Genomic DNA, 72089 nt, shown 5'->3' with positions numbered 1-72089 from the left:
GTAAAACACTACTCACTTAGAGTTTGATTGGGTCTGTGTTTAATTGGTATGCTGTGTCATAATCAAGAGGTTTGCAAATGTGGCATTTCATAAATAAAGTTATGCATTCCTAGAAACCCAAAATTTACTTGTCAGCAGCGGAAAGAGGCGTTACCTGTTGTGCAGCATGGTAAGTTTTTCACCATTGCACTATGAGCCGAAAGTATTTTCTTGCGATTTCCTTATCGATGTTTGATCTGACTGTTTGTAGCTCTTTCTCAGAAGGGATAAAAACGCTACACCCAGTGAGACTAGAACTGTGAACCATATCAGACGCCTTTTCACAGATCAGCACGTTACCACAGAGCTGGCGAAGATGTATGTGTCTTGGCTTCCTCTTACGAGACCAATAAGGGCTAGAACTTGTCAACCGCTATTTGAAGGACGAGATTAGTTGCGATTTCCACGTGCAACGACTTTCCTGGGCTGAATACCGTAAATTTGCAATGTTTTGTTACACCTCAAGCGATAATAACTCAGATTATTCAATGGAAATGACAGGTAAAATCAAGTGAACTTTGAGGCTTAATTCCGTCCACACCAGGAAGTAACTCGTCGATCACAGAGTTGCCAAACATACATTGCCTTGTTCAAACATACATTGCCTTGTTGCCAAATCTCAGTTACAATACCAGCAGGAAGAAGACGAACCGACGTGATCTTACAGTGGGCTGGGAAGAGACCATAGCTGGTGTCTCCAAGTCGCGGCTGCTACGGCCTGGAATACGTAATGCGTCTAATTCGCATTTCTGTAACTAGGTTTAGGGACTGGAGCGTAGTTACTAATAATACTCAGAACTGACTGCAAACTAAGCATCATAAATCAGTAACTCTCACAGTTGTTTTTATATTTCTTTCGTAAGTGTACTCAAAACTAAGATATTCATTCACAGACGTTTTCAACTAAGATATTCATTCACAGACGTTTTCGTGCGTCGTCGATAGTCGAGCACAACAAACAAATAAAAATAAAAAAAGAATGTGTGTGTGTGTGACAGAGAGAGAGAGAGAGAGAGAGAGAGGGAGGGAGGGAGAGAGAGAGAGAGAGAGAGAGATAAAAATCAAAAAGAATGAGAGAGAGAGAGTAAATAATTGTAAAGGAATTGAATCATGGTATGTAAAGATATCTTTCATTAAAATGACACGTCCACATCATTACGAAATATCGTATTCATGATCTATAATACAAGATTTAATGTAATGTAATCTAATCTAATCATATCATATTGATGACTAGCCATGAAGAGTCATGAATTACCGAAGTTTTTGCCAATACAAGTAACCAAATCTAAACTTGGAAATAAAAGACGACAGTTTTTGTAATAAACCGGGACTTCTATCAAGACACTTTCGCCCCTGTTAACCAACCACGAAAGATGTCTGATATACCTCTATTCTGAAGTAACAAAGTGTGCATGCATTTAAAGATGAAGTGCATGATGTGAAGTTCTGTGACGGAGATACGAATCCAACACGTAATCGGATTGTTAACTACGTAAAATCAAATGTTACGTATCGGTTTTTCTTACCAGCTGCTAGGTGCTTGACTCTAAAATAATGATACAAACTTTTGTGCCCAAGCGACAATCGAACTGCTCACCTACCGTGCATCCACGAATATTGCTTAAGTATCAGTTGCTTTCTCACCAATAGTAAGATGTGGGCGTGTTTGACCAGAAATAACGACACCTATTGCGATTGTTGGCAACACATGAACAGACATTAAAAATTCACGTTAATTTTCACTAAAAGGCCGGTGTGCACGTGATAGGGCTTGAAATGAAATTATGAATATTTTTGTACTGGATCAGCATTCGGACCCATATACTTACCTTTGGAAGAGACCTAGAGGAGATCGCAGTCTTGAGAAAAGGAGCAAAATGATTGAACTATACTGTTCCGAGAGATTCAGATCCTCGAAAGAGGAGATAATAATTCGAATCACAGTCCAGCACCAAATTTTTCAACGTCTCTAGTTCAACCAAGTACAAGCAAAGTAAGAGCCCTGTTCCTTTAAATGGCTATCGGTTCATCAAATACAATAAAATTTTCTAATGTAAGTAAGTTTACTGGCGACTGTGTTCCTGTTTACCATGACTTACGCTATGTCATTTCCCAACGTAAACCGGCTCTGCCCAGTTGGTAATGAAGGAACGTGATGTTTAATGCGGATTCTGGATTATAACATCTTTCTCTTGATGTTACCGGGGGTAAAGTAAATCTGTTTGTGCCTCTTAAAAGTAAAAACCTGAACCCATGCATTGCACCTGTGATAGTTCGTTCCGCCAGACCATTGTGGGCACATTTCCCAGCTCCAGGTGTACTGTAACAGGTGATGTGCTTAGCTTACAAAATTAGTCACGGAGAAATAAGTAGAAGCAAGCTTCTGAAGCGGAGATTATGCAGTTCTCATGTCAGCAGGATGTAGACTCTTCTAGGCATCATAGGCTCGATGTGAAGCCATTTTGAAATTTTCACAAATTCAGCAAATTTCATAGTTCGAGAAAATCCACTGGGAGGTGTGAAGTTACCGGATAATTCGATTATTACCGTCATTATTACTATCATTTCCTACATACCGCTGCTGGAACACTGTACTTGAAGATCATTTGATGCCTTTTGGTCATTATAGAAGTAGCTTCCCAAGAACAGGTTCTTTCCCTGTCTACGGAATCCTTTTCATGTTAATATCAAACATCAGTAATAACTCGTAGATTAAAACTGAAGTATTTGATGAAGACGTTACTTAATAACAAAAACGCGCTGCCTTTCTTCATTTACTTGCGCATAGAAATGTCTATCGAGTACTGCCAGACCTAAAAACAAGAGATCTTACTGCCGTCCGATATACGTCGCTGTTAGTTCTTCGATATGATTTGGTCGACATTACCTGTTTCAAGTTCTGTATGACAGACAATGTTTTAGAAAATCAATTGTTTTCCTTTGCAATAAACAGAAACATTTTCATTCTAAGCTAACCAAGTACAAAATTTTCGCAATATTAGTTCAGATTCAATATTCGCTTCTATAATGTAGGAAAGTATTTCACAGTTACAAAACTCGCAGCCGACTCATTGACCTTACACTTAGTCGCAGACCATAAATTCTAGCTCAGAGTGACACCAGATTAAGTAACCAAATGTAGCGAAGACTGTTTGCCAGTGATCTTTCGCACCGGGAATAACGCAATTTACTCATTGGGCTCCATAAGTACACTGTAACAGTAATTTCTGTGTGTATGCAATGCATACGGATTAGAATTTAGTGGTGCTCTCCCCTCCACTTCTGTATACAATATGCCTGACCTAAACGAGCCTTTTATCATTACAGGCCCTGGTCAGTGCAACATCATACTGACAACAGTAATGCGCTTATACTCACAACCTGACTGTTCGTTTTACCTGATTTTGTAATAATTTAAATAAAACAACATGACCTTCCAGTGGGAGACATTTCGTCCCTCTTTTCCATCTGTGAAATTTGTCAGTAATTTTCTTGCCTTCCAGCCAGTGAAATGCGGTAGAGTACGGTCGGTAAACGATTCACAAACCACGATTTAGTGCCGTTAAGACGATTTCTTTAAACATTGTCGTAGCTGAAGGAATTTAGTTTCGTCCTAAATCATCTCAAGCAGCAACGTTCACAGACATCTCAAATAGGAAAAAGCTCACTATCCAGGTACGAAGAACTTCCCACAGTTTGTGTCAGGTTGATCTTTTCGTCTGATAGCACTGCGTAAGTATTTTGTCTATGAGGTATCACAAGTAGTGTTCCTGCATCTGTGGGAATCATTGGTTGAAAACGAGTTTGACACCAATGGGTACAGTACTGCTAAATATTCCAAATGTTTATCAACCTAATTCTGAGTTCATCCGCAAACTGATGCGAATTTATAATATTGAAGTTAGACTGTGTATTCTTTGTCTTCCTTGAGAGGGAATTGGAAGGCATTTACACACACGTATACAATACTATGAATACTTCGAATGCTATAGTTAACGTTGCTCTCATAAACTACTTTTGTTTTTTAATTCTTCTGTGTCTTCTGCGTGCAATATGTGTTGTAGATACAGTCTTAGAGCAATAAATTGGCCGCCGAGTCGTTCACGTATAATGGGCACTACAGTTGTGCTCCTCTCAGAATCCTATGTCCGGCAATATGCTCGATCTGGCAACGTTGTAAACTGCGGCACATCCCAGAGGAAGTCTTGACTTCAGTCTTAGTACTTTATTCTTGACTACGACCGTAGTCTTGAGGTAAAACGCGAGACTAGCTAATACGACGTCTGGTAACTAAAAGGACACGTCTACAAAGTTTTTATCGCCTCTTTCCTTTCGGTGCCATAGCTATGAGTGTAATTCAAGAGAATCTACAATAGATTTCGCTTTCTGTCACACTGGTAACAATAGTTTGGTCCAACAATGTTTTAGCGAAAGATTTCTTTGCCGACCATCTGCCTCTGAACACCGCATGCGTCTGAGTTCTCTGGGACCCGTTTCCTGCCTACCGGCGGGGGCTGAGGCACTGCATTGTCTCGCTTTCTGCCGACAACATCTGCTCCACTCCACACTCTCGACCATGTAAAATGCTTTAATGTTGTTGCGTGGTGACCCATAAAATCTGTCTACGATTTGAGTTTCACTCTTGATAGCAAAGGAGGCACAAAACCGTTTTTATTTGATAATTATTTTATTATATTAGAATGCAATACATCAATGTGGCACAGAATTAATTTCATTGTTTCTGATCCAGTGCACTACCATTAAAGCGTCACATTCTGTTCTTTTTCCTTTCACGGGAGGTTCCCCAAATAATTTATTATTGTCATGGATCCATATGTGCTACTCAAGGCACAGAGAGTAAATGCAATGTAATGTGTTTCGTTTCTTTTTTTCATTCGCTATGGTAAATGGATGAAAAAGATTGTGTCAATACCTATCAGAACCTGCTCTATACCTACTCAGGCAAATTGCTTGTTTTGGGGTCTATACCTTAATTAATGGAGAAGTGAACGCTGTTCACAAGTGATATTTAAAATATTCAATTGGATTTAAGGCGACAAAATTGCCCGTATTAGAAGCTACCAAGAGAAAAAGTAAGTTGCTAGAGCCGCTGTTAGCAAATGTCTGCAGGGAGTTCCTATTTGCTACTGTGGAAATTTAGCATAGACGCCCTGTAGTAATCAAGAGGTTCATTTCCTTCATACTTATCACCCTGGCATGTGAGTCTTAAGTGAAGAACGATATTGAAATTCGTATCGCTGATGGTCGATTGGAGTTTCTTCAGAGACGCTGGTATTGTGAAGCAGCTTGGCAGTCACAAAGCCAAGATCTATGACCATTAACATAACTCACAGAGTCCAAATACCAAGAGGATTTGATGTGTAAAGGTTTTCTTCCGATTTCGATACAGAATTTTTTCTGGAAATTCGCAGCTCCATAAAATATACCAGAAAGAAAAAGCTCGCACACGGTGGCCCCTACCACGGTTAGAACTGACGACTGATTGTGCCTTCCTGACCCGAGACACGGGCGGTACCAGCGGGCAACGGACACACTGCCGCCTGTTCGCCGCTCTCATCATGGTATTGGTCGCTCAGCCTCATAACGCATCGTGGAAGATAATAAAAGTTGACACTTATGTGAAGAATAGCATTTCTTTAGGCATAAAACTGAATTTTCTGTCTCAGTGTCTTACTTTACATGGGCATTATATAGCACCAGTCATTCAAATGGAAAGGGAATATCAAGTGAATTTAGCGAGTCAATTCAGTACCATACGCGGAAGTCATTTCACTGCCACAGTGTTGCCAGATGTTTGTGACGATGTTGCCAATTCTCAGCTGTGCTAGGAACAGCTCTGTAGGGTTATAGGAGGAGAATCCCGTGCTGGTGTCATAGGAGGATATGGAGAGGAGGCGCGGGGTTTGGTAAATAGGCAGCGATTTCTCCTACCAGTTGTGTCAAACATTCAGATGTATAATCTTCCATCACGATTATAGTTTCCTACTAAATAGATACGAATAAAACACTTACCTTGTTACTTTGTGACAAAAGATTATTTCACTACAATACAATATCTTTGGAAATCACTTATTCACACCTGTCACAAAAGTAAGATAACAAACAGTTTGCACCTCGAAATCGATTGCACCTCTGTGCAATCTTCGGACGTTTAAATAAATCGTCTTAATGGCACTAAATCGTGGTTTGTGAATCATTTACCGACCGTAATCTACGGCATTTCACTGGCTGGAAGGCAAGAAAATTACTGACAAATTTCACAGATGGAAAAGAGGGACGAAATGTCTCCCACTGGAAGGTCATGTTGTTTTATTTAAATTATTACAAAATCAGGTAAAACGAACAGCCAGGTTGTCAGTATAAGCACATTACTGTTGTCAGTATGATGTTGCACTGCCCAGGGCCTGTAATGGTAAAAGGCCCGTTTAGGTCAGGCATATTGTATACAGAAGTGGAGGGGAGAGCGCCACTAAATTCTAACCCGTCTGCATTGCATACACACAGAAATTACTGTTACAGTGTACTTATAGAGCCCAATGAGTGAACTGCGTATTTCCCGGTGAGAAAGATCACTGGCAAACAGTCTTCGCTACATTTGGTTACTTAACCTGGTGTCACTCTGAGCTAGAATTTATGGTCTGGGACTAAGTGTAAGGTCAATGAGTCGGCTGCGAGTTTTGCAACTGTGAAATACTTTCCTACATTATAGAAGCGAATATTGAATCTGAACTAATATTGCGAAAATTTTGTACTTGGATAGCTTAGAATGAAAATTTTTCTGTTTATTGCAAAGGAAAACAATTGATTTTCTAAAACATTGTCTGTCATACAGAACTTGAAATAGATCATGTCGACCAAATCATATCGAAGAACTGACAGCGACGTATATCGGACGACAGTAAGATCTCTTGTTTTATGGTTTGGCAGTACTGGATAGCCATTTCTAGGAGCAAGTAAATGAAGAAAGGCAGCGGGTTTTTGTTATCAAGTAACGTCTTCATCAAGTACTTTAGTTTTAATGTAATCTACGAGTTATTACTGATGTTTAACATCAACTTGAAAAGGATTCCGTAGACAGGGAAAGAACCTGTTCTTGGGAAACTACTTCTATAATGACCAAAAGACATCAAATGATCTTCAAGTACAGTGTTCCAGCAGCGGTATGAAGAAAATGATAGTAATAATGACGGTAACAATCGAATTATCCGGTAACTTCACACGTCTCAGTGGATTTTCTCGAACTAAGAAATTTGCTGAATTTGTGAAAATTTCAAAATGGCTTCACATCGAGCCTATGATGCCTAGGAAAGACTTCACATCCTGCTGACATGAGACTAGCATAATCTCCGCTTCAGAAGCTTGCTTCTACTTATTTCACCGTGACTAATTTTGTAAGCTAAGCACGTCACCTGTTACAGTACACTCCTGGGCTGGGAAATGTGGCCACAATGATCTGTCGGAATAAACTATCACAGGTGCAATGCATGGGTTCAGGCTTTTACTTTTAAGAGGCACAAACAGATTTACTTTACCCCCAGTAACATCAAGAGAAAGATGTTATAATCCAGAATCCGCATTAAACATCACGTTCCTTCATTACCAACTGGGCAGAGCCGGTATACGTTGGGAAATGACATAGGGTAAGTCATGGTAAACAGGAACACAGTCGCCAGTAAACTTACTTATATTAGAAAATTTTATTGTATTTGATGAACTGTTAGCCATTTAAAGGAACAGGGCTCTTACTTTGCTTGTACTTGGTTGAACTAGAGACGTTGAAAAATTTGGTGCTGGACTGTGATTCGAATTATTATCTCCTCTTTCGAGGATCTGAATCTCTCGGAACAATATAGTTCAATCATTTTGTTCCTTTTCTCAAGACTGCGATCTCCTCTAGGTCTCTTCCAAAGGTAAGTATATGGGTCCGAATCCTGATCCAGTACAAAAATATTCACAATTTCATTTCAAGCCCTATCACGTGCACACCGGCCTTTTAGTGAAAATTAACGTGCATTTTTAATGTCTGTTCATGTGTTGCCAACAATCGCAATAGGTGTCGTTATTTCTGGTCAAACACGCCCACATCTTACTATTGGTGAGAAAGCAACTGATACTTAAGCAATATTCGTGGATGCACGGTAGGTGAGCAGTTCGATTGTCGCTTGGGCACAAAAGTTTGTATCATTATTTTAGAGTCAAGCACCTAGCAGCTGGTAAGAAAAACCGATACATAACATTTGATTTTACGTAGTTAACAATCCGATTACGTGTTGGGTTCGTATCTCCGTCACAGAACTTCACATCATGCACTTCATCTTTAAATGCATGCACACTTTGTTACTTCAGAATAGAGGTATATCAGACATCTTTCGTGGTTGGTTAACAGGGACGAAAGGGTCTTGATAGAAGTCCCGGTTTATTACAAGAACTGTCGTCTTTTATTTCCAAGTTTAGATTTGGTTACTTGTATTGGCAAAAACTTCGGTAATTCATGACTCTTCATGGCTAGTCATCAATATGATATGATTAGATTAGATTACATTACATTAAATTTTGTATTATAGATCATGAATACGATATTTCGTAATGATGTGGAACGTGTCATTTTAATGAAAGATTTCTTTACATACCATGATTCAATTCCTTTACAATTTTTTACACTCTCTCTCTCTCTCATTCTTTTTGATTTCTCTCTCTCTCTCTCTCTCTCTCTCTCTCTCTCTCTCTCTCTCTCTGTCACACACACACACATTCTTTTTTTATTTTTATTTGTTTGTTGTGCTCGACTATCGGCGACGCACGAAAACGTCTGTGAATGAATATCTTAGTTGAAAACGTCTGTGAATGAATATCTTAGTTTTGAGTACACTAACGAAAGAAATATAAAAACAACTATGAGAGTTACTGATTTATGATGCTTAGTTTGCAGTCAGTTCTGAGTATTATTAGTAACTACGCTCCAGTCCCTAAACCTAGTTACAGAAATGCGAAATAGACGCATTACGTATTCCAGGCCGTAGCAGCCGCGACTTGAAGACACCAGCTATGGTCTCTTCCCAGCCCACTGTAAGATCACATCGGTTCGTCTTCTTCCTGCTGGTATTGTAACTGAGATTTGGCAACAAGGCAATGTATGTTTGGCAACTCTGTGATCGACGAGTTACTTCCTGGTGTGGACGGAATTAAGCCTCAAAGTTCACTTGATTTTACCTGTCATTTCCATTGAATAATCAGAGTTATTATCGCTTGAGGCGTAACAAAACATTGCAAATTTACGGTTTTCAGCCCAGGAAAGTCGTTGCACGTGGAAATCGCAACTAATCTCGTCTTTCAAATAGCGGTTGACGAGTTCTAGCGACTATTGGTCTCGTAAGAGGAAACCAAGACACGTACTTCTTCGCCAGCTGTGTGGTAACGTGCTGACCTGTGAAACGGCGTCTTATATTGTTCACAGTTCTAGTCTCACTGGGTGTAGCGTTTTTATCCCTTCTGAGAAAGAGCTGCAAGCAGTCAGATCAAACATCGATAAGGAAATCGCAAAAAATACTTTCGGCTCATAGTGCAATGGTGAAAAACTTACCATGCTGCACAACAGGTAACGCCTCTTTCCGCTGCTGACAAGCAAATTTTGGGTTTCTAGGAATGCATAACTTTATTTATGAAATGCCACATTTGCATACCTCTTGATTATGACACAGCATACCAATTAAACACAGATCCAATCAAACTCTAAGTGAGTAGTGTTTTACCAATTCGTGACGATAGAAGCACGCTTGTGTACAGATACTCAGTTTTATTAAAACAGACTTTCGTCGTAAGGTTATCGTAGGTAGTTTTATTTCATTTTTTATAATACAGTTCATAATTTTCGTAAGGTTTCCTTTAATGTTGTTAAAACAATAGTAAACGCGAGAGAGAAATCAATCATCAACGATATATGCGAATTCTCTGTTGTCATCTATAACAGTCTGAAAATGCATCTACAAATCTTGTTCTGAGTTAAAGCTGTCAAATAATGCGAATTCGCATCAAAAGGCCTCGATACGACAATTTCGCGCCAGACACTTTGTTGTTTTTGCTCTGAGCAGAATTCAGCCAGAAACAAATTTTTAAACTCGTCAAAAGTCAGGTTCGTGATGTTGAGGTTTAAGCCCCAACGCTTGGCATCACCAGCCAACACGTCAATAATCGCATTAATTTTTCCCTCATTAGTCCATGATGTGGGTAAAACTCTTTCACTATTTTTAATGAAATCCGTCGCGTGTACACCGCCTTTTTTCAAGGGGTCGAACCGCTCCTCTTTCGTCAACAATTCCGAACTATGTGCACAGATTGGCACATAGCTCTGTTTTTCGTCAAGTTTCTTTTCTAATTCCGAAACTCTCGTAATTACTTGGCAAGTGGTTGTCGCAAGCGTTTCCACTACCCTCTTTTTCTCTTCGCAGGTATTACCCTGCTTCCTCACTTTGGTATCTACTTCGGATACCATAGCCTTTAAAGTTTCCTCCTTCTGTTGATCCTCTTTTTTCACTAATTGAATTTGTTCCGTCTCCTTATTCCCGATGATCGGAGCAACTGCTTCTCCTACACTTTTCTCGATTCTGCTAATTTCGGAATCAAAACGCGAGTATTTATACTCGCAATTTCCGCCTGAACGCCTATCATTTCCTGTTTAAGATTACGGTATTAATCACAACAATATCTTCTTTCATTTTATCAACTTTTGTGTTAACAACTTCAACATTGTTGTTAACAACATTAATAGCTTTGTTCTGATTGTCTAGCTTCCGTTCAATTTTTTTCAGACTGAGCTTCTTGCTTGGCAGACTGAGCTTCTTGCTTGGCAGCCTGGATTTTAATTTCTGCCGATTGAGTTTCTATCTTGCTATACTGAGCCTTGATTTCGTTAATCAAAACATTCAATAAATCAGATAAATTCCCGGAAACCAGCGGTTTTACTTCCGTAGCGGGTGCCTTTTTAATTGTCCCTCCGTATTCGTCATCAAGGGGTTCAGATTTGATTATCACTTCCGATTCCGAAACATTTTCTAAAGTTTGGAATTCCATTTCTGCTCTTTGTTGCGTTTCGGCGGTCGCGTCTTTCATGCTAGCCGCCTGCCCCTGAACAATGGGTTCCGCGGTGCGCGTTTCCCACTGTTCGACCGATTGTTCCGTAGACAAGTCTACCAAATTTTGGTAATTGTTGCCTTCACCATTTTAATAATTTTCAATATAAATGCCAAATCTGAAATATAATTAGGATTACTCCCACTACTTATTCTCGCTGACGTAACGGCTTGTTTGTAACCAGTACTTTCTTACGAGATTTGCACAATAAAAAATTCGTGTCCAGAACAACCTCAAATCTCAAGATTGTCCTGTCACCAGGTCGCCACGTGTAACCTCCCCCTCACTTATCGACCTTAATGACAGTGAAAAATTAAACCGCGTGTACCTAATGGAAATTTGGGAAAAGCAATCGTCACCAAAGTTAATCTGTCGGTAAAGATGGAGGAAAGGGTTACATCTAAATGAAAGGAAAATTGCAAATGAAATTGGTAAAAATTAATTATGAAAAAAGGGTAAAGTTAATAAAGAAAGTAAATGTCCGGCGTTACGTTACAATTAACTAGCGTTAATTAGATATTTGAGATTTGGGGGAAAATTACGGTCGCCAGTCCTATGGACAAGTACTATAGTAACTGAAAAAGAAAGGTTATTGCAAATATAATTAGCACTAAAAGCGTGGCAACTGAAGGTTGACACGTGTTGTGTGAAAACTGAATGTTTGTCAGAAGTAATAAATTTCGCTACACTCTGACTTAATTTAGCAAAATAATTAATAAAACCGGAAAATTGAAAGTTAATTTAGTGACTGAAATTAACAGTGAGCTTTGTTTCTGAAGCACTACGAAATTCGGTAAAATAATGTTAGTCTTGGGCTACCTCAACAATAATTTCAAAAGCTACTTGAATCTACGCAATTTATAAATAAGAGATTTAACTTTGAACTTGAATTAAATGATTCTGAACAATTAACAATAGTAATATTTAGTACGTACCAAGCTGAGCTGCATTCACAGGTAAGCTAAAATATGCTAACAGAACTCGCACTCTTAATTTGTGCTTGTGTAATCTAAATAATGTAGCCAGCTATGAATACCTTAACTGAACTTTGAAATTAAAGCAGTGAAATGGAATGATATTACTTTAATGCTGGCGTCTGAATTTCAACGACACTCGGGTTCATTTCGGAAAAGTAAGGGACCCAGCTTGGTAATGCAATTGGGACAATGAGCAACAAATGTTCATGCTAAGTTGCTGTAATTTTGTGATGCAACAATTTTAAAAGCTGAGGTCTGCCATACAGTTCTAAAACTTTACGTGCTTCCAGTCTTCCTTGTTGGTTGATTGAAGGTTTGAAGTCGTCGGTCGAGGAGGTGGTGACAATCACTCATTGTCGGCCGTCGCTGTTGCAGAAGCTGGATGTTGGCGCGCCTTCTTCTCGACACTGCCACCAGGCGAAACGGGCTCTTGATGTGCGCCAGCTAATGCTTCCCGTCCGCGACACCGTATCAGAAACTATCATAGCAAGTCGAGCGCAATTACATGCTGCCAAACCCCGAAAGCGCGGCAACTCGCGTGAGCGTCACACAACACACCTGCTCAACCGCACTACTCCAGCCAGAATCCCTCTGCCCACGCTCCATGCGGCAAAGTTCACACTACCAAAGATCCTAAACCCTTTTGTTCTCCATACGACCTGTCGATGTATTCGTTCGATAGCATAGTTTTCCCTAGGCAAGACCCAGCGTAAAAATACAAATAATATTTACAAAACAAACCAATTATACATCGACATAAATGCATATATATATATATATATATATATATATATATATATATATATATATACAAATAGTAAAACAATTACAATATATAGAGACACAGAAATGTCATATCTTCAAGTAACAACATAAGGAAAAAAATTATAGTACAATAGATGGAAATAGGAGGATATGCATTTCCGGCGTTACAAACCCTATACTTCTGTAATCACATTTTAGGGTTCTTATTATTAAAGTGGCATCTTACTTTATACACTTGAGGGCCAAAGAATGTGGTACACCTGCCTAATATCGCTTAGGGCCAACGCGAGCACGCAACAGTGCCGCAACACGACGTGACGTGGACTAGAATAATGTCTGAAATGAAATTACAGTCAAATCCAGACCTCTGTAGCTGTTTACAGACGTTAATAAGTATCAACTGGGACGGCTAAAAATGTGTACCCCGAAAGGGGCTCGAACCCGAGGTTTCTTGCTCACATGGCAGCGGCTCTATCAGATTTTTATCTTTTTTTTAAAAAAAATAGGAACCGTTGCAGGAGCAGGACGACGGGTAGGACAGGGGTCGACACTCGACGCCTGGAAATCCCGTTGCCGTACCCACGCAACTTGTTCTAGGATATAAGCATCAGAGATAGTATTTAGCGGGTTTGTCTATGTTGTTCTATTTATTTAATTATTTTTATTTTTATTTTATTTTATTTAATTTTTTATTTTCTTTGATTTTTTTCTATTTATGGAATTTATTTTATTTTATTAAAGAGATCCTACAACTGCCGTAGACGAGCGTCCGAGTCGCCTTCTCGTCTGTTGGTAGCAGGAGGGTCCGCTAATAGTGAACCTGAATAATTAGCGAAGTGGGTCCTGTACTGCGTGTGGCGGTTGAAGCCTGCATGTGTCGAAATCTGTCAAGGGTGCCATCATGGTTCAAATGGCTCTGAGCACTATGCGACTTAACTTCTGAGTCCCCTAGAACTTAGAACTAATTAAACCTAACTAACCTAAGGACATCACACACATCCATGCCCGAGGCAGGATTCGAACCTGCGACCGTAGCGGTCGCTCGTCTCCAGACTGCAGCGCCTAGAACGGCACGGCCACTCCGGCCGGCCCACGCTGCCATCATGAGCATCACGAAATATGTGGTAAAGGGCCATGCCTTTTAGCCAGTTAACGGCGTTCATCCTGGTCGGTGGAAAGTATACGCTGTAAGAGCGCAATACATCATCAGGGAAGATAGACTCCGGCAATCGCCGCAAGAGTAATACCATCATGCGCTGCGTGAGTAGCCAGAAGTCGTTGGTCGCGGGAAAGGTCAGGCGGTGTGCATCCGAGTCAACGACTGAGCATGTCGGACACAAGGGGTCGTCGGTCAGACGAATGGAATGTAATCTCTGACGAGTAGTAAAATGCCTGTTCACAGTCACGTGCCACAATGAACGCACCGTCGTAGGTAAAAAAGGCGTGTGTACTGCTCGCCACACGGTGTTGGCCGTATTGACAGGCTGCTGCTGTTGATAAAGGCAATAACAGTCTTTCGTGCTGGGCATCCGTGTTGTCGGAAGATCTCATCTTAAGTAGGTGATGTCAGAAACCGGGGGATGCAGAGAGTGTGGTGCCACTTCAGCTAACAGGGTGCCCGTCAGACTGGCGTGGGCAGAGATTCACGTGCGCCTCCTAGTGTTGAGCTAAAGTGATCGCGCACGGTTATAGACAGGAATTAAACCGATACCGCCCACCCACTGTAGCAGTGTCAGGGTGGCGTATCGGACTTTAAAAACCTGACCGGTGTTCACGAAATGTCCATATGCTACCTGAAATCATAGCCGTCAAGGGAAGGACGTGCGCCAAATAGTTCAGGTTAGAGACAAGATACATATTGACATAACGTGGACGTCGGAGCATGTCCATTCAACGCTATTTGTTGTTCTGTTTCAGAGCACGTGTCTCGTGTAATAACCGGCGGTACATAGCCGCCGCCGTGCGGCGAACATTGCTGTAGAACTGCACTCCTAAACATTTGAGCATGGACACCTTGTCAAAGGGCACCGCCGTTGCATGGGAAAGTCCCCCTCCGACAGGCATGTATTTTGTCTTCTTGACTTTGATGACGCCCCGTACTGGCGCAGCCACTGAAGCGCCATGTGCATTTCATCCTCTGATATGGCCAGGAACACCATACCATCGGCGAATGCACCAAAACGAAAGGTCGCGTCCCGCATGCAAATGCCTGCTAATCGCCTCCGTAGACCATGCAAAGATGGTTCAAGCACTGCCGCAAATAATACACCCGACAAGGGGCATCCTTGTCGCACTGACTGTACAACAACAATGTGACCAGACTGATAACCGTTGACTATCATGCGGGAGCGCGCTCCTTGGATCAGACGAAGGACTACCTGTGCAGACTCTGGAGAGAGGCCCATGTGTTCAAACTGTGCGTAGGAAGCCGTGGTCGACGCGGTCGAATGCGTTGTCGAAATCAACGGCGACAAGGGCGCCTCGTATTTTGCAGGCCGCCGTCAAAGCAGTTATGTCGCCCTATGTTCCTAACGCTGTATGAATGTTGCTGACATCACCTAAACATGTCTGATCGGTGTGGATGGCTTTCGCGATAGCAGTGTGGAGACGCACGCGGAGGATGCGGGCGAAGATCTTGTAGTAGTTGTTGAGGCGTGTGAGTGGGCGAAAGTCCTACCACCTACAAGCACCGTTCGGTTTCGGTACTGGGATCAAGATGCCGTCTGTGAATTCCGTTGGGACATTGAAATCAGGACGAACCAGTTCTTGAAACATTTAGAGCCACCTGTCGCCCATAAGGTCATAAAAGGTGCTGTAGAATTCCAGGGATAAACAGTCCGGTGCTGGCTGATGTCAGCTCGTCGGACGTCATGGGCAAGAGCAGAGAGTCGTCGGGTGCCATGTCCCTAAGCGCGGGAAAATCATGCAGCAGCTCGTCATAATTACGTACGTTTCGCGGATCTTCCATGTACAAGATCCCATAGTGTCGGGCGAACGTGTGTATAATGTCCGTTTGCGTCACTGCGCGGAGGCTGCCTCCGTGTTATTGGCTAAATGAGATAAAGTTTGCAGTGTCACCTCTCGCGCACAGTGTGATAGACTGATGCGGTTTCGTTGGGAATGCAGTCTTGCACTCACGCAAGGACGCGGACACCTTTCAGCTGCTCTGTCCTGATGCGAAGTAGACGAGCTTTGGTGTGTTGTACGGACATATAACGTTCGGGACACGGTGGTTGCGTCGCCGGCTCACGTAACGCTGTGTAGTAGAATTCCGATGTAGTCTTGTACCAGTTTGATCTGTCATGCCAGTAGGCCATCAGTGTCCTTCGAAATGCAGGTCTGACATATCCCAGCAGCGTGGAAGCGTACAGGGGCAGGCGCCTGACAAAACGACTCCACGTGTCAGTAACTGCTTGTCGACATGCTTTCTAGCGAAGGAGGGTGGCGTTTGGCGTCCATGGACCTCTGCTGCGCCTGGTGATTTGTCGGGGTGAGGCGATAGTGCAGATATACGCGAGATGATCCGTGAAGGCCGTCGGGCAGAGTTCGGCATCGCGGGTCACTGTGCGGTGGCCACGTGAGACGTAAATCCAGTCCAGACGACTGGCAGTGGCCGGTAAAATGCGGAGGAAGCGGACTGCACCAAGTGTGAGAGCTATGTCTCGCACGTTCGGCAAGTATGTTACGTCCGTCACTTCTATGCCATCTCGGAGAAGGATGGCCACTCCTCCGTCGCCATCACCAGATGGTAGGCTGTAGGTGGTGTACCCATATAGGTCTAAACGCAGCACCGAGCGAGGTGGCGCAGTGTTTAGCACATTGGACTCGCATTCGGGAAGACAACGGTTCAATCCCGCGTCCAGCCATCCTAATTTAGGTTTTCTGTGATTTCCCTAAATCGCTTCAGGCAAACGCCAGGATGGTTCTTTCGACAGGGCACGGCCGACTTCCTTCCCCATCCTTCCAATTCTCCCCTAATTTGATGAGACCGATGACCTCGCTGTTTGGTCTCTTCCCCCAAATCAATCCAATCCAATCTAAACGCAGCTCGGGACGAACCTCCTGGAGAAGGGAAATGTCCAAGTCTGCAGCTCTGATCATGCCATGTAACAAGCGTGTCTTGACAGTGGAATGGACACCATTGACATTGACTGAGACCTAAGAAGTGGTGGAGGCAATGCACAGTTAAAAGCTCATGGTGAGCTCGTACTCCACACATGCATCCAGGCGCATGACATGCATTACTGTGCCATATGATCCCCTGACTGGCAGGGCCCTCCAGGCTCAATGTCAGCCGTGGGCTCCATAGAAGCTCTCCTGTGCGTCATCTACCTCCATGTCGTCTGCCCGATAACCAAGAGAGGGTTGGGAGGTCAGTGGTGGATGGCCACTTTCACAGGGGCCAACATTTTGGGAGTCGATCCGAAGGGCCTCGTTTTCAAGGTCACCAGTTGTAGGAGAGTGGTCCTTATCATCGCGCCTTCTGGCGAATGAGGCCGCTGGAATCCTTTGCAACTGTAGACGCGGCTACGGAGTCGATGTCTTCCATCAGTCTCACATCTCTGTCCCATTCTTCAGATGATAATCGTCTCTTCTTATGTCGCTTCGGTGATTTCTACTTGCTGGTCCAAGAATCGACACCTATTGGAGGGCGGGGCTCCACACAGTCTCGGTCATCGGGAATCCCTGTGTCCAATCATGTCAATGACAGCGGCTGGGTGCCCCCGACGCCGCGATGGGCGGATTCTACAGGAACCTCTGCACCGTTTGGCTGCGTTGGCGTCGTCGTCATTGTTGACTCTCCAATGGAGTTTGCAGTGACCTGAGGTGGTATCTGGCTTTGATCATCCATCACATCAAGTCGTGCCGCCTCCACCTACGTTAGCGGGAGAGAGGTCATCGTGGACTGTTGGGGAAGTTCATTGCGGGGCACCTGAACAAGGCGGCGCTGCAGACACTCAGTTCTGACATGGCCTTCCTGGCCGCAGCCTGAGCAGGTCCTCGGTTGGCCATCATATATAATGATTCTGCCGCAGCTGCCAACGGAAACTTACGATGGAACGTGCTTCTTAAGTTCTACACGCACTTGGCGTACCCTATTAAGGATAGGATACGTTTCGAATGTATTCCATTTCTCCTCTGTGTGGCTCAAAACTGTCATATGGCCGCAGCGCATCAACGACAATGTTGGCGGGAACTTCGAACGATAGTTCAAAGAAGCGCACGGTACGCACCCCCAGTCCAGCATGGTCAACTGCTATTGCGCTCGCATTACCATCAGCATGGCAGAAGCAGAAGCCGTGTATAGATCGTTGGAGGAGTATGTCGCAGGCCGTTTCGTCATCCTCTTCGAGTTACTCTGTACTAGATACAACACACAAATGGATGATTATCAGTTCTTACGATTCTATGTGCATGACGTCTGGAAGAAAGCGTTCTATTTCATGGGCATTCGGTTTCATGTACGATGCGTTGAACGTTAGATTAATTGTAGCTTGTCGATATGATAATGCCATGGTGGGTCGGTAAAGGTACTGAAAGCGAATACAACGACGCACGACCGCGCGCTAGCGAGTAACAACACCGCCTGCGGAGCGCTGCTCAGCGCGCCGAGCCCGTCCGCACGGTATCACGGCTGAAAGCCGACTGGGGGACTTGCCTCTGGCATGCTTGCCATGAGACCCAACGGGGAGCATGCCAGAAGCAATCCCCTGCAGTTGCACTATGCTCTATGTCTTCAATGTCTCTGTCGAATATAGCGTCTGCCACGTGAGCAGAAGATCCCGGGTTCGAGTTCCAGTCAGGACACACATTTTCAGCTCTCCCCGCTGATATTTATAAAAGCCTGTAAGTAGCTACGAAGATCCGAATTGCACTGTACTTTTATTCTTCGAGAGCTGCAAGATCTCCAATGAAATATGTTCTTTCGGACACCATATTCATAATGTCTGAAATAGTGCCGGAAGTAACTGATACCATGAGTCCTACAGTGCTGTCCATAATTCCGTAAGAGTATGAAAGGCTGGAGATCTCTTCTGAACAGCACGTCGCAAGGCATCCCGGATATGCTCAATAATGTCATGTCTGGGGAGTTTGGTGGCCACGGAAAGCGTTTAATTTCAGAAGAGTGTTCCTGGAGCCACTGTGTAGCAATTCTTGACGTTTGGAGTATCGCAGTGTCCTGCTGGAATTGCCCAAGTCCGTCGGAATGCACAATGGACATGAACGGACGCAGGTGACCAGACAGTCACCTGTCAGAGTGGTATCTAAACATCACTGCAACTGCACGCGCCCCACACCATTACAGAGCTTCCACCAGTTTGAACAGTCCCCCCTCTGAAACGCAGGTTCTGCCGGCCGCGATTCTAGGCGCATCAGTCCGGAACCGTGCGACTGCTACGGTCGCAGGTTCGAATCCTGCCTCGGGCATGGATGTGTGTGATGTACTTAGGTTAATTAGGTTTCAGTCGTTCTAGGGGACTGATGACCACAGATTTTAAGTCCCATAGTGCTCAGAGCCATTTCAACTAATCGACACGCATGTTCCGTGGATTGTCTTCCTACCCTTACATGTCCATCCACTCGATACAATTTGAAACGAGACTCGTCCGACCAGGCAACATGTTTCGAGTTTTCAAGAGTCTAATGTCGGTGTTCAAAATGGTTCAAATGGCTCTGAGTACTATGGGACTTTAAGATCTGAGGTCATCAGTCCCCTAGAACTTGGAACTACTTAAGCAACCTTTAGATGCTGTGTGTGAAGGCTGCTGTGTGTGGACGGGTTACTCCTGTAACCTGAATTGCAGATCTTAAGATGTTTCTAGAGAAACCGAAACCGGTCATGCGAATAACATTTTTGCAATCAAGACGGATTATATGTAATATTGAATAACCAGTATTTTTGCAAAATACATGTTAGTCAAAACAAGGGCCATAAATCCAGTAAACGATTATTGCAATCAGTCTTGCAAGATCCCGTAGCAATGACCATTCAGTCGGCCACGCAGTTTAACGCAGAATCTCTCACTATCAATTAATAATCAATATGAAACGTTTGTAGTAAACACAGTCAGCTTTTAACTTGACTGCAGAAAAGTTCACCAAAAGTACGTAATCCAAGGTACCTTGGCACGCCACTGGTTTCTAGCGCGAAAAATCCAGTACACTTGAAAGTGAAACGGATCCGACCACGCCTCAAAACTGTATGCCGGCTGGAGCATCCGTTGTCGACTCACACTCCTCGCCAGGGCGAGCCACGTAGCGAACATGGTCCGCACGGCATAGGTTGTCCACCTGATGTATGCATGTTGGCCGCTCCACAGGAACTCAGACAGCCCCGGAAAGCAGCACCGCCGAAGCGCTCCTCGCAGTTGCTGCCAACGTCAAAATTAATAAAATGGCGGATCACGCAGGACGTGCCGCAGCCGTTGCGTCGGTGTTCAGAGCGGCTCGCCGGCGGAAGTTGAACTGTCGCGCATTTCATAAATTAAAGTCTAACGTCCCGTTTATCCGTCTCTAGCGTTGCATAATTTCTGGAAATGCTGTAGGGATTTTGATACAGTTTTCACTAATGGATAGATTTACTTATAAGGATGTTTTGAGCATACAATTTGTTACCTCTGCTCCATTTTACGAGATGCTTATCATTTTTGTTAGTGTCCTGTTGTGAGCAAATACACATACAAATGTAAATATACACTACATATACATACATATACACATATACATGCGTACAGCCAACCGCTGTGGCCAAGCGGTTCTAGGCGCTTCAGTCCGGAACCACGCGGCTGCTACGGTCGCAGGTTCGAATCCTGCCTCGGGCCTGGATGTGTGCGATGTCCTTCGATTACTTAGGTTTAAGTGGTTCTAAGTTCTAGGGGACTGATGACCTCAGATGTTAAGTCCCGTAGCGCTCGGAGCCACTTGAACCATTTTTGAACAAGCGTACATATATAGCAGTGGTTATAATTAAAGTGCAAGTACTCACAGATCCAGTGTGGGCTGTAATTATCATGTGGCAGCGAATCTTGGTAGATATTCTAGTATGTTAACGCGGAACTGATTTACACTGGAAAAAGATTAGTTCAATTTTGGCACTGTGAATGCAAAAATGAGTTATAGAAATGTTTGCAATTGCAATCAGCGGAAATATCTTTGTTCCAACAATAGGACAACGAGAAACGGTTTTCACAGGTTTGTATGTAAGGGAGATATTCTGAAACGTAATAAAATATTATTTTCAATGCAAACTTATGTTTTTTTCACGAACATCCCATACTATTTCTTACACAATCAATAACATGAAAAATCACAAAAAGAATGGCGCTGGTAGCAAGACAATACGTCATTTCATCCCAATAAATTGCAAAGTGAAGTCGATACTTGAAATAAACAAAACGCGCCGCTGTTGCACATCCCGCGATGTAAGCGTAAACCCCATGTAATCGCCATGTGATTTACGTACTACGATGCAACAAACGCTGTACTTACTGTCATTTAGACTGTTATTAAGACATCCAGTCACACAGTTATGTACAACTACCATTTACCCTCTGGTAGTTCCTTGGTCAGCCGTTCATACGTTCACCCTGTCCAGTGATATTCTGGCAAGGTACCAATATTGTGACATTTACGAGTTCCTAACCAGGAATGAATTTTATTGTATCATCTGTGTGCTTTGATACTTTAGTTTCTTGAGTTTCTCGTGTTTTCGTTTGCATCAGAAAGTAAACCGATTTTGTTACATATTAAAAGTTCATAATCAGGGACAAATTATGTAGTTTCACATGAGTGCTTCGATAGTTAGGCTTTTGAATATCTGCGTATTACTAGACACAATTCGTGTGGTTTCGTCAGGGTCTACAATAGAGTTGCGGAGCACGTGCCAATGGTCCGTTTATCTGAATAGTTTAGTTTTCCACGTTCTTTAGTATGGACAGGGACTGCGATTGTTGCGTGCGGTTGCGAGCCGAGTTGGTGACACTTTGCTTTCAGCTTTAGGCTGTGATGGCTTCAGTCACACAGCTTGAGGCTGCAATGGATGAACGTCACTGTTGTGGGCCGGCCGTGGATATCCAATGGACATGCAGCACGTCAGAGTCTTCCGATCGGTCCTCACCGGTGGCCAACCCAGTTACTGCTCGCACTGAGGCTGACACCTCACCTATGGTCGAGTGGGACGTCGCCCGGGGCGAAGCAGGCGGCGAAAGACTTCCCAGGCGGCCGCACGTAGGCCTCCCCGGTTTGTCTGACAAACAGGCTCCAGCTACTGTCTGTGGCTGACACTGTCGCTGAGCCGGATGCTGTCGCCTGTTTCAGAGGAAACCACTCAGCCTGCAAGATCCGGGCAATCGCAGAGGGTGGGATTATTGGAGGTTGGGAGTTCCAACGTTAGGCGCGTTATGGGGCCCCTTAGGGACTTGGCTAACAAGGAGTGTAAGAAAACCAATGTGCAGTCCGTGTGCCCACCGAGTGGAGTCATTCCAGATGTGGAAATAGTCTTCCCGGATGCCATGAAGAGCACAGGGTGCTGCCAACTGCAGACGGTTGCTCACGTCGGTACTAATGATGTGTGCGACTTTGGATCAGAAGAGATTCTCTCTGGATTCGAGAGGCTAACATAAGTGGTAAAGGCTACCAGTCTTGCTTACAAAATGAAAGCAGAGCTGACCATATGCAGCATAGTCGACAGGACCGATTGCTGACCTCTGGTGCAGTGGCGAGTGGAGGGTCTGAATCAGAGGCTCAGACGGTTCTGCGACCGACTTGCGACAAAGGGTGGATGGGTTTCGGGTTCCGCTGAATAGGTCAGGTGTCCACTATACGCAGGAGGCGGATACACGGGTAGCAGGGGCTGTGTGGCGTGGACTGGGCGGTTTTTTAGGTTAGAGTGTCTCGGGGAAACACAAGAAGGGCTTCAGTCACAAAGGGTGCAGGATGAACACAGGAAGAATGTAGATACAGGAACCATTGGTATAACAGTTGTAAATTGTCGTAGCTGTGTTGGGAAAGTACCAGAGCTCCAAGCGCTAATAGATAGCACTGATGCTCAAAACGTTATAGGCACTGAAAGCTGGCTAAAGCCGGATATTAGCTCAGCCGAAATTTTTGCGGGGAACCTAATGGTGTTCGGAAAAGATAGGCTAAACACGGTTGGCGGTGGCGTGTTTGTTGCCATCAGAAGTAGTTTCACTTGTCACGAAATTGAAGTAGACACTTCCTGTGAGTTAGTATGGGCAGAGGTGATTGTTGGCAAAGGGAATAAAATATTAACTAGATCCTTTTACCGGCCTCCCAGTTCAGATGATGCAGTTGCTGAAAGGGTCAAAGAAAACTTGAGTTTGATTTCAAACACGTACCCGACTCATCCGATTATAGTTGGAGGTGACTTTAATTTACCCTTGTTATGTTGGCGAAAATACATTTTTAATTCCGGAGGTACGCATAAAATATCATCCTAAATTGTGCTAAACGCATTCTCTGAAAATTATTTACAGCAATTAGTTCATGAGCCCACGCGAATAGTAAACAGTTGTGAAAACACACTTGACCTCTTAGCAACAAATATTCCTGAGTTAATAACGAGCATCAAAACCGAGATAGGGATTAGTGAACACAGGGTTCTCGTAGCAAAATTGAATATTGTAATCCCCAAATCCTCGAAAAATAAGCGAAAAAAATACATATTCAGAAAAGCAGATAAAAATTCACTTGAAGCATTCCTGAGAGACAATCTCTAATCATTCCAAATTAATACGAGGTTCACTCCAAAAGAAATGCACACTATTTTTTTAATCCATCTTTTATTCTACATGTTTGAAAGTTTTACAGCGTGTAGATACATCCTTTAGGATCAATATTTTCATTTCTCCACATAATTTCCATTCCTCTCAACTGCCTTACGCCGTCTTGGAACCAGCGCCTGTATACCCGCATGGCAAAATTCTGGGCCAACCAGTTGGAGCCACTGTTTGGCAGCGTGCGCAAGGGAGTCATCATCTTCAAACCTTGTTCCACGAAGAGAGTCTTTCAGTTCCCCAAAGAGATGGTAGTCACATGGAGCCAGGTCAGAACTGTAAGTCTGGGGTTTCAGTGTGATCGCTTCCATGGTTTTTTGACTGACATGTGGCCGTGCATTGTCGTCCAACAGCAAAACATCCTGATTTTGCAGATGTGGTTGAGCAGGACTCAGTCGAGCTTGAAGTTTCTTCGGTGTCGTCACATATGCATCAGAATTTATGGTGGTTCCACTTGGCATGATGTCCACAAGCAAGAGTCCTTCGCAATCGAAAAACACCGTAGCCATAACTTTTCCAGCAGAAGGTGTGGTTTTGAATTTTTTTCTTGGCTGAACTTGCATGATGCCACTCCATTGATTGCCTCTTCGTCTCTGGTGAAAAATGATGGAGCCATGTTTCATCACCTGTCACAATTCTTCCAAGAATTTCACCTCCAACATTCTCGTACTGTTCCAAAAGTTCGCTGCATGCCGTTTTGCTTCTTTCTTTGTGAGACAAAAAAATGGCTCTGAGCACTATGCGACTTAACTTCTGAGGTCATCAGTCGCCTAGAACTTAGAACTACTTAAACCTAACTAACCTAAGGACATCACACACATCCATGCCCGAGGCAGGATTCGAACTTGCGACCGTAGCGGTCACGCGGCTCCAGACTGAAGCGCCTTTAACCGCGCGGCCACACCGGCCGGCTTTGTGAGACACTTTCAACATCCTGGAAACTCAGCTGGCACAAACCTTTTTTAACGCCAACATTTTCAGCATTCTGCAAACATTTAATTCGTCTACCCCAACGTAACGTGACAATTCGTTCACTGTGATGCGTCTGTCAGCAGTCACCAATTCGTTAACTCTCTGCACATTGTCTAAAGTGCGTGCAGTACGAGGCCTGCCGCTGCGAGGACAACCTCAATATTGCCGCGCCCGCTTTTTATCACGTAACCTGCTTGCCCACCGACTAACTTTACTGCGATTGACACCAGCATCTCCATACACCTTTTTCAACCTCTTGTGGATGTTTCCCACTGTCTCGTTTTCACATCTCAGGAATTCTATGACAGCACGTGGCTTCTGACGAACGTCAAGTGTAGCAGCCATCTTGAAGACATGTTGTGATGGCGCCACTCACGGGAACAGGTTGAACTAAGTTTCAAAACAAGCGGGAAGGATGTATTTACACACTGTAAAACTTTCACACATGCAGAATGAAAACTATATTTTTACAAAAATAGTGTGTATTCCTTTTGGAGTGACCCTCGTAATATAAGTGTAGACAAGACGTGGCTTAAATTCAAAGAAATAGTATCGGCAGCAATTGCGAGATGTATACCAAATAAACTAACAAACGACGGATCTGATCCTCTTTGGTAAACAAAACGGGTTAGAATACTGTTGCAGAAACAACTAAGCAAACATGCCAAATTTAAACAGATTCAAAATCCCCAAGACTGGCGATCCTTTACAGAAGCTAGAAATTTAGCGCGAACTTCAATGCGAGTGGCCTATAACAGTTTCTACAACGAAACTTTGTCTCGAAACCTGGCAGATAATCCAAAGAGATTCTAGTCGTATGTGAAGTATGTTAGCGGTAAGAAACTATCAATGCCTTCTCTGCGCGATAGCAATGGAGATACTATCGAAGACAGTGCTGCCAAAGCAGAGTTACAAAACACAGCCTTCCGAAATGCCTTCAAAAAATAAGACAAAATAAATAATCCAGAATTCAAATCGAGAACAGCTGCCAACATGAGTGACGTAGAAGTAAATATCCTCGGAGTAGTGAAGCAACTTAAATCACTTAATAAAAGCAAGTCTTCTGGTCCAGACGGTACACCAATTAGGTTCCTTTCGGAGTATGCTGATGCATTAGCCCCATACTTAACTATCATATACAACCGTTCGCTCGACGAAAGATACGTACCCAAAGACTGGAAAGATGCACAGGTCACACCAATATTCAAGAAAGATAGTATGAGTAGTCCACTAAATTACAGGCCCATATCGTTAACGTCGATATGCAGCAGGATTTTAGAACATATACTGTCTTCGAACATTATGAATTACCTCGAAGGAAACGGTCTATTGACACACAGTCAACATGGGTTTAAAAAAACATCGTTCCTGTGAAACACAACTAGCTCTTTATTCACATGAAGTGCTGAGTGCTATTGACAAGGGATTTCAAATCGATTCCGTATTTCTGGATTTCCAGAAGGCTTTTGACACTGTACCACACAAACGGCTGGTAGTGGAATTGCGTGCTTATGGAAAATCGTCTCAGTTATTTGACTGGATGTGTGATTTCCTGTCAGAGAGGTCACAGTTCGTAGTAATTGACGGAAAGTCATCGAGTAAAACAGAAGTGATTTCATTGCGTTCCCCAAGGTAGTCTTATAGACCTTTTGCTGTTCCTTATCTATATAAACGATTTGGGAGAGAATCTGAGCAGCCGTCTTCGGTTGTTTGCAGATGACTCTTTCGTTTATCGACTAATAAAGTCATCAGAAGATCAAAACAAACCTCAAAAGGATATAGAAGAAATATCGGAATGGTTCGAAATGTGGCAGTTCACCTTAAATAACGAAAAGGGTAAGGTCATTTACATGAGTGCTAAAAGGAACTTATTAAACTTCGGTTACAAGACAAATCAGTCTAATCTAAAAGCCGTAAATTCAACTAAATACCTAGGTGTTACAATTACGAACAATTTAAATTGGAAGGAACACACAGAGAATGCTATGGGGAAGGCTAACCAAAGGCTGCGTTTTATTGGCAGGACACTTGGAAAATGTAACAGACGTACTAAGGAGCCTGCCTACACTACGCTTGTCCGTCCTCTTTTAGAACACTGCTGCGTGGTGTGGGATCCTTATCAAATTGGACTGACGGAGTACATCGAAAAAGTTCAAAGAAAGGCAATACGTGTTGTATTATCGCGAAATATGGGAGAGAGTGTCACAGAAACGATACAGGAAGTGGGCTGGAAATCATTAAAAGAAAGGCGTTTTTCGTTATGACGGAATCTTCTCACGAAACTCCAATCACCACCTTTCTCCTCCGAATGCGAAAATATTTTGTTGATACCGACCTACATAGGGAGGAAAGACCACCACGATAAAATAAGGGAAATCAGAGCTCGTACGGAAAGATATAGGTGTTCATACTTTCCGCGCGCTATACGAGATTGGAATAGTAGGGAACTGTGAAGGTGGTTCGATGAACCCTCTGCAAGGCACTTACATGTGATTCGCAGAGTATCCATGTAGATGTAGATGTAGATGTAGATATTTCGTTACCATTATGCCCATTCTAACTCCGCCATTGCCGTCCGCAAGCCCGGGGCGCCATCTCACAAGTGACGAGGAAGGAGGAAAACCAGGGTCCTTCTGGATCCCTGTCATAGAGCCCCTTACCAGGGTAACGGCGAATACCTTAACAGCATCTGCGGCAGAGGAGATGGTCTTCGGAACGACGTCGATGGCGGAAGAGGCAAACCTGTAGCATCTGTACTCCAGAGGAGTGGCTACAAAAGGTTTCTGACTCAATGTTAGGGGCGGCCTCATTTAAACAGTGCAAGGCAACAGGAAACCACCACTGTTATTTTCCGAAGACAACCTCATCGCTTTACTGAAAAATTAGATTCCGAAATAAGTCCCTCAGTCGGATCACTGGGGGGACAGGGTTGAGAGGAGGCTCGGAATACAAAGATCGATCTAAACCATCCTTTGGGAGCGTTAAAAGGATAAATAAATGTCGTGGGACTAGGGCCTCCCGTCGGGTAGACCTTTCGCCGGGTGCAAGTCTTTCGATTTGACGCCACTTGCGCGTCGATGGGGATGAAATGATGATTATTACGACAACATTGCCGTCGCTGAGCGGAGAAAATCTCCGACACAGCCGGGAATCGAACCCGGGCCCTTAGGATTGACATTCTGTCGTACTGACCACTCAGCTACCGGGGGCGGCCGTTAAAAGGATAGCAACCTGGAATGTGCGAGGTCTCTTGCAGACAGGAAAGCTTGCTGTCGTGGAGAGAGAAATAGATCTTCATGAGCTAGCCGTACTTGGACTCAGCGAGACACACTGGAGCGGATGTGGCCACTTCGTGACTCAAGCAAAGAATACAGTATATTTTTCCGGATATGAGGATATGAGTAGAAATGGCGTTGCTATAGTGATTCCTAAGAACCTCTGTGATGCTGTCATGGGCTATGAGCCCGAATGCGGCAGAATAATCTCCATTAAAATGAAAGCTACTACGTGCAATATCAACATCATTCAGGTTTATGCTCCCACAGCAGTTTCATCACACATAGAAATAGATTAATTCTATTAGCTGCTAGAATATACTGTCAGAAAGATACCCAAAAAGGAAATATTAGTCATCCAAGGTGACTTTAATGCAAAGATGGGTTAGACTGTAGACGATGGACACACGAGATCTGTGATTGGACTTCACAGCTTGGAAGTGAGAAATGAACGTGGGAAGCGGCTACCGGAATTTTGCGTGAATAACAACTTATTCGTCTGTAATACCCCCTTTCAACATCATCCACGGCGTCGATACACATGGCTGTCTCCAGGGGATAGGGTTAGAAGACAGATTGATTTCATTCTGGTGAGGCAACGCTGGAGTACTTCGGTCCTACGTTGTAAGACCTATCCTGGAGCAGACAGTGGCAGTGACCATATCATGCTGTATATGAAAATCAAGATACACTACTGCCCATTAAAACTGCTACACCAAGAAGACATCCAGATGATAAACGTGTATTCATTGGACAAATATATTATACTAGAACTGACATGTGATTACATTTTCACGCAATAAGGTGCATAGATCATGAGAAATCAATACCCAGAACAACCACCTCTACCCATAATAAAGGTTTTGATACGCCTGGGCATTGAGTCAAAGCTTCGATGGCGTGTACAGGTACAACTGCCCTTGCAGCTTCAACACGATACCACAGTTCATCAAGAGTAGTGACTGGCATATTGCGACGAGCCAGTTGCACGGCTACCATTGACCAGACGTTTTCAGTTGCTGAGAGATCTGGAGCATGTGCTGGCTGGGGCAGCAGTCGAACATTTTCTGTATCCAGAAAGGCCCGTACAGGACCTGCAACATGCAGTCGTGCATTATCCTGCTGAAATGTAGGGTTTCGCAGAGATAGAATGAAGGGTAGAGCCACGGGTCGTAACACATCTGAAATGTAACGTCCACTGCTCAAAGTGCCGTCAATGCTGACAACAGGTGACAGAGACGTGTAAACAATGGCACTCCATACTGTCACACCGGGTGATACGCCAGTATGGCGATGACGAATACACGCTTCCAATGTGCGTTCACCGTGATGTCGCCAAACACGGATGCGACCATCATGATGCTGTAAACAGAACCTGGATTCACCCAAAAAAAATTACATTTTTCATTTCGTGCACCCAGGTTTGTCGTTGAGTACACCATCGCAGGCGCTCCTGTCTGTGATGCAGCGTCAAGGGTAACCGCAGAAATGGTCTCTGAGCAGATAGTCCATGCTGCTGCAAACGTCGTCGAACTGTTCGTGCAGATGGTTGTTGTCTTGCAAACGTCCCCATCTGTTGACTCAGGGAACGAGACGTGGCTGCACGATCCGTTACAGCCATGCGGATAAGATGCCTGTCATCTCGACTGCTAGTGATACGAGACCGTTGAGATCCAGCACGGCGTTCCGTATTACCCTCCTGAACCCACCGATTTCCATATTGTGCTAACAGTCATTGGATCTCGACCAACGCGAGCAGCAACGTCGCGATACGATAAACCGCAATCGCGATAGGCTACAATCCGACCTTTATCAAAGTCGGAAGCGTGATGGTACGCATTTCTCCTCCTTAGACGAGGCATCACAACAACGTTTCACCAGGCAACGCTGGTCAACTGCTGTTTGTGTATGAGGAATCGGTTGGAAACTTTCCTCATGTCAGCACGTTGTAGGTCCCGCTACCGGCGCCAACCTTACGTGAATTCTCTGAAAAGCTAATTATTTGCATATCACAGCATCTTCTTCCTGTCGGTTAAATTTCGCGTCTGTAGCACGTCATCTTCGTGGTGTAGCAATTTTAATGGCCATTAGTGTAAAACTGAAAGTTACCAAAATGTAAAGTGTAAGGCAGATTCGTCTGGCAGATAGAACTAGTCTCAAAGAATTTGGAGAAGGAATAAGACCCAAACTCAAAAAATTAACAGAGGAAGGAGTAGCTCCCAAAATATGGGACAAACTGAAAGAAATGATCAGTTCATCTCTCCCTGAACAGTTTACTAAGACCCCTCAAGCGAAGAATCCCTGGATTTTGAATAATACTTTACTACTCATCGAAGAACGTAGCACACTAAAGAAACGTGGCACACAAACCGCTCAAGATGAAGAAGCATACAAATAACGTTGCCGTAAAATACAGCGCAGCTGCCGAATTGACAAGACACAGTATCTCACCAGTATTTGTGACGACATAGAACAACATCAGAAACTAAAAGAAACGCATGACCTATTCAAGAAGATGAATAGCACCACCCCAGAGTTCAAACCGCGCACACGGAACCGGATCACTGCTACCGTGCACTCTGTAACAGCAGATACGAAATGGTTCAAATGGCTCTGAGCACTATGGGACTTAACTTCTGAGGTCATCAGTCCCCTAGAACTTAGAACTACTTAAGCCTAAGTAACCTAAAGACATCACATACATCTATACCCGAGGCAGGATTCGAACCTGCGGTCGTAGCGGTCGCGCGGTTCCAGACTGAAACGCCTAGAACCGCACGGCCACACCGGCCGGCCAACAGCAGATACGCTTTTGCGTGTGTGGGACGAGTTTGGCTAACGCGTCGATGTTTGCCGTGCAGCCAACGGTGGCCACATTGAATGTTTATAGCATTTATCATGTTTCTAATTATTAAATAATTATTAAAGACTAATTAATTACAAATTATTAAAATTATTAAATTGATATCGTACATTATGAAAAAAAACTTTGAAACTTCTTATTATCATTGGTATAAAGCTTGTTCATTTTGGATATGTACTTGAATAAATACGAAGTTTTGAAAATGGGTCCATCATTTCGAATAACTCTGTATATAAATTATAAATACAACCATATATATATATATATATATATATATATATATATATATATATATATATATAGTGGCTGGTCCATTGATAGTGACCGGGCCAAATATCTCACGAAATAAGCATCAAACGAAAAAACTACAAAGAATGTAACTCGTCTAGCTTGAAGGGGGAAACCAGATGGCGCTATGGTTGGCCCACTAGATGGCGCTGCCATAGGTCAAACGGATATCAACTGCTATTTTTTTTTCAATGGGAACCCCCATTTTTTTTTTTACATATTCCTGTAGTACGTAAAGAAATATGAATGTTTCAGTTGGATCACTTTTTTCGCTTTGTGATAGATGGCGCCGTAATAGTTACAAACATAAAAGTACGTGATATCACATAATATTCCGCCAGTGCGGACGGTATTTGCTTCGTGATACATTACCCTTGTTAAAATAGACCGTTTACCAGTTGCGGAGAAGGTCGATATCCTGTCAATGTATGGCTATTTTGATCAAATTGCCCAACTGGCGTGTGCTATGTGTGCTGCTCGGTATCCTGGACGACATCATCCAAGAGTCCGGACCGTTCGCCGGATAGTTACGTTATTTAAGGAAGCAGGAAGTGTTCAGCCACATCTGAAACGTCAACCACGACCTGCGACAAATGATGATGCCCAAGTAAGTGTTTTAGCTGCTGTCGCGGCTAATCCGCACAATAGTAGCACACAAATTGCGCGGGACTCGGGAATCTCAAAAACGTCAGTGTTGAGAATGCTACATCAACATCGATTACACCCGTGCCATATTTTTGTGCACCAGGAATGCATGGTGACGACTTTGAATGTCGTGTACAGTTCTGCCACTGGGCACAAGAGAAAGTACGGGACGATGATAGATTTTTTGCACGCGTTCTATTTAGCGACGAAGGGTCATTCACCAACAGCGCTAACGTAAACCGGCATAATATGCACTATTGGGCAACGGAAAATCCACGATGGCTGCGTCAAGTGGAATATCGGCGACCTTGGCGGGTTAATGTATGGTGCAGCATTATGGGAGGAAGGATAATTGGCTCCCATTTTATCGATGGCAATTTAAATGGTCCAATGTATGCTGATTTCCTACGTAATGTTCTACCGATGTTACTACAAGATGTTTCACTGCGTGACAGAATGGCGATGTACTTCCAACATGATGGATGTCCGGCACATAGCTCGCGTGCGGTTGAAGCGGTATTGAATAGCATATTTCATGACAGGTTGATTGGTCGTTGAAGCACCATACCATGGCCCGCACGTTCACTGGATCTGACGTCCCTAGATTTCTTTCTGTGGGGAAAGTTGAAGGGTATTTCCTATCGTGATCCACCGGCAACGCGTGACAACATGCATCAACGCATTGACAATGCATGTGCGAACATTACGGAGGCGAACTACTCGCTGTTGAGAGGAATGTCGTTACACGTATTACCAAATGCATGAGGTTGACGGACATCATTTTGAGCATTTATTGCATTAATGTGGTATTTACAGCTAATCACGCTGTAACAGCATGCTTTCTCAAAAATGATAAGTTCACAAAGGTACATGTATCACATTGGAACAACCGAAATAAAATGTTCAAATGTACCTAAGTTCTGTATTTTAATTTAAAACACCTACCTGTTACCAATTGTTCGTCTAAAATTGTGAGCCATATGTTTGTGACTATTACAGCGCTATCTATCACAAAGCGAAAAAAGTAGTCCAAAAAATGGTTCAAATGGCTCTGAGCACTATGGGACTTAACATCTGAGGTCATCAGTCCCCTAGAACTTAGAACTACTTAAACCTAACTAACCTAAGCACATCACACACATCCATGCCCGAGGCAGCATTCGAAGCTGCGACCGTAGCGGTCGCGCGGTTCCAGACTGAAGCGCCTTGAACCGCTCGGCCACAGCGGCCGGCAAAGTAGTCCAACTAAAACATTGTTTTTCTTCACGTACTACACGAATGCGTAATATAAAATGAGGGTTCGTATTTAAAGAAACGCAGTTGATATCCGTTAGACCTAAGGCAGAGCTATCTAGCGGGCCAACCATACTAGTGCTCGTCTCCTCCACTACAAATAACTGCAAGCATCTAAGTACGATTGCATTCCGTGTTACATCCACTTTCAGTCCTTTCTAATAGTCTCATTGACCACAGAGCACGTAATTAATAGTTCGACTGAGTAAAAAATAAAGTAGGTGAGAGGTGGGTCGAAAGACCTGTCGTCTTCCGGCTTCAGCTGGTTGTGGCATATCGTCGTTAACGTGAGGCGCTAGAGTCGCGCGGAGTGGCCGTGTGGTTTGAGGCACCATGTCACGGATTGCGCTGCCCCTCCCACCGGAGATTCGGGTCTTCCGTTGGGCCTGGGTGTGTGTATTGTTCATAGCATAAGCTATTTTAAATAGTGTGTGAGTCTACGGACCAATGACCTCAGCAGTTAAGTCCCTTAGGAATTCATGCATTTTTTGAGAAGCTACAGGCGGTGTTACGTGATGTAAACGGGAGAGGGAGGGGTAGGAAGAGGGGAGAGGGAGTAATTTGTCTGGCGTGCTTATTTACAGATTGCGCATTTAATGGCGTGCAATTAACCTTTTAAATTATTTTATATAAGTTAATCAGATAGCGATCTTGACTTTTTTTTGTAATTGCCTTGCTGTAGGAACATCACAGCCACCCAACGTAAAGGTGTAAGACATCGCCCCACACGCAGCACGGCGTAGAATCCCTCGCAGTTTGCACAGATTGCTTCACACAATGCTGCAGGGACGCGAGCATTTAGCATACTGCGACGACCTCCACAGCGCGTTGCCACGTTTACGCGCAAAGGCTCACGCCCGTGTGCGTATTTACGCTGCGCACTCACGTGTATGCGTGTCGGGCGCGCGTGCGTAGCGCCAGCGGAGCCGCTAACAAAGTTGGGGGCGGCCGGCAGCTGTGTTTGCGGAGCGCTGTAATAATCCCCTCCCCTGCTTCCACGTACACCGGGCCGAGGTCTGGCCTTTGGCTCCCACCTCGCTCTTCTCCCCAGCCACGGCCGACGCTGGAGCTGGAGGCTCGGAATTAATGGCCGGTGCGATACGGCCGCCCTCTGCCCCGCAGTAAGCACGTGTGTGCGTGATGCCCGGCTTCATCACACCCCAGCGTTTTACCTAACTTGCTCTGCGACTTTGTCACAGATGTACCAAGGGCGCTGTGGCAAAGTGTAGTCTGTCTAACATTGAAAAACGGCGCACTCAGCTACTTACTTCTAAAGTAGTTTCATTTTGCTCTACCGGCACATTATGATTCCAATTTATTTAATTTATTTATTTCATTTTGCGTATGGCAATACAGCGACAATATTTTATGTAAGTACAACAATATACAGGGTGTTACAAAAAGGTACGGCCAAACTTTCAGGAAACATTCCTCACACACATATAAAGAAAAGCTGTTATGTGGACATGTGTCCGGAAACGCTTAATTTCCATGTTAGAGCTCATTTTAGTTTCGTCAGTATGTACTCCAACGTGATCAAATTGTAAATTTTCACAGTCAACATGTGTGGGCTGACGAGAATCCGCACGCAATTGTGCAATCACGTCATCAACACAGATTTTCTGTGAACGTTTGGGCAGGCATTGTTGGGATGTCTTGATTGGGCCCCATGTTCTTCCACCTACGCTCAATGGAGCACGTTATCATGATTTCACACGGGATACTCTACCTGTGCTGCTAGAACATGTGCCTTTACAAGTACGACACAACATGTGGTTCATGCACGATGGAGCTCCTGCACATTTCAGTCGAAGTCTTCGTACGCTTCTCAACAACAGATTCGGTGACCGATGGATTGGTAGAGGCGGACCAATTCCATGGCCTCCACGCTCTCCTGAAATCAACCCTCTTGACTTTCATTTATGGGGGCATTTTAATGCTCTTGTCTACGCAACCCCGGTACCAAATGTAGACACTCTTCGTGCTCGTATTGTGGCCGGCTGTGATACAATACGCCATTCTCCAGGGCTGCATCAGCGCATCAGGGATTCCACGCTAGTACGTTCTGTTGCTGTGTGTTTCCATTCCATGATTAATGTGATTTGAAGAGAAGTAATAAAATGAGCTCTAACATGGAAAGTAAGCGTTTCCGGACACATGTCCACATAACATATTTTCTTTCTTTGTGTGTGAAGAATGTTTCCTGAAAGTTTGGCCGTACCTTTATGTAACACCCTTTATAAACGAAATGTATAAAACAAAACAATGTGTAAACAGTACATGTGTAAAAAACAAGCAAGAGCACAAAAGGATAAAGTACAAACACTCAAGACAAAATAACTACACGTTAAAAGCTTGGCAAGCATGAATAGAAACTCATTCATGTATTTAAAGCTCAATATCTAAATTGCACAGCCAATCCAAAGCAGAGGGTTTCACATATATAACCTCAGAGACAGGTCCGGCGTACCTCCTTAAGGGGCATTCCTCAGTAATATGGCGGACGTTCTGTTCTGGTGCTCCACAGTCACAGGCTGGTGAGTCGCATAGACCCCACTTATATGCATTGCATCTTGCATGTCCCGTTCTGATACGGTTTAATTTAGACCACGTACATCTCTTCAGGTCAAATCCCGGTAATTCCAGAGTAGGATCTGGGATACCTTGTTTATTAATTCCAGAATCATTCCAAAAGTGCTACCATTGCTCCTTGATGTCAGGTTGATGTTCTTGTGTATTAACCCATATAGGCTTCCGTGACTTCAAGCGGGTCGACGGTATTTCGTTCAAAACATCATGGATTGGTACATTCTGTGGGTCATCTGAGTCATGAATTTTTGACCACTCTCTTGCTGCTGCTTCTTGCCTTCTCAATTGTGGAGGTCGGATATTGCTTAGAGTATGCAGCCAAGGGACTGGGGTGGATTTAATAGTACCCGTTATTATTCAACTGGACGTCGATTTTCTTAGTATGAGTGCTCGAATGCCAGACAGCAGAGCAATATTCGGCAACAGGATATACCAGGGCTACTGCGGCAGTACGTAAGGTGGATGCTTGAGCTACCCAAGTCGAGCCAGATCATTTTCTCAGAATGTTGTTGCGACTCTTTAGCTTTTGGCTTACGTTTTCTAGATGTTTTTTGTAAGTCAGGGAGCGGTCTAGTCTTATGCCAACACCAGGAAGAACTGCAATCTATGAAATTTTAATGTGCGTATACAATACAACAAGAGGAATATGTCGTTAATTTGATACATAGGTAAGTACACAACAGAGGAAAATTGCTGAAAAGAGAGGTTCCAGGCGCATCATTATGCTTTCCTCAGCACCTTGTAACATTTTGTGATTGCCCTACCATTTTAAATCATTCACTAACCGAGCAGTCGCTCGGCAATAGCTACAGTTAGCAAATAACGTCCTGTGACGTGACGTGTTTATTGTAGAAGCGCCGTCAGAGATGCAGTGAGCTATTGACATTGAAACCCGCTGCGCGAAAGCCGAACAAAAGAGAAACATTTTCACACATTCTTTTGATGTACGAGATATTCTCGATGAGCAGTTACTCATTCTTCTGTCTCCCGTAATTTGTGTCGGACACGCATGTCTTACCACCGTATTATTATTGTTCAAAAATATTATTTTAGTGTAATGTGAAAGTGCCATACTGCATAGCAGTAGATTCATGTGAGAAGCTATGTTGTGCGACGTGTATCTGGAAATGTCAAAAGATGTAAGTTAGTTATATATCGATTGCCATAAATTCAAAGTTAAGTGGAACTTGTGTGTGGACTAATTATTTAGTATATAACCTATGTCTCACTACTTCATGACCATACGTATTTAATTTTCTTTTATGTTTCTGCAAATTTTGATGCTTCACATTCACAAATTCTTTGGTCGAAATCGGTCGGAAGTTGCATACGGCGAAATAGTTTCTCCGCACCTTATTCTACTGGTAAATGCAAGATAAACCTCGGACCCTTAGGAAATTCATGTTGAGCTATCCAAAAACAATTATATTTTCAATAGTCATTTAGCCCTAACCAGTAAAAGTATTCAAAACCACTACAATAACTAGTTATGCCTATTGGCCTAAAATACGATATATATATTTGTCTGCAAATATATTTCCATCGCCAATTATAGCTGTATGTTAACGCACAAAAGTAAATACATTGCTACAACCTTTACAAATTTTCCCAAAAATTTTGACATGAGAACACATTCGCACTTTTTCTAGCATGAAGCTCGCCTGAAACTACCACGAGCTCTCCTAACTTGAACTCACACCCACACATTAGTCCATCGCCTTAAGCCTCTTGCACCTATCCAGTCCCAGTAGCCACTTTGTCACTCACTCATTCAGCCCAACTCATTGTCATTATCTCTTTGTGTCTCTCTGTCATTGTCTCCAGGGTCAAAGGAACAATCCCCTTCGTTCTATACGACAACTACAGTCTCCCTTCACAGTCACTTTCTCCCTATTGCTCTTTCTTAGTGCTAATATTTCATTCCTTCCTTCCTTTCTTCCTGCTGTCTCTTCGCAGTGTCACTATCTTTCTCTACTTCGTTATCATTGTCATATACTCTGTCTTTCACTATCACTGAGTCTCACCCACTTCCACTTTTCTTTTTATTTATTCCTCCCACCTCCCCCTGCAGGCAATGTCACCTTCATTGTTTTCCTAGCACCCAGCGAGGTGGCGTAGTGTTTAGCACAATGGACACACGTGCGGGAGGACTACGGTTCAAACCAGCGTCAAGCAATCCAGATTTAGGTTTTACGTGATTTCCCTAAATCGCTCCAGGCAAATGCGTGAATGGTGCCTTTGAAAGGACGTGGTCGATTTCCTTCCCCACACATTGCGACCTGCTGCTCCGTCTCTAATGACATCGATGTCGATGGGGCATTAAATACAACCTTCCTTCCTTCCTTCTTCTTTTCCTGGCATTGTTCTGTTACTGCCAGCTACGTTCCACTGCCACTGTGTCTCCCACTTTCTCTCACACCGCTGTTGACTCCTTCGCTCTTTCTATGACACAGCCACTGTCAGCTATCTTACAGTGTTTACTACTTTTCCATCTCACTGCCACTGCTATAATCTCCGTCTCTCTCAGCATAAAAAACTTTTATATGTTTTCAAGCTAATATGTTTGAGAAAATTGTTAAACGTAAGCGAAGACGGTAGAATGATTCAGCTGGTACCCCACTTTTTAGTCAGTCTTTCAAATAAACACAAACATATTCACACATTTTGTATTCCGATGGGAGTATTTTTCCGCAGGTTCCCCTCTTTTTCCTGTTTCAGCATGGCGTGTAACTCACATGAAAAGAAATGTATTGATCAGTAATATTTAGATTGTTTACTTACGTGAAGTTGAAATAATTCAGACCTAATTTTACACCTCAGACCCAATTCTAACTGCAGATACATTTTGCATGTGCTTCATTACTACACTGTGGGGTTCCAAGATGATAATAGAGACACTGTAAAGCAGATTTCTCAGTCCTAGCTCAGTTCATAAACTAAGTTTTCGGATTTTATGTACGTATTTTACGTGTGCAAGTAGGGTAACTTTGAACCTGTATATCTCGGAAATAGGTAGAAATATGGAAAAAAAATTCGAGGCTGTGCTATATCTGAATTTTAGGAATACATGGTGGTAAATTCCAACCATTTATTGTGCATAGCCGCCTCGGAATCTGAGACTGGGTTTCGGTACCAAAGAAAAAAAAAGTTTTGGGGTGTTTCTCGATAATGGATTTTTAAAAGCGGAGAATGGATCTTCTAAATAAATGCTTAGGCAATAAACCAGTAAAATTTGACGAATTTGCTGCAGTTATTTATTATTCAGTTCTCGCCTTGTGGCGGATTTTTACGAGTATTAACATTATAACTTTGAATATTTGTATCTTAGAAACTGATTAAGAAATCAATAAAATTTTCAAGAAAGCCCGAGATTTGTATCTTAGAACATATCTTAGACATTTTAGGCCTTTTGCTGTGAATAGTCGTCGTGGAATCCTCGACTCCGCTGGAGACGACGAAAGTACAGTCAAAATCCTTTTTTTTTGAGGTAGTACAAATGACCCCTAGCCAAGGGCTGTCCAAACCAACTAACCGTACCTTTTTATCAGCGATGGAACTGAGGTATGATCACCGGAAAGTCTTGTTTTATGCATGGCGTTTTGGAACGTGTTAGTTACGCATACTGTCGAACGCATATCCAGTATACAGTTCATTAATCACAGGTTTAATAAGCACCATTCTAGATTTACAGAACATGTATTAGGGACGCACAACGCAGCGAAATTCAGGAAGATACAGGAGAAATTTTCAACAAATGCATCACTGAGAAACGTGCACCACATTGCCAAATAGTTAACGACCACAAAGCAAGGCCCCAGGATCAAGGCTTGTAAAAGGCATTTGGTCATGAATTTTTTAATGCTTCAAAGTAAATTAATATTTGTACCAAAGTTGTGGCTGGCTGCTGTATTCAAATTATTATCATTGAAATCAATACAGTTCATATATTGTCTATCGTCGTTTCTGGCGTCAAAAAGTTGCCATGGACGTAGCATCAGATGTTCCCACGGAATCGATATTAGTTCCTTTACTCTCTGCATTGAATGTACCCGCTCCTATAGCCGTGCGTGTTAAAGCGCCGCTTTCCAGACGAAGAGACGCGCCGTATCCTTGTCGAGTCCGTCCGACAGAGTAACTATATGGGTCGTTGTGCCAGCGAGCCTGGATGTGGTTTCTAGGCAGTTTCAGAAACCGAAGTAGGTGAATGTCGGGCTGGTACCTATGTCTCGCATCACTTGCACGGTTCGCAAACATTTAGAAAACTATCGCTCACTTTCACATAAATGACACTACTCGCAGACAGTTCGGGCCCACATGTTTTCCCATCTCCAATGTTTGGACAACGGTATCTCGGAAACGAATAAAGATATTAAGAAAATTTCCGAAACCGAGATGTTAGGAATATCCGAAAAATTAAAGCCTCTTGCTGGTCATAGCCGTCTCTGAATCTGTGGCTAGGTTTTGGTACCCGAAAATAAGTTTTAGGGTTATTTCTCGACAAACGCCTAGTGAACTTAGAGTATCAAACTTCTTGCCGCAATTTAATGAAACGCTAGGGCAAAAATATTACATCCATGACGAAGCTTCGGCACCATTTAAATTATTTGGATGTTGGACTTATCACTCAGTGATGATGAAATGTAAAAATTATTTTTTAATTTGTGCATTGGGTATTACTTCCTTTGCTTAACTTTCTGTGAGAAAGCACCCTTGAACTAATTGAACATGACCCAACAAGCCCACCATAGGCCACATCAAAGGCAAAAAGATCCAGCAGATTCGCTCCATTTGCCAAACAGAGGCAAATGTGTAATATTCATACCTTGACTCTGTGCTGTAGGATAGTGAAACGAAGACGATCCTTCTGTTAAGTATGAAAACGGTCACTATTCCAAGGGATGTCCAAGACACTTGGTCCAAGCTTTTTACCACCGATAGAAGCCGAATTTGAGAACCAGAAAATCCCATTTTAATGCCCGGGGTTTTCGAAAATATTAAGTACGTATGCCGTCGCATGCATAGCGATATCGACAATCACGGACTCTGATGATCACGCACCCACCTAACAATATTCTTCCACACAGGGCGACCTTGTGCATTTTGAATTAGAGAGATAATACACAGAGAGAGAGTGAGCGTGCTCATGAGTGAAATCGTTCTCCAGAGTCATGTGTTCGCAATGCTTTAGGAAGTTGGATCATTGTTTTGAAGACTTTTGAAAATGAGTAGAAGGTAACTGAGTTTTTTACAGATCTTTTATACACTCTGGGTGGTTGTCAACATTAGTCGGACAGCTTCTTGTATAGAATTTAAGCGTGCAATTTTGAATACGAGTTAAATAGGGACGTATTTTGTGACGATATCAGTGTGGTTCTGAAGTAAGCGTGATATCAGTTGTACCATATGTATTTGACCATAACTAATTCTTTATGCAGACGTTCAGAAACAATCACAGGTCACTCCGCTTTCGGATTTTCCAGCAGAGGTGAGGGTAGAATTCGTATGCTCGTATTTCCGCGGAGAGAGGAAAGAAGAAATCACTGTGCAGTTGCAGTGAATAGGAATGATATAAATAACACAAGAGCCGTGCTTTCCAGCTGCATATAACATAGGTTGCAACATACATCTTATTGTGAAACATTTCATGTGACTTGTTAACAGACTGAGTGCAACTGTTTATTGCACACGTTATTCATGTAAACCTGTAATTAAAGTGTGGTTATGTACCAAATTTGAACAGATTCTTCTAAGCTGAAAACACCTCATACTTAAGTGTCTTTGTTCTTACGACTTGTTACAGTCTATAGAAAGCCACATCTGCAGATTTCTCGTGTACGAAAGAGAAAATTGATTTCGAAAAGTTCTAAGAACTGTTATATACAAAACATTCCGCGCAACTGTCGTAACGTTGCATGTAGTTCAGTAAGAATAGTTCTAGAATACAGATCTTGCTGTCGACAGTCCCATTCTTGCTGTCACTTAATTAATTTTTTTACTTTTATGTGAATTGTATTTATCGAATTAGAATGTAAATTAAATGATCCTAGGTCGTTATATTTTATGTTTTATTACTGGAAGCATTAATACACAGGTTTTCATAATGACAGAAGCTTTATTTTATAAATTCAGCTACTGTGAAATTGTCTTACCATGCTTTCATTCTTCAGAGTTTCGAAACAATGTTACAGAACTATGTTTTCTGGACTTCCCCGGTGTAAGAAATACTTATTAGATCCACAATAATCTCGTCTAAAATGCATTAGGCCGGGAAGGAAAAAACTATGAAAAGCTTAGAGATTTCTATTTGAAATCGCCTTAGAACATACTTTTCCTTCCGTTCAGTTCTCATTTTTGCGGAAAATTGGAGTAAACCGTTAACACACTGCATTCCCATTTTTGCGGAAAATTGGAGTAAATCGTTAACACACTGCATCACACCACACTTTAATTTACGCCACAGTATATGATAATAACCATATACTATTAAACAAGACAGAATATCTGCTGTAGTGCAAGTGCCAAATTTACGTACTGTCGTAGACAACAGCTGACAGTATGGTCTGATGAGCACTGAGCATACTCTCTCTCTGCATATAGGCTCTGAACTTAAGATCTTGTAGGTCCCTGTGGCTGTGGGGTCAGCGCGGCAGACTGCTAACCAAAAGACCCTGGTTCGATTTCCGGCCGGGTTGGGGGTTTTCTCCACTCGGGGCCTGGCATATGTGTTTTATTTATTTTCTCATCGTCGTGTTTCGAAAATCGCTCGTCACAGGACAAGTTCATGCACCTTCGTACTGGGGTATGGCTTGACCCTAATGAATATTTTGAACTGTCGAAGGTCATCGTCCTATCGTCCATTCACTTTTGAGATGGGTGTATGGGCCCGTACAGGAAGCCTGTAAAAAGAAATACTTTAGATTAATTTCTTGTGGACACCCTGGCGCTGAAGATCTTTCTGCAATTCATCCTATTACACGAATAGCTTCTTTGATCTCGCAACTGGACGTATTCTATCAGGCTTTTCCATAACCATAGCTTTGAGTCGTCGTATGGTCTCCTGAAAATGTGCCTTGCCTGGCTTATTCTCCGTACTTTCATTTTCTGCACGAAATTCGGATGTTTCATCAGGTCGTACAGTTCCTGTTTCTTTCTCCGTCTACGGGGGTTCTCTTCGTGGCTTGGCCCAAGGGTCTTTCTCATGAATTTATACTCAAACATCAAAAGGTTCTCTTCATCTTTTTCTGTGATGCTTAAGGTTTCTTTCCCATAAAATAACACTAGACCTATCACTGTATTACAGGCTTTAAGTTTGGTATTAACTGGCATATACACTCCTGGAAATTGAAATAAGAACACCGTGAATTCATTGTCCCAGGAAGGGGAAACTTTATTGACACATTCCTGGGTCAAATACATCACATGATCACACTGACAGAACCACAGGCACATAGACACAGGCAACAGAGCATGCACAATGTCGGCACTAGTACAGTGTATATCCACCTTTCGCAGCAATGCAGGCTGCTATTCTCCCATGGAGACGATCGTAGAGATGCTGGATGTAGTCCTGTGGAACGGCTTGCCATGCCATTTCCACCTGGCGCCTCAGTTGGACCAGCGTTCGTGCTGGACGTGCAGACCGCGTGAGACGACGCTTCATCCAGTCCCAAACATGCTCAATGGGGGACAGATCCGGAGATCTTGCTGGCCATGGTAGTTGACTTACACCTTCTAGAGCACGTTGGGTGGCACGGGATACATGCGGACGTGCATTGTCCTGTTGGAACAGCAAGTTCCCCTGCCGGTCTAGGAATGGTAGAACGATGGGTTCGATGACGGTTTGGATGTACCGTGCACTATTCAGTGTCCCCTCGTCGATCACCAGTGGTGTACGGCCAGTGTAGGAGATCGCTCCCCACACCATGATGCCGGGTGTTGGCCCTGTGTGCCTCGGTCGTATGCAGTCCTTATTGTGGCGCTCACCTGCACGGCGCCAAACACGCATACGACCATCATTGGCACCAAGGCAGAAGCGACTCTCATCGCTGAAGACGACACGTCTCCATTCGTCCCTCCATTCACGCCTGTCGCGACACCACTGGAGGCGGGCTGCACGATGTTGGGGCGTGAGCGGAAGACGGCCTAACGGTGTGCGGGACCGTAGCCCTGCTTCATGGAGACGGTTGCGAATGATCCTCGCCGATACCCCAGGAGCAAGTGTCCCTAATTTGCTGGGAAGTGGCGGTGCGGTCCCCTACGGCACTGCGTAGGATCCTACGGTCTTGGCGTGCATCCGTGCGTCGCTGCGGTCCGGTCCCAGGTCGACGGGCACGTGCACCTTCCGCCGACCACTGGCGACCACATCGATGTACTGTGGAGACCTCACGCCACACGTGTTGAGCAATTCGGCGGTACGTCCACCCGGCCTCCCGCATGCCCACTATACGCCCTCGCTCAAAGTCCGTCAACTGCACATACGGTTCACGTCCACGCTGTCGCGGCCTGCTACCAGTGTTAAAGACTGCGATGGAGCTCCATATGCCACGGCAAACTGGCTGACACTGACGGCGGCGGTGCACAAATGCTGCGCAGCTAGCGCCATTCGACGGCCAACACCGCGGTTCCTGGTGTGTCCGCTGTGCCGTGCGTGTGATCATTGCTTGTACAGCCCTCTCGCAGTGTCCGGAGCAAGTATGGTGGGTCTGACACACCGGTGTCAATGTGTTCTTTTTTCCATTTCCAGGAGTGTATTTTGTCGACATTATCTGCTTCAGATTGAAATAAGATTTAGACCCGTTGACAATACGTTGTTTAATTTCTCGTTTTAGGTTATTAAACATGTTAAACCAGGTGGAAAGGTATTTACAGTTTTCCATTCTGGCTACTGTGTACCATTGGCTGCTATGTACCATATTTCTACTTCTACTAGAGGATTATTAGGGGATTCTCTGGATGCTTCTATCATTACTGTTCTTTCTGCATTAATCCTCAATCCAGTCTTACTAGCATCCTTTGCTAAGACCATTACGGTTTCTGTCATTTCTGATTCCGCTATGACTGCAATGTCTTCTGCATATCCTCATAACTGTGCTACACCCTTCGCGTTCTCTTTTCATATCGCGAATTACTTTTTACAGTATAAAATTAAAAAGGAATAGTGAAATAGCGTCACCTAGTTTCACAATTGTTTTGATGCTGAATTCCTTGGCTAGCTGCACCTGGAATTTCATTATCATTTCGGATTAAATTTGTGGGTGATAGTACAAGATTTTTTCGCAACTTCCGACCTACCATATGTTCAACACATTTCATTCAAGCTTTTATCATGCTTAAAATTATATGTGTGTACCTTATGTGAACAAAGAAACTATTTTTCTCTCTTTTCATGTAACGGCTGCTCACGGGGAGAAACGGTACTGGCTGGGGTGTGATGGTGCGCCAGTGTCTATGCATCCCATGATCAGATGCTCTCTGTGAATGAGAGATCTGAAGAATGAGATGGACAGGGTTATATCAGTCTAACACTGCTCACTTGCGGTTTTGTGTCCTCTTCTTGAAAGATATACATCAAGAAAACCTCAAACTTAGATTGCAGCCACTGGCATTAACACATCAGATATGTACATGGAACAGAGACTGTCGTGATGTGTACCAGCTGGCGACCTAAATTTAATTGCAAGTGCTCGCCTCATATGCCGCTGGCAAACACAACGGCCATTCTCCTCGGATCTTCCACACACTGTTAATCCACCGTGATGCTACATACAGAATATGAAAAAACGACATGGTGGCATACTGCGTCCAGTGTTGAAAGGAGAAAAAGAAATACCACCAAACTTCCGTCCAATTTCACTTTTGCATGCATTCTCAAAAACTTTAAGGGAGTTAATATACAGTCGTCTTCTTAACCACCTGACCATAACTAAAATATTATCCATATCAGAATTTGGATTTCTAAAGGTTTCCAATATTGAGAGGGCTACCTACACATACAGTGAGAATCTACATAATGCAGTGGACAATAAATTACAGGCTACTAGCGTATTCTGTGATCTGCCAAAAGTTTTGAATGTGTAAATCACTGTACCCTTTTAAGAAAATAAGAATATTCCGGTGTAATAGGAAATGCTGCAGATAGTTCAAATCATATATCCCTGAGAGAAAACAAAGGGTGTCAGTAGGAAAGAGATGTGTATTAAACTATCAGGCTTCTTCCAATGGGGAACCAATAAATGTTGTGTCACCCAAGGTTCCATCTTAGGACCCTTTCTTTTCCTTGTGTATATCAATGACGTTTCATCAGTAACTTTGCCAGATGCAAAGTTTGTTTTGTTTGCAGATTATACAAACATTGCAATAAATAGTAAATCAAGTATAGGCTTAGAGAGATCGGCTAATGAAATTTTCATGGACATTAGTAAATGGTTCCTAGCCATTTCTCTACCACCAGACCTTCAAAAATCATATTATATCCAGTATGAAACTTTTACAGGTTTCCAGCCATTATATGCGTGTTAAAAAATTCCTGGTATTACAGTTTGATAATAAATTTAACTGGGCGTAGCATACCACAGAACTGCTGAAGCGCCTAAACAAATCTCTTTTCACTATGCGAATTTTGTCAGACAGAGGTGATAAGAAACTAAAAAAGCTGGTGTACTAAGCTTTTTTCATGATATTATATGGGATTAATTTCTGGGGTAACTCATCAAGGCAAGCTTAAGCTTTCCAAACCGAGAAACGTGCAATACGAATTATCTGTGGTGTGAACTCAAGAACGTCCTGCAAAGGACTGTTTAAGGAACTTGGGATGCTAAATAGTCCTTCCCAATATACTGTTTTTTTCGTAATCAAATTTTTCTTTAAAAATATAGCTTTTTGTTTCAAATCAACAGCTCAGTTAATGCACTCCATTGATGAATCTTTTACAGTATGGATTGATGCCTGTGTGTTATTAATAATATCATATAACGTGAATATTTTGTACAATCTGACTTCAGCATAAATATTGTGCGATAATGTGATCATCGTAAATAACTGCTGTAAATGCTTTTTTATTTTATTTTATTATTTTCTTTATTTGATGATGCGTGGCTACAATAGCCTAAGGATTATCATATGCACCCAAGTGTATTCAACATTTAACATTTGGGGACAAGTTTTACATCTTTATAAATGTAAATGTGCTTGAGATTTTGTTTCCTTTGACCGCTTCCATACCCACAATGGCAGTTGCATTTGGGATCTGTGGAAGGAACATTAGCATATCCGTTTTTAGTCTGTAAATATTTAACATGTATTCTTGTTTCCTGACATGTTCGACATCCCAGAGCATCTCCGCATTATGTATCAACTGGAACGAAAAGTACATCTAATCTAATCTAAATCACTGGGCGCATCACTGTGGGCTCGCCCTCTTCTTGCTGCTCCTTCATGCGTCTGTATTATCCTGCATGGTCAAGCGAACGATACATACTTTTCCTCAATGTTAGTTACAAGGGGTCTTCTATATCCTGCATAGCAGTGAGTAAGACCCTATCGAACCTGTCCATTACATATTCACAAAACAGCCGAGAGATCCCGACTAACACCAGCAACAATATCATGGAATGATAAACTCCAGTGTCAAGCAGGCAATCATCGTGCGGCTGCCAGTTCTGATACGAGCTAACAGAAGTTTCTCCTTCTTACAAGAAGCAAACAATCAACCTTCAAATTCTGTTTACGTATAACAGACTCACCGCGTTATCTTTCCCTACACACAGAATGTACACTCCTGGAAATTGAAATAAGAACACCGTGAATTCATTGTCCCAGGAAGGGGAAACTTTATTGACACATTCCTGGGGTCAGATACATCACATGATCACACTGACAGAACCACAGGCACATAGACACAGGCAACAGAGCATGCACAATGTCGGCACTAGTACAGTGTATATCCACCTTTCGCAGCAATGCAGGCTGCTATTCTCCCATGGAGACGATCGTAGAGATGCTGGATGTAGTCCTGTGGAACGGCTTGCCATGCCATTTCCACCTGGCGCCTCAGTTGGACCAGCGTTCGTGCTGGACGTGCAGACCGCGTGAGTCGACGCTTCATCCAGTCCCAAACACGCTCAATGGGGGACAGATCCGGAGATCTTGCTGGTCAGGGTAGTTGACTTACACCTTCTAGAGCACGTTGGGTGGCACGGGATACATGCCGACGTGCATTGTCCTGTTGGAACAGCAAGTTCCCTTGCCGGTCTAGGAATGGTAGAACGATGGGTTCGATGACGGTTTGGATGTACCGTGCACTATTCAGTGTCCCCTCGACGATCACCAGTGGTGTACGGCCAGTGTAGGAGATCGCTCCCCACACCATGATGCCGGGTGTTGGCCCTGTGTGCCTCGGTCGTATGCAGTCCTGATTGTGGCGCTCATCTGCACGGCGCCAAACACGCATACGACCATCATTGGCACCAAGGCAGAAGCGACTCTCATCGCTGAAGACGACACGTCTCCATTCGTCCCTCCATTCACGCCTGTCGCGACACCACTGGAGGCGGGCTGCACGATGTTGGGGCGTGAGCGGAAGACGGCCTAACGGTGTGCGGGACCGTAGCCCAGCTTCATGGAGACGGTTGCAAGTGGTCCTCGCCGATACCCCATAAGCAACAGTGTCCGTAATTTGCTGGGAAGTGGCGGTGCAGTCCCCTACGGCACTGCGTAGGATCCTACGGTCTTGGCGTGCATCCGTGCGTCGCTGCGGTCCGGTCCCAGGTCGACGGGCACGTGCACCTTCCGCCGACCACTGGCGACAATGGCGGCAACATCGATGTACTGTGGAGACCTCACGCCCCACGTGTTGAGCAATTCGGCGGTACGTCCACCCGGCCTCCCGCATGCCCACTATACGCCCTCGCTCAAAGTCCGTCAACTGCACATACGGTTCACGTCCACGCTGTCGCGGCATGCTACCAGTGTTAAAGACTGCGATGGAGCTCCGTATGCCACGGCAAACTGGCTGACACTGACGGCGGCGGTGCACAAATGCTGCGCAGCTAGCGCCATTCGACGGCCAACACCGCGGTTCCTGGTGTGTCCGCTGTGCCGTGCGTGTGATCATTGCTTGTACAGCCCTCTCGCAGTGTCCGGAGCAAGTGTGGTGGGTCTGACACACCGGTGTCAATGTGTTCTTTTTTCCATTTCCAGGAGTGTATATTGCATCACACATAACTGCTGCATGAGGTTGCGCAGAAATGCTGATGATTTTGCATATCCAAGCAAGAGGTATATATAGTTCATGTCAGTTTGACTCTTATTGCATGCCACCTTCATGATAGGGCATTTTTAATGGCTAATACAGCACGTATATGTAAATTCATGCACGGGGAAAATTATCGCCGAGATCCGTCTTCCAGAGATTTGCAAAATACTCATCCGTGACGGAGACGCGTTCACATTGCGCAAAAGAAGGAAAATGCAACAGTATGGTTTAAAGCGTCGTCGACGATGAGGTCACCAGAGAGGGGCTAAAAGCTCGAATTGGGGAATGGTGGAGAAGATTATCGGTAGGCTTCTTATTTAGCGCAAATGTGCATTCATTGGTTTTATTCTACCTGTAATGGATATGAGCTCATGGTCATGTTAAAATGTCTGCGCAAGCACTTATTTACAGTGAAAAAGAACTTAAAATTTACTTGTTACAAAGGTGAAGCCTTCATCATAAGAAGTTATGTACGAAGACCTCTGAAAGCGACCAGTAAAAAGATAAACAAGATCGATAAAAATAAAATAATGTGCCTACTTCCCTTGCAGCAGTGTCTTCTTAAGATGTACTTCCACATCACTGTCAACTGATGAAACAGACTAAATGGGAATGCCATATGTTCTCTGAGTACTGCCAGAGCCACAATAACAGCAATGTGCGTGCACCTGTAAGCTGTTCATTTAATGTATTATGATTTCTCACACGTTGTATAGATCCAGTTTCTTGTTTTTTTATCTTGTATACGCAAAATTGGAAGATCATCAACAACATGTTGTTCTGTTATGAATCCAAAGACTCCACAGCTTACACCCCGGTTAAGAATCCACAATGAAGGTCATCCTGTTGACCAAGTATTAATTCTAATAATGGTTTTTTATCTAAATTACAAAACACTCAATAAAATATTAAAAGAATCTTATGCCTTTGAAAAAAAATTTCAGTCTATAAAAAAGTGAACAAGAATAAGTCTGTAGCTAATACAGTCTGCCTGTCTCTCTAGATGGATAAAGTCACTATGCAAATGTCCTTCTTAATGAGGCTGTTGACATCGTTGAAGCAAATTTGCAGAAATGTAAAATAGTATATCAGTAAGAAACTGTTGAATTTATTCAACTTTTGGAATTCATCCTCAAACACAATTATTTTTCTTTGAAAAATAACTTTCACATATGGAAAGGGAGATTGGCTGTGGGCTCCAGTAGCTCTGGAACCACGGCAGACATTTTCCTAAACTGTCCAGAAAAAGAATCCTCATTAACCCCCAGCACCCAGTGGATGAAATATTATACTAATAATACTGTATAAACGATCTGCTGCTTCTGATCACTGGATGGGAAAGGGAAGTTACCAAAATTGTACAAAAATTTAATGACTTACATTATAAAATCAAATTCACTGTGTTATAGGAGAAAAGTTGTGAACTGCGATTTACCGATCAAAATATTAGGAAGCAAGGTGGTAGGCATGCCTTCAAAGTCTTCAGGAAACCGCCAAAAACAAATATTTTGATAAACAATAATTCTTGTCATTCCAATAGCCCAAAACATCCTGCGATTTCCTGTCTAACACATAGAGAATTTGAAGTTCCAAAGAATAAACAGGACAGAATGACTGAGATCTGCATAATTAAACAACCAGCCAGGGTTAACCATTATCACGAAAGCACTGTGAGGAAATTAATTTGGAAGAAACAGTGCACAGAGGTAAAGGAGAACGCCGTGCAGAATACTCGGAGAGTTACAATTCCGTACTTCAGTAATAGTTCTGAAAAAGTGGCTAACATTTCCAAGTCTTTTAATTTCTCTGAGGTATTTAAAACCAACAATTCTCAGCAATTTACGCTAAGGAACAATTTAGAATATGAAATTGATGACCACGAGAGAGATGATATCTACAAAATTCAATGTAACCCCTACAATGCGAACTGTATCAGCCAAACTGTTAGATCCTTTCAGTTAAGGAACCAAGAATACATGACCCCTTTCCGTCTAGCAGTTTTGAGAAGTCAGCCATAGTCACGTACATTCATAAGGATGGTCGCCTCATCTGGGAACTAAAGAGGAACTCGGCATTTTGCATACATACGGAAAAAGCAAGAAACTGGATTTTCCAGAACAACTGGAGATTACTGTACATAGTGAGGGAAATGGTAATTCATTACATAAACGGTTTACAGGTGGTACAAACAACTTCATCAGCTACTTTCCAGATCCTTTTTATATCCATAATCATGTAGTAACTTTAATTACAAAGTACCATTAGAATTATTTGCTGATGGGATTTTAATTTCCGATATACGCTCCATGTTTATGCATCATGTTTATTTCTTCGGTATCTCTTTAATTTCATATCTACATTCACGAAGTGCTCAGTCGCGTTGCTTCTGTGTTTATGATTGTGATGTGGCTTTCAGGGATATACACTCCTGGAAATGGAAAAAAGGACACATTGACACCGGTGTGTCAGACCCACCATACTTGCTCCGGACACTGCGAGAGGGCTGTACAAGCAATGATCACACGCACGGCACAGCGGACACACCAGGAACCGCGGTGTTGGCCGTCGAATGGCGCTAGCTGCGCAGCATTTGTGCACCGCCGCCGTCAGTGTCAGCCAGTTTGCCGTGGCATACGGAGCTCCATCGCAGTCTTTAACACTGGTAGCATGCCGCGACAGCGTGGACGTGAACCGTATGTGCAGTTGACGGACTTTGAGCGAGGGCGTATAGTGGGCATGCGGGAGGCCGGGTGGACGTACCGCCGAATTGCTCAACACGTGGGGCGTGAGGTCTCCACAGTACATCGATGTTGCCGCCATTGTCGCCAGTGGTCGGCGGAAGGTGCACGTGCCCGTCGACCTGGGACCGGACCGCAGCGACGCACGGATGCACGCCAAGACCGTAGGATCCTACGCAGTGCCGTAGGGGACTGCACCGCCACTTCCCAGCAAATTACGGACACTGTTGCTTATGGGGTATCGGCGAGGACCACTCGCAACCGTCTCCATGAAGCTGGGCTACGGTCCCGCACACCGTTAGGCCGTCTTCCGCTCACCCCCCAACATCGTGCAGCCCGCCTCCAGTGGTGTCGCGACAGGCGTGAATGGAGGGACGAATGGAGACGTGTCGTCTTCAGCGATGAGAGTCGCTTCTGCCTTGGTGCCAATGATGGTCGTATGCGTGTTTGGCGCCGTGCAGATGAGCGCCACAATCAGGACTGCATACGACCGAGGCACACAGGGCCAACACCCGGCATCATGGTGTGGGGAGCGATCTCCTACACTGGCCGTACACCACTGGTGATCGTCGAGGGGACACTGAATAGTGCACGGTACATCCAAACCGTCATCGAACCCATCGTTCTACCATTCCTAGACCGGCAAGGGAACTTGCTGTTCCAACAGGACAATGCACGTACGCATGTATCCCCTGCCACCCAACGTGCTCTAGAAGGTGTAAGTCAACTACCCTGGCCAGCAAGATCTCCGGATCTGTCCCCCATTGAGCATGTTTGGGACTGGATGAAGCGTCGTCTCACGCGGTCTGCACGTCCAGCACGAACGCTGGTCCAACTGAGGCGCCAGATGGAAATGGCATGGCAAGCCGTTCCACAGGACTACATCCAGCATCTCTACGATCGTCTCCATGGGAGAATAGCAGCCTGCATTGCTGCGAAAGGTGGATATACACTGTACTAGTGCCGACATTGTGCATGCTCTGTTGCCTGTGTCTATGTGCCTGTGGTTCTGTCAGTGTGATCATGTGATGTATCTGACCCCAGGAATGTGTCAATAAAGTTTCCCCTTCCTGGGACAATGAATTCACGGTGTTCTTATTTCAATTTCCAGTAGTGTATATGGGACCTGCACGGATGTAGCTGCTATTAGGACACCGTCAGTACCCAGGACAACATATGCGAGAGCATTTTAGTCCGTTTTGTCAGTTGATGGTGATGTGGAAGTACATCCTAAGAAGACATTGCTCCAAGGGAAGTAGTCACGTTATTTTACTTTTATTGTTCACAATAAACATATCTCAGAAGTTGTATAAATAAATTTATGCCTAATAACCTATTATCGGTGCAACGTATGTTTTTTTTTCACCAAAACCTTACACCCATCATACAGAAAGAACACACTGGATCACATTGCAATTTACAAAACTTTTCTGGAAGAAAGCAATGGGTACGAATTCCAGTTTTGTCTGAAAAGATCTGGGTTATACAACGTTTGTTGAGGTGTATTTACTAACTGCATTGGGATGGATGAAGAAGAGAAACTCAAGGAAACTACCTGAACGCTTGTGATTTGTGCTGTGCGGTAAGACCTTTGCAATCAGTCACAATTGAAACAGTTTAAGAAAGAGATTGGTACAGGATGTCTGAATGTGAGATACAGTACTACCAAAATGAAAAGTATTTAGTAGATTCTTGGACAGTGATTCGATACTTGTGAACAGGATAAAAAGAGATTTAATTGTTCTGCAGCATTTTATTTTTGTAATTAACTATCATATTACTTGCAATGCCGTAATCAGGCAAAACAGCTTTGAGTACAAGAAGATAGCCGGGAAAGCAGTTGCTAAAAATTTGCAAAGATATTATTTTCTATGTAGTTGCAACCATAAATGCCGCAGTGATGATAAAGGTCGTGAAAATGGAGGAGGGATATTCATATGAGACACGTAAGGTTATAGATTATTGTGCTAGAACTATATTGATAACAGATATATTAAATACTGTTATCAGTAACTAATAATGGTAATGGAACCCCTCTGCTGCTACAGTCGCAGGTTTGAATACTGCCTCGGTCATGGATGTGTGTAATGTTCTTGGGTTGGCTAGGTTTAAGTAGTTCTAAGTCTAGGGAACTGATGACCTCAGATGTTAAGTCCCATAGTGCTTAGAGCCATTTGAACCATTTGAATCCTCAGTAATGGCATATAAAAGCGGAAGCCATACATACTGCCAAAATTCTAGTATGTTTGCAGTTTAACAGCGATTGCAAAATCAAACACAAACATTTCTTATTTATTAGATGGGGATAGTCAGTCGTTGTCTAATAACTAATTTATAGAACTAAGAAAATAAAAATTGTAGAAATTCTAGAGTCTTCGTTTTCATTCATAATGAAAAGAAGAAAAACGTAGACAGTACAAATTAGATACATGTTACTGAACCCATCATCGAATCCTTACACTTTGAGCCGGGCAGAGAAAAATTAAAATTTTCGAATTCTCAGTTATAACACTGCACATAGTACTTAAAAATGAAGTAGCCTGTGGATGCAAAGTTTTCTATTGAATGAAGCTAAAGGTGGATACCTAATGCGTACTCCATCAAAAAACTGAGCTAGGTCAAACGGGGAATGAATATCAAGGAAGTCACAATTTATCGTCTCACAAACAAGGAAAATATTATAGATGGAGGACTACGTAAGCAGTACAGGAATAGGGGAAGCATCAGTCTGCTATTTTTCCTAAGGAACGTTCCCAGAGTTTGCCTCAACTGCGTAAACGAAACAACAGCATTGGAAAGAAATTAAGGGAACAAAAATACTCTTAGCGTAACGTCCTACCTTTTAGAAATAATATGAAGACAAAGAAATGGATTAGAACAGAAAGGATATGAAATATATGATTCAGAGACGTAGCAAGACAAGTAGGCAGAAGATGAACTAAGAAAATTCTCTGCTAGATTTATTGAGATAAGGAACAATAGGCAACAACTCAACGTAACAAGTCAGTGGACTAGATATACTAACGTACCACAAAGGATAGTAACATGCGGAGAGATTCCTACGAGGTCATTATTCAGCTCATGGAGCAACAATTTATCATTATAATGATGGTAATGATGAGAATGGACTATTCCTCGATAATGCCTGAAAAGTGGTAGTGTAATATCAAAGGAGTCTTTTGTTAGCCCTCGATTGTCACGATCTTTATTTATTTACTTTGTCCGGCAAGATTAGTCCCTTCAGGAATTTTCTTGCACCTGACTACTAGAACTTAATGAGATATCATTGCGATTTACAAAGTACATTAGCAATATAAATTAATAATAATAGTAACAATAATGATGATAAAAACAGTTTATGTATGTTAATGAATATATGGAACAAAGGGAATGTCGGTGTTACAATCATTGTGTTAAGAAATAGGCCATTACTTTCTTATGAATGCGTGTAATGACATGTAACAGAAATGTGCGGCGGCTGTACTGAAGTAATCAATGTGGAGAAGAAGCTGACTGTTCAATGGAAGAGCGAGAAATTATGGGGTAAGATTAGCAGATGAGATGGAAGGAAGAAAACAGACTGTAAACGGGTGAGTAAAGTATGGATGTCTTACAGTGTGACAAAGATACTGGTTCCCTGCTGGACAAAATATCTGAGATATGCCGAGGAGCGAGATACGGTGATGACAACAAGTAAAGCTTTCATCTCCTCTTGAAGCAGAGTGCCTTTGGTCCATGTAAAATAATTTTAACTATTTCTTTTTTACTTTCTTCAATAAATATAACTCGAGGCAGTTTGGTCCAATCACATCATATGACGCCACAGAACCACCAATCCCATATCTTCGTTAGTAAACCTCTTTATAGTGAGGCTTTGAGACAAATAACGTGCAGTAAAATGAAAACTAGACAGATGGAAGAAAAGTAAATATTCTGCTTACTATTACAAAGGTAACTGCCATCATTGTTAATAAATTTACCCTTCTGTGATAAAGACGGTCAGTGCCTTTACGGAAAAGTGTTTAGGGTTTCCTTCGGAATCATGACTGTACCCAGGCGTATACCTCTTGTCCGGAGCTAACTGACAGTCACAAACGTCTTCCTTCAGCGCTCCAAAAGTGTGGTAATAGCATGGTGAAAGATCGGAACTGCATGGAGGATGGGTTAGGGGTTCGAAACAACCTTTCTGCTATGCTGTAGGAGTTTCGCTGGGAAGCCCTTACATGTTCTCCATAGTGTCCCGATATCTCTCCAAGCGATTTTCATATTTATGGAACCCGGAAGAGAGGCATTCGTCGTCGTCGATTTGCTTCGGTCGAAGAGATAGACGCAAAGACTTTTCCATGAAGGCATTGACCGTCTTGTTTCAAATTCGGATTTGTATAATAACAGTGATGGCAGTTGCTTTTGTTATAATGAACAGGTTACTTACCCTTTTTTTCATCTGTCTCGTTTTCATTTGACTCTCCGTTACAAATAAAATTAAATTCTTTACCACGTTTTTGTATCCGGTAGATATCACATAATAAATACGCAGCGTTTATACTCCTGCCCATTTGTTGCTTTTGTAACTGCTCCGTCGTATATTATTGTTTTCATTCCATGCTTTTGCTTTGTTTCATCCTCACTGTTAGCTGCCTTATTCACCGGAACCTTTTATTATTTGTGCAGTGTCGTTCTTTACATGGTACTCTTCCACAGTTATATCCACTCGTATCTGTATTCGTACAGGGACGAACGATAATATATAGCATTTAAAATATAAAACGTGTCTTATTTTATTGCTATAACTGACCGGAAGCCTATGCTTCCCAAGCTACGGAGAATAACTTGGTCTCCAGATCCCGTTGTGTGACTACCGTTATTCAAAACCCGTATGTGATATCGCTTTCTTTGTGCACTGACTCATGTCTATCGGTCATTTTCAGTATTCTTTTCGTTTTAGATTTGAAGTGATATGTGTACTGAATATTACATCGACACTTTCGTATCAAACTGTACGCTGTGAGTGGACTCTCGAACTCTGGATATGAGTCATGCTAACCCTGTGTTGCATCTCTAACATTCTGCGTGGTGTCTGTTTGTTCTATATCATGTCTCCCTACCACTTTCGCGCAACGACGCTCTGAGCGTGTTTTTCAGGGAATTGACTAGTTTGAACCTGGGACCTGTTGCTGGTAAGGAGACGTCAGACCACACATGTCATGTAGAGTTCAGAAGAATTCAGTGAGACTAGCGATGATGTAACCAAATACTTAATGATTTCAGCGTCAGCTCCACTGCACTCCCTGTAAACGAATCTTAATACTAACTAAATTTAGTGGAAGCGGTTCAGGGCTTTCCTATTTTTAGTTAGCTGGTAAAATAACGTCGAAAAAGCAGTTAAGTTTACCATTGGAAATTTTATTCTACTCACAAAACATTGTTTATAAACTGCACTATTGATAAAAGGAAATGTTTTAATACAGGATGGTAAAAACCAACTGCGTTCAACAAAAATGTGAACGAATATTCCCTGAATGGGTTTCCAAGATCTACAATGGATCTAAGGATGACCTATGCCATATCACATCTACAATCTAGGTTTAAATTAAGTTTCACAAAAGAGAAATCTATCAAAATGGTCCACAGTGACCCTCAATTATCTTTAATTACTTATCTAACTTGTCGTAAATTACAGTGGCTGCTGTGGCTTCTCAATAACTATATAACAGAAAAATCATCGCGTTTCAGATTTTTACTTCAAGTGGCAAATGTGAACACCATGAGCTTTAATTGACGATCGACTCTAGTATTACGCAAAAAGGGGGTGTAACATATGAGACTTCTGCAGTTCTGAGTGAAGCTTTATGCGCTGTTATGCGGCATTGCGTGCGTTCATTACCTTGTCGGTGTTCGTCAGGGGCAGCGGGCAGCACAGCTCCGCTCACCTCGCCGTCTCGGAAGCAACTCTCCTAACTTCTCCTTACTACAATTTACCGAAGTTGGTTTAAAAAAACTATCTGGCTATGTTTTCATCTGACCAATCAGGGTCTCAATGTTAACCTTAAGCTCCGCCTACAAAAATTCTGTCTATCCAATGAGAAACGTTATACTTTTCGTGGTGAGGCAATGTTTTTAAAGCTTGCAACGTAACAGAGACGCGAAAAAGTCTCACGCTAAGACTTGCAGCTGGTGTGGTCCTTTTAATGTTATCGTAAGTTCTATACTGTTCTTCTGGAGGGCTCTATCTTTTAACATGGGCTGGGGGGTGGCCCTGACATAACAGAGACGTGAAAAAGTCTCACGCTAAAACATGCGGCTGGGGTGGCCCTTTTTGTGTAATCGTAAGATCTATACTGTTCTTCTGGAGGGCTCTAGCTTTTAACATGGGCTGGGGGGTGGTCCTAACGGTTAGCTGGAGACGTGGGTGTCCGTCCCTTATCGTAGGGCCTTCCAACTTAACACGGTTCTGCTCTCGGCTTCTGTTCTCGTTTCTCCCCTCGGAACTGCGTCTGTCTCACGGTGGGAAGGTATGACATGCATTTAGGCATTCTTGTGTTAGTCTGTGGTATTTCATTTGCTCACCCGTTACTCGTATAACTTTGGTTAATTTAATGTCACGATTTATTCGGAGCTATGTGACATACTACTGGATTTGCTTATCATGTCAGTGTTTTCATGGAAGGTGTTGGATTTGCCTGACACCTTACACATGTACGGCAACTGACATACTAGAGCCGGTCTATACAGCGATGTTGAGGTCATGGTAATCAGGCAGCTGCAAGTGAAATGCAGCATCAGGAAGTCAGTCATACTTTATCCACCTAATCTATATAAATCAACACTTATTAGCGTTTTGGTGAAAGTTTGAACTGTAATAGATGAAATTTATAAGCGACAATTAAAATTAATTTCGTTAGATAATCGTCTAATACTATTAGTACAAGATAATATATTGATGTATTCAGCGCTCCCGGAATAGTGACGTGTGGCTATGTCGACAACTTGACAATTTATGTACATTTGAGGCTCATTTCTTAATAATTGCTAACTAAAAATAGGAAAGCCCTGAACCCCTTCCACTAAATTTAGTTAGTTTTATGCATGGGCATACGGAGAAATGTACGTTTGAACGTAAATTCAGGTACTACTCAACCACACCGGTTGCGCTGTTGCATTTGACCACGAACAACACCTGTGCAATGTCTTCACTACGTTGAAAGTGTATCTCATGGTCAGAACAGTGTTCTGTGTAGTTCTGAGAGCATGAAGCAGTGGCTAAGTGAATTCGAACGTGGGAAAATTGTTTGTGCTCGTATTATGGATACTTCCGTAGAGAAGACAGCCGAAGTGTTTGGTGCTTCAAGGGCCAAAGTATCGAAGAAACATGCATACAGGAAATGTGGAATAATTCGTTCACTGGGTCACGACGAGGACGAAAGTGTTTGCTGAGTGATCGCCACGAACGGTCAATATGGAGGACTATGTCCAAAATTAAAAGACGACAGCTGCAAAAGTCACTGCAGAACTGAAGGTTGCACTCGTGAACCATGCCAGCTCCAAAACTACACGAAGGGAGCTTCATAAGCAAGGAATTACATGGCAAGCTTTAATTCCCAAACCATTCATCAGTGATACAAGTGCCTGTAACAGGAAAACTGGTGCCGTCGTGGACTATGGAGCAATGACAGAACGTCATTTGGAAATACGAATGTTGTTTCACACTGCTGCCACCTCCTTGTCAAGTATCCGTCGCAAGAGTGAAAGATGGCGGGGTTTCAGTGGTGATTTGGGCAGTCGTATTGTGGTATTCCATTGGCCCCATGGTCGCTCTGCAGGGTCGCATTACTGCCAACGATTGGGTGATCTTTTTGGCTGATCACGTCGAATGCCAATGATTTTTTTTACATAGTGTTTTATTTTTGGGGTTTCCACATTTTTCTCTGTCCGCAGTATGCGTTGATCCACGGCTGTACGTATCTGCAAGCGTTTCCAAACACAGGACACCGAATTCAACCGACTTTTGCGTCTGTCTATCAACAGGTGTCTGAGACACGATCCGTGGCAGCACAGAAGTTGGATCTAAGTAATTCGAGGTTCCGTCACAAGATTGTCCAGCATGAAGTCATCCTAAGATATATAAGAAAACCTCATGTCGCCATCTCTTAGACCAGCATGGAGGAAATTAATGGGGAGTTCATGTCTAAGTGCCATCTTCAGCAAATGCACTGACTTTCGTCTGTCTATCACCGACATTCACCACAGTGGCATGCACTTCAACTTACGGGAAACGAAAACAGAATGTAGGAAATCGATCTTTGTGTCTGGTTCATAGCTAAGTATAGAACTAAGTTTGCTATTCTGATGAAATGTTGGTTTTCCTAATGCCAGTTGTTTTACATAAACAATGTCTGTAAATCAGTTTTGATACCTTAAACTTAGTGAAGTTTTGTCATTACTTCCTGCGTAATATTTTTAATTAACAGCGACCTATACTCTTACGCATATCAGTGAAGTCTTAAAGAGGCGGAAGAGGACATTATTCAGCAAAAAACGATTAAAGATCTTCAATAGAAAAATTTTTATAATCTTTTTCACACCAATTAATATCTTCGAAATTACTTTATTCATCTCCCACATCACATAGATGACGCGTACTGGTAAAAGGTCCGAAACGATAACTGCTTGAATATTATGCGACTCCAAAATTATGGAGGACTGAAACAGCTAGAAAGTTCTTAATGGTGAAGATACTTCCTCAGTCCTCTAGAAAATAGAGTTAAAGAATATAGTGTTGGACATTAAAATTGCAGCACCTGAAGGAAGCTTGCAGCCCACATCAGATTTACAATGAGTACACCAAATGGTTGGATATACTAATGACTGCAGTTCTGAGCAAACACGCAAACTACACAGCAGCAAGCCGGTTACACTCCGTATCATTCAGATCAATATGAAATCTAAATTCAGATGTACCGGAACATATTTGATTGTATCGCCCCAGTTATCAGCAAAGCTTTACAGGTGGTGTGTGGTACATTTGCCACCTATGACAAACTACATGTTTAAATCACAATTATCAGCATTAAAAAGATTGTCAGACTATTTGGAAATGATGTGACGAATGTACCGAACACCATTTGCTGGCAGGGGCTCTGCGGGCCATATTGACAACGTGGATTCTACCAGACCACTGTTTTACCCCGTGACGAAACATATAAAATTTTGATGACATGTTTTATAACAGTACTATCAAGTACTTTCTGGTGTATTTGACTTTAGATTTTGTATAATGGTAATGGTGTATACCGTAAAGTAGTCTACATGCTGGTTGGTTATTTTACTTGTCTACAGATCTGAGGAAGTTCATGTGAACCGAAACTGCCCTTTTTAATAAAGAACATTAAAGCAATCTAGACGATCAACAAGACCTTTTCTTAGTACATTTTTTTTAGTGACAACCGTCAAATAATTTTCGCTACAACGTTTCTACATATTTTAAAAATCTATCTAGGTGTAATTTCTACCACTACGTCATGTTGAATTTTTTTTTCTTCCATTCGTCGCTTCATTAGCTCCTATATGTTCAAGCTGAAGATTGTAAGTAACTCGTAATCGTTTGCGAATTACGTTAGTTACGTGTTGAAGAGGAGCGGACATCGCTAAAAATGGAAATCACTGATGCTGGATACTCAGACAGAGGGAGGTAACGCCGAAGAAACGTTGGGTATTACAAGAAATAATTTCTTTGATCGACGAAAGTAGAATGTACAAAACTTTTCAGGGAAAGACAGGAATAGAGCAAAACAAATCAATTAGGAATAAAATAAATAGGAAATGCACGGCAGCCTAGGCGAAATGGGTGCAGGAAAAATGCGAAGAAATCGAAAAAGAATTATCGTCGGAAGGAATGAGTCAGCGTAAAGAAAAGTAAAAACAGCAAGTATGCCAACACTAAAGGTGCAGTGGGGATTCCACAGTTAAACATAACGAAAAGAGCGATTATGTGGGAAGAGTACATGGAAGGCCTCTATGATGGAAATGACTAGGCTGATGACTTGACACAAGAAAAAACTAGAGTGATAAGGAAGACATAGGGGATCTAGTATTAGAGTCAGAATTTAAGAGAACTCTGGAAGACTTGAGACCAAATAAAACAGAGGAGATAGGTAGCGTTCCATGAGACTTTCTATAACCAACGGAGAGCTACTATTCAATGTAGTATGTACAAAAAGTGAGACTGGTCAACAGCATCAGACTTTCGGAAAAATGTCATCTACAGAATTCCGAAGATAGAAAGGGCAGATAAGTGCGAAAGATATCGCACATCAACTCAACATCTGATGTATCCAAGCTGCTGACGAGATTAATATACAGAAGAGTGTAAAAGATAATTTAGGATCTCTTAGACGACAATCTGTTTGGCTTTAACAAAGGTTAAGGCACCAGAGAGGCAGTTCTGACGCGGTTGATAATGAAAGCAAGACTGAATGAAAATCAAGAAACGCTCGTAGCATTTATTGATGTAAAAATAAAAGTTCGGCAATGTGAAATGGTGAAACATGTTCGAAATTCTGACAAAAATAAGAGTAAGCTACAGGGAAAGATGGATGATATACAAGATATAAAAGAACCAAAAGGGAGCAATAAGATTAGAGACTAAGAACGAAATGTTCGGATTAAAAAACTGTAAGCCGCGGATCCAGTCTTTTACCTTTACTTTTCCATCTGTGCATCGAAAATACAATGACTAAAATAAAAGAAAGGTTCAGGAGTGGGTTTAAAATATAGGGTAAAATGATATCAATGAAAACATTAGCTGATGACATTGATATACTCAGTGAAAGTGAAAAAGAATTCCAGTATCTCTTCAATGGAATGAATAGTCTAATGAGTACAAATCTAGACAGAGTAAACCAGAAAAAGAAACATAAGTAGTGCGAAGTAACAAAAATGGAAATAGCGAGCTTAAAACAAGAAGGACATAAGAAGCAGATAAGCACAGACAAAGGGGGCTTCCTGTTCAAAATAAGTTACCGGTGTCAAACATATACTTTAACTGGAGACAGGAATTTCTGAGAATATACGTTTGGACCACAGAATTGTACGGGAGCGATTCGTGGACAGAGGGAAAACCGGAACAGAAGAGAATCGAAACATTCTACAGAAGACTATTAAAAATGAGGTGGACTTATAAGGAATGAGGAGATTTTCCACAGAAGTGACGAATAAGGAAACATACTGAAAACGCTGACAAAAAGTAGGGGCAGGTTGATAAGATATGTATTATGACATCAGGGGTTAACTTCCATTGTACTATAGAGGGCTATACAAGGTGAAAGCTGTGCAGGAAGACAGAGACTGGAATACAATCAGAAAAATAATGGAAGAAGCAAGTTCTGGTTTGAAATGAAGAGGTTGGCGCGAAAGAGGAATTTGTGGCGGAGCGCACCAAGCCAGTTAAAAGAATGGTCACTCAAAAAAACTGTGTTTATATGACCATATGTAGAGTAGCATCAATTAGACTTTTGCTGCAGTACGTGAATGTCCTTTTATGACCATTTCCTCCTGGCTCGGTCCCACAGCCTCATTAAATTTGAAAAAGGACAATATTCCACTAAGCTGCGTTTCAAAATATTTTATTTGCACTACTAGTTACGGGCGCCGTCCACTCTCAAGTGCCTCTAAAAAACACAAGAATACACCGTAATAAAAAGAAGAGAGCAAAACCATGAATATAACTACATTGGATCTAGCGTTAATCAAACACAGTATCTACCAGTAGTAACAAATGTCGATATATCGTTGTCAATTCGTTTAAATATTGCGTGGCATGCCTAGTTCGGCACAGTGCGGTCGTCAACGGTCACCTTCTGAAGTATAAGGTGCAGGCCATTACAGTGCTTTCGAGAAAAACAACATTTCCCTGTTAATAAAATGTCACATTTATCCAGTAACAACAAGGAAACGAATGTTGTAATGTTTGCTACAAATCTCACTATGTACATATTTTCACCTAACTGTCACATGAACATGCTGCGTGAGACAATTTTAACTTTCAGTTACAGAATAAGAACACAATTATCTTACTATACTATCGATAATTGTTGACTATCGATGTCTTGACAATTGTACTGTAAGTTTCTGTACCAGTGCTTATAAGTGACTCGAATTTTTGTATATAATTATCTATGTCTCTCACATTACTGTTAGTATAAGACAGAGATATACCGTGATCTCAAATCGATAGTACAGTAAAAAACTTATATTTTTATTCTCCGACTGACAGCCAACTGTTTCAACGGCAATCAGGCACAGTTACATGAACAAGTGAACGTGGTGTGATTTTGTAGTAAACATTACAAGACTTCTTTGCTTGCCGTTTCCGTCTAGATGTGACATTTTCCTAGCGTAGTGATAGAATTGTTCTCGAAAACAGTTAAATGACCGTTGATGACCGTGCTGTGCGCAAATATGCATGACCTGCGATTTCTTAGCGGATTGACAACGATGCATCCCCATTTGTTATTTTAGGTAATTACCATGTTTATTCAACGCTAGATCTAGTGTGGTTATGTGACTTTAATTTTTTTACTCTAATCTTTTACTATGGTGTGTTGTGTTTTTTAAATTTACTCGAGGATAGGCAGTGTCAAAAATTAGCAGTTCAACTAAATTTTTTTGAAACAGAGCCTGGTTGAATGATACTTTTTTGATACATTCGTATCGTTTGTCTGCCCTTAAAAAACTCAGCGTTATAGAAGTAAGGTTCCCGACAACATAATATATATCAATAGTAATAACAGCATACTTCAGGGATCTGAATTTTCTTTATAGGAAACTGCAAAGGCTCGGTTACAGAATGTTATGGCAACAGCTACAGGTGTATTACGCTCGATACGCCAAGATACGAGGGCAGTTCAATAAGTAATGCAACACATTTTTTTTTCTCGGCCAATTTTGGTTGAAAAAACCGTAAATTTCTTGTGGAATATTTTCAAACATTCCCGCTTCGTCTCGTATAGTTTCATTGACTTCCGACAGGTGGCAGCGCTGAACGGAGCTGTTAAAATGGCGTCTGTAACGGATGTGCGTTGCAAACAACGGGCAGTGATCGAGTTTCTTTTGGCGGAAAACCAGGGCATCTCAGATATTCATAGGCGCTTGCAGAATGTCTACGGTGATCTGGCAGTGGACAAAAGCACGGTGAGTCGTTGGGCAAAGCGTGTGTCATCATCGCCACAAGGTCAAGCAAGACTGTCTGATCTCCCGCGTGCGGGCCGGCCGTGCACAGCTGTGACTCCTGCAATGGCGAAGCGTGCGAACACACTCGTTCGAGATGATCGACGGATCACCATCAAACAACTCAGTGCTCAACTTGACATCTCTGTTGGTAGTGTTGTCACAATTGTTCACCAGTTGGGATATTCAAAGGTTTGTTCCCGCTGGGTCCCTCGTTGTCTAACCGAACACCATAAAGAGCAAAGGAGAACCATTTGTGCGGAACTGCTTGCTCGTCATGTGGCTGACGAACCTGAAACAAAACGGCAATCAAGGGAGTGGCGCCACACCCACTCCCCTACCAAGAAAAAGTTTAAAGCCATACCCTCAGCCGGTAATGTCACGGTTACAGTCTTCTGGGACGCTGAAGGGGAAATTCTGTTCGATGTCCTTCCCCATGGTCAAACGATCTACTCTGAAGTGTATTGTGCTACTATTCAGAAATTTAAGAAACGACTTCAGCGTGTTCGTAGGCACAAAAATCTGAACGGACTTCTCCTTCTTCATGACAGCGCAAGACCTCACACAAGTCTTCGCACCCGAGAGGAGCTCACAAAACTTCAGTGGACTGTTCTTCCTCATGCACCCTACAGCCCCGATCTCGCACCGTCGGATTTCCATATGTTTGGCCCAATGAAGGACGCAATCCGTGGGAGGCACTACGCGGATGATGAAGAAGTTATTGATGCAGTACGACGTTGGCTCCGACATCGACCAGTGGAATGGTACCGTGCAGGCATACAGGCCCTCATTTCAAGGTGGCGTAAGGCCGTAGCATTGAATGGAGATTACGTTGAAAATAGTGTTGTGTAGCTAAAAGATTGGGGAATAACCTGGTGTATTTCAATGCTGAATAAAACAACCCCTGTTTCAGAAAAAAAAAAGTGTTGCATTAATTATTGAACTGCCCTCGTACATTGTTCTTTTTGGGACTCAGCTTGCAGTCTTTAAGAGTTATGTCAGTAACTCTTAAATTTCTATGTTTTCTGTCGTTCCTTAGCTGATTTTATGGTGATATTGTTATTATTATTATTATTAATGCCTTTTGGAGGTATGGTCCATTTGTGCAACTAAATATGGAATAATAAGATCAGAAATAGTAAGTACAATCAGTCATTTAACCTTCCGAATCTCACAGTCTAAAAAATAGTTTCCTACTTAAAAATAAGACAATAATGAAAAAACTGTAATGTAGTAAGAAAATTCACTGTTACTAGATTCATAAAACAAACACGCCCATTGCGGATGCTTCGTAACTAACAGAAGCGAAACACTTATGGCACAAACAACCGTTAATTTTACTGCATACATGGACCACAACTGCAATAACATAATAACAATAATAATAATAAAACTTTTCTTCTCCAACAACGTTCAGATTGAATTTTACTTTTCAAATATCGCAATGAAATGTCAAGAGGTATGATACTTCACAAAATCTCTTCCATATTAGTATTTAATGAATGGTGTGGTTCATATTTCGAGAAAATTTAATCAAATTATTCTTGTAACTTACTTCGTTATTATTGCTTTTGGAAGAAACTACTCACGACTGTGTCAATGCTGTAAGTACATGACAACAGCAATTAGTGCTTTAAGTATCCCATATAACTAACGGAATTTTTTAAAAATCGTTATTAGATCCACATATTGGCCGTAGAGAAAATTTTGCATGAAGATTTTAAAGTACGGATAGATATAACCTTCTAGGCAAACAGAAAAAGGGCTACCACTGAATTACATTAGTTTCTCACAAATCACTGATTTTCTACACATCAGTACCTTACATTGACAGTTTTACTCTTCTGCTGCCTTTCCTTTTGATTTTGCGGTAAGAAAGAGAGACTGTCATGTCACTGAAAGTACAGGGACAATGGAAGTCGAGTCGAATTTGCCATTAATTATGGCTCTCTAGTGACATCGACACCATCTCCCGGCAGCTATACGTCCCACCATGATTTATTGGCTGCTGTCTCAAAATAAATGAATCTTGCATCGATAAAACCATAGTCCATTCCAGAGCAGCGTACAGGCATTGTAGCCATTGGTGCCAACCTCATGAAGAAATTACTAGACTTTTTCGTGCTATGCAACAATACGTTAAAAAAAACCGCATGGGATACGGGTACTAATGGCCTGAAGTGTCTCGCAGAGTTAATAACATGGAGTATTTTTCATCGAAGTATGAATTACCTTAACTAAATCAGACCTTTTTTTACTTCTAACTGCTTTGAGGCGACCTGTTGCTTATTTGGAGCTCATTAAAGAAACAGCAAATAAGTAACGTGTTACATCATTGCCGCCAAGCTCCACTTTAGATTTCACAATAAAGTGAAATTGTGTTTTTTTTACATTCATACTTTCTATTTTACCGTCGTTGAAAAAATTACTCTTCATAAGTTCTTATTCTTTGGCTTCTGGAATTGCCCTAACAACGAAAGTATAAAAGCATACTATGTGACAGAATGAAATAAGCCAAATGAGATTTAGTGAGGATCTACCAAACTGCAACCCATAATTCCATAGGCGTAATTTAGGTAACACATGTGTTCTTTAGATCACTTTCTTCGAGTGCCATGCTTACAATTCTTTCGCCTTTTCCCTTCAAACGCAGCTAATACTACGTCTCTTGTAACACAGTTGCTTACTAATTACGCAATGGGAATAGTACAGATAATTTCGTTATTGCATGCAGGCTAAATTCAGTTTGACGCACAGGAACGTAAATATTTTAATTAGCGACATTTTTCCAATGTTAGATCACTTATTCTGGAATACTGCAATCATTTTTATGAGATAGTTTCAAATTATACGTAATATGACCAAGACAACTACAACAAATACAAGTTTATCAGTTGTGTTATTGTACTGTGTACTTTTAGAACTGATCTGCGCCCAACATTGGCACTTTATTGGCAATTTATTGAACACTGAGGACGATAAATACGGACAAATTTGTTAAATAGAAATGTTTTTTTTTTCTTTTCGAAGTTTGAAGTTCATTGAAAATTGATGTACTAAAGAAACTTTACAACTAGAGAATTAAAATTTAGTACTGAATTTCATAAGCATACTAATTCAGTTCACAAATGAATTGTGTAAGCATTGTGATAGTGGCCACTTTATTTATAAAAGGCATGGCTACAATTGAGCTGTTGTGGCAAGAACCCACCTGTGCAGATGAGAAACGGCGCTGCCACGCCTCCTTCTTCCCCACCGGAATAACTCGTCACCAGCCACTTCCGGTAAGATGGCGCCGCCCAGATTTGAGCGCGTTACAGACATGCACATAAAATATTTACTCTCCAGCACTAATTCCGCCCGCCGTCGGACTCGCAACCACAACGCAAACACTTCCCAACAAACTACATCACAAGTAGACTTCTCATCCTCATAACTACGACGTTTATTATCAGGAAACTTGCACCATTAATAGCGACACAGTCTCACGAACTATAAATATCTGTATCGTCACTGCGTGTAGCACAATTACGTGATACTGAACGATATCCATCACAGATTGGTTTCCTATGTTGTCGACAACGACAATACATCATGTATTCACACGGAATATCACTAATCACTGTCTGGTTTAATTAGATGCACTGTGAAGACTATTGCAATCGGACTACACCTGTGATACACACAAACGTGGGAGCACACGAGTGACTTCGCTCTCTTGCTGTTAATCGGTACAATATTTCGCCTGCCGTGTAGAGTAGCCCGCAGTACGGCTGCCACCGCCACAGCACGGCACCACGCCCAGCCGGCAGTGGACGGCGCATGCGCAAATCGCGTGACTTTCCGAAAGCGCGCTTGCTGCTGCTACGCTGGGCCTCACGACACGTCAGCTTACAGGTTCTTACACCTGTTTCATATGCGTTGTACGTTTAAAGCACAGCTAGCTAAGGTTGTAATACTCTATAAAAATAATAAATTGTTACACATCGCCACATCCCTTTTCTCTTCGTAACCATAGTTACCTTTCTCAGCAAACCGAGACTGTGAAAAAATACTTAATATATTTCGTCTACTGCCTTTACAGCACTTTTTTACAGCAGTGTACTTTTCGAAGTCACACCGTCATCAACAGAGACTTCTGCTGTGTAAGTACATTCACTGAAATGTCAAAAAGTCAAAGGATTCAAAGAACATTGTGCCGCTGTCCGCCTCAAACAAAATAATAAACCAGGAATTGTTGACCATGTGCTGGCGACAAGCCATAAAACTGACAACAATAAAACACAGTTGAAGGTGCTACGTGTATAGCGCAAAAGTTTCAAATTGGAGTTTCTGAAATCTCGAGAAATTAACAACCTCCTCATATCACACACCTAGTATGTTTTGATTGACAAGATAGAAAATGAATTCAAGGGAGCCATAATAAGATGACAACATACTATAAATTTCTCAAGACGTAAACACACACACACGTTATAAATCAGGTGCCATTACACCTCATTCCATCCGTGTTTCCTTGACCAGGTTCTTGGCTATTGTGTTTCTGAGTAGTATACTAGTATTTATTTCTACATGAATTCTAAATTATCGTTAACTACTTCACTGAATTTCTCAATTTCAATACTAGCATTCATATTTCATTTCAACTATTGATAAGAACAGCCTATTTTATTATTTTTTTCTGAGCAACAAATAGTTAGTTCACAGATTAAGCTACGTTGTATAACATATAAATCATCTATTATCTCTGTAGTACTGAAATACTTGGGCTTCTCGGGAAGTCAGTTCCGATTGATCGCGAAATGGAAACCACTGCTGCCCGCATCTCGTGGTCGTGCGGTTGCGTTCTCGCTTCCCACGCCCGGGTTCCCGGGTTCGATTCCCGGCGGGGTCAGGGATTTTCTCTGCCTCGTGATGGCTGGGTGTTGTGTGCTGTCCTTAGGTTAGTTAGGTTTAAGTAGTTCTAAGTTCTAGGGGACTTATGACCACAGCAGTTGAGTCCCATAGTGCTCAGAGCCATTTTGGAAACCACTGCGACAGTCAGAAATATTTTATCTGCAACACTTAACTACAGCTTCCAGCCACTGCTCAACATAGTCACCACTCCGACTTAGACATTTCTCGTAGCGTTGTACCAACTTTCCAATACCCTCGTCATAGAAGGCAGCCGCCTGTGTTTCCCGCCAATTCTCTACGCTCATCTATAGCTCGTTGTTTTTCCGAAAATGTTGTCTTCATAGCCAGCAGTTAATGTGAGCAGAAATGAAACACAGAGGGAGCCAATTACGGGCTCTAGTGCGGGTGATCAAACACTTCGCATCGAAAATGCTGCAGGAGCATTTTCATTGCCCGTGCAGATTGGGACCGAGAATTGTCACGAAGTATAAACCGTATGACAGTTCTGTAATGTGGGCTGCATAACATCAGGCGAAATCTCTCACTAGGACCTCATACTTGGCGGGAGACACTATTTTCTATGCATCTTTATGTGCTCACCATGCGCTAAGAACTGAAAAGAGCGAAGTGACGCAACCGACAGGCATATTAGAGATCTATCGAACACATATGTGCAAAGCTTTTTTAGATTTTCACAGTGGTTTCCATTTATTGACCGATCGGAACTTACTTTCCGAATATCCCTCGTATAATGCCATTTTTCATATTCTTTGAAATGTGCAGTGTCATCTTGCTAAACACTAGAAAGAAATTAACTTTCCGTAACTGGGATTCACAGTCATGTGAAATTTTTAGAAAAACATCATGTTTACGTCAGTGACTGTTAAACTGTTTATTGGAATTATTGCAATTTCGGTCTTAGGCCATTATCAAGGGACCTGAAATACAAAATGTTTCGCAAAGATCCTGATATTGCCCCACACAACCTGAGGCACTTTCTTGATCAGCAACACTCTCCCACACAAGCACCTTCGTTTAATTAAAACACAGTTGGCGTGACACTCTGCCAACTTTACACATATTTGAACACACAGATTGATCATCGACATCTAGGCATAAATTCTGGGATATATAAGATGTAGTATTAAATGCAATCGTCGATACATAACTAAAATAATCATATAAGTAGCGCACATTGCCGTTTTGACGAGGTATCGTCGTTATATGATGATCGTAATATAATGTTTTTATTACGTTAGCCTAAGCAGTGGATATTGGCGATGTTCATCTATAGAATGAATTCAGAATTGGGTGCATAAGATTGGGATCTTAGGATCTTAGTGCCATATGTCTACAAATATGAATAGTGCTTGATGATTACGTGCCTTCTTAATACTGCTTTTCTACCTGAGCCACTATTTGTGGGTACATCGTAAGATTGAGTAAAAATTATTTAGATATCGTTCATTTCTCAAGTCGGTGTGGCCATTTAAAAGTTTATCAGGATCATTTTTGTAGTGATTGTATACTTCAATGTCGTGAAGAACGCTCATGACTCTTCCTTTGGGTACAACGTGTAGAAAACCCCTGTTAAAATCAGTTTCCACACCAATAACACCCTAGTTGACAGACTAATACACAATTACAATAAAACTAACCAATTTACAAAATGTGGGATTTATAAAATAGAATGTGACACTTGATAGAAATGCTACATCGCACAAAGAGGGAAAACATTTACAGATAGGTTTAAAGAACACGTTAGACAAACCTAAAATAGCACCTCTACGTTTATCAAACACTTAAGTGAAACTAAACATACCGTTAGTAACATAGATTCAGCCCTACCAGTATTACAGGCTGTACCCAAAGGAAGAGTCATGGCCGGCCGGAGTGGCCGAGCGGCTCTAGGCGTTACAATCTGGAACCGCGCGACCGCTACGGTCGCAGGGTCGAATCCTGCCTCGGGCATGGACGTGTGTGGTTTCCTTGGGTTAGTTAGGTTTAGGTAGTTCTAAGTTCTAGGGGACTGATGACCTCAGAAGTTAAGTCCCATAGTGTTCAGAGCCATTTGAACCATTATTTTTGAAGAGTCATGAACGTCGTTGAAGACATGGAAATACACAAACACTACAAAAATGATCCTGATAACCTTTTAAATGACTAAACCGACTTGAGAAATAAACGATACCTAGATAATTTTTACTCGATCTTACGATGTACCCACAAATAGCAGCTCAGGTAAAAAAGTAGTATCAAGAATGTACGTAATCATCAACACTGTTGATATCTGTAGACATATGGCACTAAGTTCCCAATCTTATGC

Source organism: Schistocerca cancellata, chromosome 5 (assembly GCF_023864275.1).
Source record: "Schistocerca cancellata isolate TAMUIC-IGC-003103 chromosome 5, iqSchCanc2.1, whole genome shotgun sequence".
NCBI lineage: Eukaryota > Metazoa > Arthropoda > Insecta > Orthoptera > Acrididae > Schistocerca > Schistocerca cancellata.
This window is presented reverse-complemented; position numbering follows the sequence as displayed.